Source organism: Narcine bancroftii, chromosome 1 (assembly GCF_036971445.1).
Source record: "Narcine bancroftii isolate sNarBan1 chromosome 1, sNarBan1.hap1, whole genome shotgun sequence".
In the NCBI taxonomy this organism is placed as follows: Eukaryota; Metazoa; Chordata; class Chondrichthyes; order Torpediniformes; family Narcinidae; genus Narcine; species Narcine bancroftii.
In genome coordinates, this window is record NC_091469.1 from 386392945 (window position 1) to 386465033 (window position 72089).

At 41.4% G+C, this 72089-nt stretch overlaps 1 protein-coding gene across 1 annotated transcript; it reads left to right on the top strand.

Moving 5' to 3' along the window:
- The first annotated feature begins 14410 nt into the window (after nucleotides 1-14410).
- Nucleotides 14411-44440, top strand: atpsckmt (fATP synthase c subunit lysine N-methyltransferase). Its single transcript, XM_069913601.1, has 4 exons — nucleotides 14411-14713; nucleotides 40038-40175; nucleotides 41907-41957; nucleotides 42563-44440. Exons 1-4 carry the CDS (start codon nucleotides 14450-14452, stop codon nucleotides 42737-42739), a joined length of 630 nt encoding a protein of 209 aa, XP_069769702.1. The 5' UTR covers nucleotides 14411-14449; the 3' UTR covers nucleotides 42740-44440.
- Nucleotides 44441-72089: the final 27649 nt, after the last annotated feature.

Sequence of the window (72089 nt, forward strand, 5' to 3'; positions counted from 1 at the left end):
CCAATTCTGTTTCCAATTGGATGGCTCATCCTGGAGATTTGGCCTTCCAGACCAGTCTAACATGCAGGACCATGTCAAAGGCCTTCCTAAAGTCCATATGGACAAAATTCACCCTCTTCATCAATCGTCTTTGTTGTCTCTTCAAAAACCTCAGTCAAATTTATAAGCCACAATTTCCCTACACATTCCACATCCAAATAGATCCTGTCTCCAGCTAATCTCATCAGCTGTAGGTCACTGGTTTGCAGCCTTTCTTAAATAAAGGCACAACATTAGTAACTCTGCAGTCTTTCAGTACCTCACCAGAGGCTAAAGGTGGTACAAATATTTCTGCCAGGGGCCCTTGATGCACTATCAAGAACTCCAAAGACTAGAAATTACCTGACTGATCGGCTTTTATTACTATAAACGGAAGGCACATCTCATATTACTGACCTAAGACCCAAGCTTGTTCTGGAGGAGGGGTTATGGCATTGCTGCCTTTATTAGGGGAATCAAGGCAGAAGAGCCACAGGTACAATCAGCAAGAGGCAGGCCAGCCATACACATACAAACAGTATTAACAGTGGTTCCACTACACCCTGCAATTTATTCCCCAGCTTCCCACTCTGGCCAAGTGGACCCATGATCAGGTTCTAGGGATTTAATTTTTAATTTGAGAAGTAGCCACCCAATTACACCCAATGATCTATTAACCAACTAACCCCGTATGCCTTTGAAACATGGAAGGGCACCTTAGCACCTGGAGGAAACCCACAAAGTCACACAAACTCCTTACAAACAATGCTGGATTCGAACCTGGGTCGGTGGTGATGTAATAGCATTGCACTAGCAGTTATGCTAACTGAGATGCCCTGTTTATCTTCCTTTTTGTGCTTTAAGATGTTCAGCACTTCCTTTGTAAAACAAGGTTTCTCACTCCACCTCAGAACATTTGACAAAAAACTTGTACATAATATGGTTATGTTCTAAGACATCACTATTCCTTTCCCTTAATTCTTTACAGATGCACAATATTCTTTCAAGACTTCATCAATCTTGTGTGGCTTCACACATTGACAACCACATTGATTCTAAAATTGATTTAACCTTTCTCTATACTTTTACTCAATGTATTTGTACTTCTGAAGATTCTCCTTTACCTTTTCATATCATCTTTTGTCCCATCTGATTTCCCTCTTAAGCAAACTCCTGCTCCTTGTGTAATCCCCAGAGGATTTACTCAAAGCCAGTGGTGTATTCTGGCATACACCTCTTTCCAAAACAGTGACCTCAACAGTAACACTTCCACCTCAAGACTGTGCCTCTCAAAAATGGCCACTCCTTTAGTTCATTGCTGGGTCTCACATTAACAAAGTAAACATTCTCCTTGCCTGATAATACACACACACTTTTTAAACAGTTTTTCTTCTCTCTCTCAAGGTCTCAGTGTAACAAAGCAAACAGGTCCTGTGTATCAGTTTCAAACAGTTTATTATTCTGAATATTTTATTTAAATGTCCATACATGCATTAATATCCAAATACAGAAAAATATCCATCATACATCTCAAATCAATAATACATGCTATTATATAACCCTCGAATCCCTCCCACCCTTCCCCAAAATAATAACCCCAAAGACCAGAAAAATAAAAAGAAAGAAATGGGAAAAAATTAAGAATAATTAGTAACACCTGGTTACTAAAATTTCAATACATTCTGTCAACTTTTTCCTTTACATTATTAGTCATATACAGATTCCAAGGAGTTGATAAAGTTCTCTGAGGTTCAGGGTATACCTTTCATAAACTAATACCTACAATATGAATTATATGTAATCTTCTCAAGAGGTATTTCTTCTTTGGCTTGGCTTCGCGGACGAAGATTTATGGAGGGGGTAAAAAGTCCACGTCAGCTGCAGGCTCGTTTGTGGCTGACCAGTCCGATGCGGGACAGGCAGACACGATTGCAGCGGTTGCAAGGGAAAATTGGTTGGTTGGGGTTGGGTGTTGGGTTTTTCCTCCTTTGCCTTTTGTCAGTGAGGTGGGCTCTGCGGTCTTCTTCAAAGGAGGCTGCTGCCCGCCAAACTGTGAGGCGCCAAGATGCACGGTTTGAGGCGTTATCAGCCCACTGGCGGTGGTCAATGTGGCAGGCACCAAGAGATTTCTTTAGGCAGTCCTTGTACCTTTTCTTTGGTGCACCTCTGTCACGGTGGCCAGTGGAGAGCTCGCCATATAATACGATCTTGGGAAGGCGATGGTCCTCCATTCTGGAGACGTGACCCATCCAGCGCAGCTGGTATACAACAATGTATTTCAGCATGCCATCTGTCCATTCTCAAATGCGAATCTGATTTCCATGTCACTGCTATACATTTTCTTGCAACTACTAATGCAATTTTCACAAATTCTTTTTGAAATAAATTAAGTTTCAGTTTTGGTCTTATCCTTGATTATATTACCTATTTTTTTAAAAAGAGCATTGGATTTTGAGAAAATTTGACTCCAGTAACCTGTTTTAAAAATGCTCCTAAATCCATACAGAATGGTCTCAATTTTGGACATGACCATGTGGAATGTAAAAAAGTACCTATGTCTTGATTACATCTAAAACATTTATCTGATAAATATGATTTCAGTCTATTTTGTTTCTGTGGGGTACAATATAATTGATGTAAAAAATTATATTGAACCAATCTATATTACATTTAAAGTATTTTTCATACTATCGTGATGCAATTCTAACCAATTTTCTTCCCAATACTAATATTTAAATCTGTTTCCAATCTCTAGATCTATGAATTCCTTGTTTTTTTATTTCCCTTTTGCAATAATGTATACACAGCTGAAATAAACCTTAATAGATCTATTACAAATCAAAATTTCTATTTCACTCCTTTCAGGCAATAACATAGTCATAAATACACCTTTATTTGATAATAACAAAATATTGTATTATTTTATATCCCATATTTATTTTTCAATTGATCAAATGACATTAAATTTCCCCTTTCAAAACAGACCACTATTCTAATTCCTTTGAAAAACCAAATATTGTAAAGTTGATTATTCATTGTAAATGGAATGTCTATTTTGAATCAATGGCATTTTAGATATCACATAATTCCTCATTCCCATTTAATATTTACCTTGAAGTATCCCTATCTCTGGTTATTAATCTCATATCCCATTTATATATAGAATCTTCAGTTGTTGTCTCCCCTATTTTATCCATCTCTACCTTAATCCATGCTGGTTTCTCTCCTACTTCAAAAAAAAAGAAAGAAATTTAATTTGTGCTACTTTATAATTTTTTAAATTTGCAAGTTGTAAATCTCTCAATTCAAATTTCCGTTTAATTTTTCTAATGAGACCCTCGACATCTTGCCCTTCCATAGAACATTTCTTACATATTTGTTCAATTCCTGAAAAAAATCCATGGAATAAATATAGACTTGCACCATAAGGTTCAGGAAGAGTTACTACCCATCAGGCTCCTCAACAACAAACTCAATCAGGGACTAATTTAAAGACTCTTACTTGCGCACTTCATTGATTTTCTTTGCTCTCCCTGTATTGCACAGTCAGTTTGTTTACATTAGTTATCACAGTTCTTTTGATTGTTTACATGTTCATGCTGTGTGCAGTTTACTTTCTGCACGACCAATTAGTGGTAATTCTCCCATGTCTGCAGGAAAAAGGAATCTCAGAGTTGTATTTGATATGTATGTACTCTGACAATAAATCTGAAATCTGAGCATGTCAAGTCATATAGTAACTTGTGGTTTGTGCTGCAATGTAACAATTTACCAAGGGCTCCAACTGGAAGGTCGTCCGCGCCTTCGCATCGGGGGTCATGGCAAGGGCTAATCAAGGTCGAGATTAGCGGGCATTAGTCAGACAATCTTAAATGTCTCTGGATGCCCCCAATGTCCAGTACACAAGTTGTATGATTGTTTCGTAGCACTCTGAAGGGGCCCTCATACGGCCTCTGTAAGGTGGCCTGCACACGTCACCTCCAACAGAGGCCCACAGTTTACCTCCATACTCTGGGAAGTATAGTTGCAAGTGCTAGGAATGCTGCTCCACCACACAACAACCTACCTCCACTCACAGTTGAATGGCCTGGTGGAGCGATTCCATAGGCACATGAAGGCTTCACTGATGGCCTGTATCTAGGGACATGATTGGGTGGATGAGCTGTCCTGAATCCTCCTGGGAATAAGAACAATACCCAAGGAGGATCTCAACTCCTCATCAGCCAAGTTGGTTTATGGAAAGGTCCCTTCTGAGATAGTGATTCCCAAGAACTTAAATTTGCTCACCCTCTCCACCCCTGATTAATCAATGATCACTGAATCATATGTATCTGGTTTTCCCTTCCTGAAGTCAACAATCAGCTTCTTGTGTGCTAGATGGTTGTTGGTGCAACATTCAGCCAAATTTTCAACTCCCTCCTGCATACTAACTCATCGCCCCTTTTTATACAACCCCCTACTGTGGTATAATCTGCAAATTTGTAGATGATGTTATTGTCATACTGAGCCACACAGTCATAGGTGTAAAGCAAGTAGAGCAGGGGGCTAAGAATGCAGCCATGTGGTGCTCCAGTACTGATGGAGATTGTGGAGGAGATATTCTTACCAATCCTCACTGATTGTGGTCTGTAGATAAGGACATCAAGGATCCTATTACACAGTGGGGTGTTAAGTCCCAGATCTTGGAGTTTGCTGATCAGTTTTGAGGGGATGATGCTGTTAAATTCTGAACTGATGTCAATAAAGAGCATCTTGATGTATGCATCTTTGCTGTCCGAGTGTTCTAGTGCTTTGTGTAGAGCCATTAAAATGGCATCTGCTGTAGACCTGTGGCTATGATAGGCGAACTGGAGCAGATCCATGTCGCCGCTCAGACAGGAACTGGTATACGTCAACAACAGCCTTTCTAAAAATTTCATCACTGTTGATGTGAGTGTCACTGGTCAATAGTATTTGGCTAGGTTTTGTAACCATCCGTGCACCTAAACAATGTTTATCTGATTGTAGATTATACCTTGGCCAGTGTAGATAATGCACTGCAGTAACTCAACAAGGAGTTTCAGTGGTGTCTCATAAACCTAATGCCTTTCACTAATTAGACAAGTGCATGAAACACATCAGAATGTGATGTGTTTTGATGTGTTTCCATGCACTTCTATAGTTAGTGAAATGCAATAATTCAAGATTCAATTTATTATCATAGTAATAAAACAGTGTCATATTACATGAATTTTTTTTGTTGCCTGCTGCAAGGCAGATTTGCCAGTGGCAGGAATTGCCAAAGTACCTCTTACAGTTCTTGCAGTCAGAGAGAGAGAAGCAAAAGAGAATCTCTCCCCCCACCCCCCAGAGTCACCAAGTGTCCGTAGATTCGCATCCAGCATTTCTGCAACCCCCGCAGCAACACAGAGTTCAGTCCAAATCATTGGTAACCCAAGCTTCAGATCTCAACCTCCAACATGATTAGGAACCCTTCAGTGCCCTTGGCACCTCCTTGCATCCCGGTTCCGATACCTGGTGCCCCCTCCAGCCAGTTTGAGCCAGTCTCCAACAGTCCACAGCCCGGCATGAGTCTCCCAACAGCAGTGTCCAGCAGCCCGCCGCACGCAATGGTCCCTCAGTCATAGAATCCCCTCACTGGTCCACTACCATTCTCTGTGGGTCATCTTCTCCTTCTCAGGTGGGGGAGGGGGCGTGGCGGTGATCTTTCCATCCTCTGGTGCCCTGCTCCAGTCCTCTGATTCCCCAGAATCTGTAGCCCCTCATGGATGCTGCTAATTAATAGGTGCTGCCATCTTGGGTGTAGACCCACGTTTGTGGGATTTCAAATAATACCACCTGTTGGCTCTCTCAATGGGCCATTCAAAGCCTGTGCAGAGCCGACGGTAGTTGACTGGGTGGCTGAACCCCGAGGGAGCACTGCATATTCACTCCCTTGCTCCCCATGGGTTATCACCAGCCACAGCGCTGCCATTACAGCAGTTTTGGCAGTGCCGGTTTAGGAGACGCCATTGAAAAACCTTGTTGAATTACGGCAGTGCATTATGTACACTGGCCAAGGTTGTGGCCTAGCATGCTGGATACAGTTATCCAATTAGTCTCATTACCTTCATTTAAAACATTAGGCAATTAATTATTTTTCTTTCCAGTAGTCTCCAATTTTCTTTTGTTAAAACATAGAACAATACAGCACAGTACAGGCCCTTTGGCCCTTGATGTTGTACCGACCCATATATTCCTTCCTAAAAAAAAATGCTACTAAACCCTCTCTACCCTGTAACTCTCTATTTTTCATTCATCCATGTGTCTGTCTCAGTCTCTTAAATGCCCCCAATGTTTCAGCCACCGCTACCATCCCCAGCAAGCCACATCTCTCTGTAAAAATACTTACCCCTGATGTCTCCCCTAAACTTCTCTCTGTTCACTTTATTTTGAACATATGTCCTCTGGTGTTTGCTGATACTGCCTTGGGAAAAAAGTGCTAGCCTCTCATAATCTTGTAGATCTCTATGAAGCCTCCGCTCATCCTTCTATGCTCCAAAAAGAAAAGTCCCAGCTCTGCTAACCTTGCCTCATCAGACTTGTTTCCCAATCCAGGCAACATCCTGGTAAATCTCTTCTGCACCCTCTCCATTAGCATCCATGATCTTCCTATAATCAAGTGACCTGTAACTAGTGATTAAATCTCTTTTTGATTGAATCTGCTTTTTTGATTTAAATTGTTGAAGGAAGTCCACTCCAGACCCATGAGCTGTCAATTAAACAGAATCCTTTCTCCAAGATTATATTGAGTATCCAGATATCCTGACAACATGTCATTGAACTTTTGATTTGTTCCCTATCCTTGAAAGAACATCTTTAGGGATTGAGGAACTAAGGCATTCAGAAAGGAATAACCAACCTAACTTGCAGCCTGACTCTTCTCTCGTTCAGTGTTCATGTGGGCCATTCAGTTGTTTCGGATCAAAGGTTATCCCAAAGAATATTAATTGTGGGATATCTGCTAAGGTACTTTGCTCATTTATATTAATTTTGCATGGCAAGTCAATGAAATGCAAATTAATGACAAGAGAAACTAAATGAATGTGACAAGTATTGGTGTGTCCTATTGACCAGAGAAGGATTGTGCAATTAATCATACTGAAGGAGAACATTACACATTGAAATTAGACAATAATTTACTTTTTCATATCAGGATGGAGAAAATAGAGTGAAATAAATCGAGAGAAAACAGAAAAAGGATAAAACTTGCTTAATTTCTCTGCAGTGTTTAATAATTGTCAATTTGTTAAAAGGTTCTTAAATTATTGCTATCCATTATTAAGGAAGTAGTAACTGGTCATTTAGAAGATCATCATATACTTATGCAGAGAAAACTAGTTTAATGAAACAGAAATTCTGACCTTTATTAGTTTTTAAGGGGTAAATAGCACAGCCCACAAAGTATATTTCAATTTCCAAAATGCTTTAGACTAGATGTGGCATCGCTTAAGGGAAGGGGCTGTATCATAGTATAGAGGGGAATGTGTTGGAATTAATGACAATGAATTGGTTATCGCTTTGGAAGCAATGTTGGTATAAATGAATCATAGGTGCCAGAGATGGCTATCGCAATTTATATCAATAATTTATATCACTGAAGATTACCACCATGATTACCAGCCCCCCCACATCTCCATCGGGCACACAAAACTCAAAACGGTCAACCAGTTTACCTATCTCGGCTGCACCATTTCATCAGATGCAAGGATCGACAATGAGATAGACAACAGACTCGCCAAGGCAAATAGCGCCTTTGGAAGACTACACAAAAGAGTCTGGAAAAACAACCAACTGAAAAACCTCACAAAGATAAGCGTATACAGAGCCATTGTCATACCCACACTCCTGTTCGGCTCCGAATCATGGGTCCTCTACCGGCACCACCTACGGCTCCTAGAACGCTTCCACCAGCGTTGTCTCCGCTCCATCCTCAACATCCATTGGAGCGTTTACATCCCTAACGTCGAAGTACTCGAGATGGCAGAGGTCGACAGCATCGAGTCCACGCTGCTGAAGATCCAGCTGCGCTGGATGGGTCACGTCTCCAGAATGGAGGACCATCGCCTTCCCAAGATCGTGTTATATGGCGAGCTCTCCACTGGCCACCGTGACAGAGGTGCACCAAAGAAAAGGTACAAGGACTGCCTAAAGAAATCTCTTGGTGCCTGCCACATTGACCACCGCCAGTGGGCTGATAACGCCTCAAACCGTGCATCTTGGCGCCTCACAGTTTGGCGGGCAGCAACCTCCTTTGAAGAAGACCGCAGAGCCCACCTCACTGACAAAAGGCAAAGGAGGAAAAACCCAACACCCAACCCCAACCAACCAATTTTCCCCTGCAACCGCTGCAATCGTGTCTGCCTGTCCCGCATCGGACTTGTCAGCCACAAACGAGCCTGCAGCTGACGTGGACTTTTTACCCCCTCCATAAATCTTCGTCTGCGAAGCCAAGCCAAAGATATCACTGAAGACCTTATATCTAAGTTTGACAACAATAAAAAAAATAGGTTGAGAAACGGACATGGAAAAATGAGTGGTCAAAAAATTGGAAGATGTAGCATAATTCAGAAACTTGTGAAGTATCCACTGTTTGAAGAAAGATCTTGGTTTTTGGTCTCCTTGTACAAAATGGGAGAAATTTAGCACATAAGGGCAGCAAGGCGAATAAATGACAGGTCCCAGTATAAATAGCTTTGATGAGTTCACAACTGAACAGTTTTGGTTTTTCTATTAAATAAACTTGCATTACAGAGAAGGTCAAGTGGGTAGATTCCCGAATTGAACCCATTGTCTTATGAAGGAAGATTATGTAAATTGGTCTTTAACCAACTTTCAGATGACTAAGGTGATTTAATTGAAATATTATTTTGCGGATGGGTAATTAGATGTGGAGAGGGCGCATTTATAGATTTATGAAGCATATTCTTAGGACAAACGGTCACAGAGTTGATGTCTTTTTTAAAAAAATCTCAGGTTTGTGAACCATTGGATCATTGGAAAAATTTGTAGAATCATGCAGCGAGGAAACATCTTGCCCCACTTGTCATGATAATGAATATGCATGATATGTATTAACCTGACCGGAAGTCAGATGGTATGCACTGGAGGTGAAAGGTGCAGGATGATGAAATAAGGGAAGCAGGAAAATAAAGACACGGAGATGTTCAACTGGTAAAGCATGTGGTGATAGTGTTATTAATTTCACATTTCGGGCCACAAATGTGACATTGGTGATGAGGATAAACATTTTGGATTTTAAATGTGATAAAACATTTTGGATTTTGAATCGGTGGCTTTGAGCTGGAAGGTTTTCTTCATGGCAGTCACAGGAGCTGAATTTCTAGCACTTCGAGGTGTTCCTCATTTTGACCCGACAGGTGATGCAAGCACTGTGAGTGTGAAGTGGAAGGCATGGCTGGAGAATTTGAAGCCTACGCCGACAGTCGTGGCCTATTTCTCAATAGCAGTACGGCGGAACAGAAAGCGCAGTGGAGGGCATTACTTCTCTTCACTGCAGGACCTGCAGTTCGGGAAACTTTTAAGACGCTTTCGAATACTGGAAGGAAGGAGGAATACCAGAAAGCCGAAGATGCATTGAATGCACACTATGTGGTGACACCGAATGCTACATTTCAACGCCATTTGTTTCGCAAAACAAAACAAGAAGATGGAGAAACGGTCGCCCAGTACGTAACGAGATTGCGACAACTGGCTGTTGGATGCAATTACGTGGCAGCTGATTTGGACAACCAGTTATTGGATCAAGTCGTGCAGCACTGCAGATCAGACAAACTCAGAAGGCGATTGCTGGAAAAAGGGGGTGAGTTGAAACTTACCAATGCTTTAGCAATTGCTGCTGCATTAGAGGCTGTTGAGGGGCAATTTCATACCATGAAACTGAAAGACAACTCAAGCCAGCCCAGTAAAGACAAAGTTGGTCAACAAGTAAATAGGCTCTCGCATAGCCATAGCCAGCCAAGAAATATGCCAACACATGACTTGGAGTGTTACAGATGTGGAAACAGAGGTCATTTTGGAAAAGACCCAAGCTGCCCAGCAAAAGGCAAAGTTTGTAGAAAGTGTGGAGGTAAGGACCACTTTGCAAAGAAGTGCAAAAGCAAGACAAATGCAAACCAGAATGGGAAGAGTACAGCTTCTAAGGGCAAAGCTTGGGGGAAAAGAAAGTATCCTGGAAAGAAAGGCACTATTCACCATATAGAAGGTGACCCAGAAAGTGACGATGATGATGACAACCAGGATGGGCAGAAATACTATCAGTTTACATTGAATGATGTACATCATGAGAAGGTCCCAGTGATAATTGGTGGTGTGACAGTTCCGGTCATTGTAGACTCAGGCAGTGACAGTAATGTAATTGACTGACATTTATGGGAAAAATTGAAAAGAAAAAAGATCATTTGTACATCAAAGAAGTGTTCCAAGGAACTGTATCCATACAGAGCAATCAAGCCATTGCAGACCATTGGATGTTTCACCGCGACTGTTGAAGCTGATGACAAGTACACCGAAGCAGAGTTTGTTGTCATAGACGAGAGGGGAGAACCATTGCTGAGTAGACGCACGGTGCAAGACTTGGCAATACTTCATATTGGAGCTCATGTCAATTCAGTTCAGTCATACGAGGATATGAAGCAAGAATTCCCCGCAGTTTTCCAGGGAGTAGGAAAGCTGAAAGGTCGACAACTAAAGCTAGCAGGGGACAAAACGGTCAAACCCAAGGCGCAACCAGTGCGCAGAACTCCATTTGGACTTCGTGGGAAAATCGAGGCCAAAATCAAAGAGTTGATCGAGCAAGACATTATTGAACCTGTAGAACATTCAACACAATGGCTCAGCCCAGTAGTGATCGTGCCCAAACCAAATGGTGACATAAGACTGTGTGTTGATATGAGGATGGCCAATGAAGCTATAATTCGAGAACGACACCCCATACCAACAGTGGAGGAAGTACTTCAGGAGTTAACTACCAGTCAGGTGTTCTCAAAAATTGATTTAAAATGGGGCTATCATCAATTAGAGCTGGACACAGAATCCAGGGACGAGACAACATTTGTGACTCACTGTGGATTGTACCGGTACGAGAGACTATCGTTCGGCATCAATGCAGCTCCTGAGATCTACCAGTATGAAATCCATTGAGTGATTCAAGGCATTCCTGGAGTTGCCAACATTTCTGATGACATCATAGTCCATGCGGCTACAAAGGAAGAACATGACAGACGGTTGAGGCGTGTGCTATCCAGACTACAGGGGGCAGGCCTTACCGTGAATGGAGACAAGTGCCAGTTCGGTGTGTCAGAGATGGACTTCATGGGACACAGGCTTACACGGGAAGGACTGAACCCAGCTGATGCCAAAGTGAAAGCTGTTGCAGATGCACGTGAACCCCAGAATGCAACAGAGGTGAGGAGTTTCTTTGGATTGGTTAATTATTGCGCAAAGTTCATCCCTAATTTTGCTACACTGGCAGAACCGCTGAGGAAACTAACCAGGACAGGTGTACCATTCCATTTTGGCTCTGAGCAGAAGGAAGCATTCACAGCTCTGAAACAAAGTCTGACGAATGCTGATACTCTTGGGTATTATGATCCAGCTGCACCAACCAAAGTTATAGCGGATGCTAGTCCTGTTGGTTTAGGAGCCGTGTTGGTCCAGATGCGTGATGTGGGACCAAGAATCATTGCCTATGCCAGCAGATCTTTGACAGATGTGGAAAGGAGATATTCTCAGACAGAGAAAGAAGCACTCGGATTTGTATGGGCCTGCGAGAGATTCCATGCATATTTGTATGGCATTGAATTTGAACTCTTCTCGGACCATAAACCATTGGAGGTGATCTATGCCGCCAGGTCCAAACCGTGTGCCAGGATAGAACGATGGGTGCTCAGACTCCAACCGTACAAGTACGGAGTATTTCACATTGCCGGGAAAGCAAACATTGCTGATCCGCTGTCCAGATTGTTGAAAGATGGATGCCCACAATCCAAGTCAGAATTGGGGACAGAAGCAGAGAGCTTTGTACGCTTCGTAGCTATTCAGTCGACACCGGAAGCTGTGACAACGAGGGAAGTCGAAAGAGAGTCCGAACATGACCCAGAACTCATGGAAGTTAGAGAATGTATCCAAAGTGGACAATGGGACAAGTGCATTCACAAGGCAATATATTCCCATTAGAGACGAACTTTGTTGCATCGGGCAGTGTGTATTGAGGGGGTGTAGATTGGTGATACCACACAGGTTGAGACCGAAGATCGTATCATTAGCTTATGAAGGACACCTAGGTATTGTTGGTACCAAGCAAAACCTCAAGAGTAAAGTATGGTGGCCAGGTTGTGATAAAGACGCAGAGAAATTCGTCAAAACCTGCCATGGGTGTCAACTCACAAGTAGGAGTAATCCTCCAGAGCCGATCTGGAGTACGCAACTCCCGACAGGACCGTGGATCGATGTAGCTGTTGATTTTCTCGGACCTTTACCAACTGGTGAGTCAATCGTGGTAGTGGTAGATTACTACACCAGATACTATGAGTACTCTGTGATGAGGTCAACGACCACTGAAAAAACAATACAAGCATTGGCAGAGATCTTCGCGAGATATGGATTTCCTGTTACGCTATACTCTGACAATGGTCCACAGTTCATTTCAGAGACATTTGCTGAATACTTGAGGACCACAGGTATCCACCATCATAAAGTAACTCCTAAATGGCCGCAAGCCAATGGAGAAGTAGTGAGACAAAATCAGTCCATCGAAAAACAACTATGGATCGCTCATGCAGAAGGACAGAACTGGAGAGAAGCATTGCTATCCTATGTAGCTGTCTATCGGGCAATGCCTCATGCAACCACAGGAAAAAGTCCAGCAGAAGTACTTTTTGGGAGGAAAATCCGCACAAAAATGCCCAAAATAAAGGAAATCAGGGACGACCAGGAGATGAGGAACCACGATGCTGAAAAGAAGGGAGCAGCAAAGCTGTATGCAGACTCGAAGCGTGGGGCCAGGTACTCAGACATCATGCCTGGAGATAATGTTCTGGTGAGGTAAGAGAGTGGTGGTAAGCTAGACACACCTTATTACCATCAACCCTACACTGTTGTATCCAAAAGCGGCAGTATGGTGACAGTCAGGTCTCCAGCTGGAGTCCTGTACAAAAGAAACGTGTCTGGTGTCAAAAAGTACCAATCCAGAGCGACACCGAGTGAAGTGGTTGGAAGTCCAATACGAGATGCTCAACCTGAGGGACCAGATGATGTTCCAGAGGTAGTTACCAGCATTCCCGATGAAATGACCAGAGTACCAGAAACATCAGAGGCTGCAGCGAGCAGTGTTTCCGGTGCTGAGGGTGAACAACCAAGTTGCGACAGTAGCATTGCAGGAAGGCCGAGACAGGACAGGAAACCACCTAAGCGATATGAAAATTTTGTGCCATATTTCTAATCGTTCCCCCATTATCACAAAAGTGAAAGTTTGTGATAGTTGGAATGAGTTTCAATGAAGCACAGTAATGTTACTCACCAAGGAAGAGAAGTGATAATGGGAACATTTGGACAGTGATTTGATCAATACATCATAAGGTATATGTATGAGTGCTGTATGAATTGCATTTTTGTTTAGTCGACTATTTGGTATTAAATGAAAAAAAAAACAAAAGTATTGGAATTTAAACATAAAGATATAAAGTTTATTTCTGGTGAAAGGAGGGATGTCATGATAATGAATATGCATGATATGTATTAACTTGACCCGAAGTCAAATGGTATGCACTGGAGGTGAAAGGTGCAGGATGATGAAATAAGGGAAGCAGGAAAATAAAGACACGGAGATGTTCAACTGGTAAAGCATGTGGTGATGGTGTTATTAATTTCACATTTCGGGCCACAAATGTGACACCACTCTTGGCCAAAATGTCCCACCCACACCAGCCCCTTCTGCCTGCATAAGATGCCGCATCAGTTCATGTTAAACTGCAGGGGAATCAATGATGAATGCCAACAGGCGGTTGGCGTCAACAATCATTTCAAACGCTGTCTTTCTCAAATTGATTGTCATGGAAGGGTATGGGACCAAGAAGTTAAAATAAGAACTGTCGAGTGCTATTAGTGGTACAAATATCCGAATGAAACCGATTCTCAGGAAAGAAAATTCCTTATTTTTGAAATCCATTTCTTGCAACTCCACAATTTCGTGCTGCTTTGCACATTGCCTCGCCGATATAGTGCTGAAAGGGATATTTTGGGCGTGATTTACTTTCACGAGCCGCTTCCCATGGTTGCCACACGGAAGTGACCGCCGACCAGACTGCAATCCCGGTAGCACCAACTCGGTGCAAGCGTTCCGTCGCATTAAGTTACCGGGCGGCTTTCTTGAATGTCGTCGGAGGCCGTGGCTGGCGATCCGTTCCCCGCCGCAGAGAAGAGCCCCAAGCGGCGATGGGGGCTGGTACTGGTGGGGGCAACAGGCGGCGCGGTCCTTGTTCTCTACGCGGCAACGGCACCGTTTGTGGCGCCGGCGCTGAGACGGATCTGCCTGCCCTTCGTCCCCGCCACTCCGGCCCAGGTGGAGAGCGTGCTGCAGTTGCTGAGCGGACGCCGGGGAGCCTTGGTGGACATTGGCAGCGGGGACGGCAGGATTGTGAGTGTCCGAGAGAAGGGGGTGAGAGAGGAGGTGGGGAGAGTGGACACCAAGCGAGCAGAGTTTGTGGTAGATCTGACAAGAGGACGAATTGAGCAATAAATGACCTGCTGGGGGAATTCAGTGAGTTGACGCCATTTGTAGGTCGAGATGCAACATGAGGACAGAGTGCAGGGGGAGAAAACGAGCATAAGGAGGTGAGAGTGAGGCAGATACTGGCAGAAGACCGGTAGATTCACACGAGGGTTTGATGGGCAGATGGAGCCTTCGTTACTGTGTGCTTAATAACGGCGGGTGAGGTATACCAAATTAAAGACTTTACTGAACACACTAACACTGTGAGAGAGATCCCACAGTGAGGTGTCTGATTCCTGCTAGTTCTCAATTCAACTAACGCGCCCTCGAGGTGCTGGCGCATGCACGATGCGCTGTTGCGAGTACATTTGGGACAATGCGAGCTATGGCAGTGGCTGTCTACATCCCCTTGCCTGAACTACCCCCCCCCCCCCCCCTTCCCCCCGGCACATGAAACAGTGAACATGTACAACTTTCAATAGTGGATCTTGGGGCACGTTGTCCTGATTGTCTCTACTGTCCATAATCTCAAGGGTATCATCCATCTTTTGTGGGGGGGGGGGGGGGGGCTCACGTTCCAAATCCAAAAATTCCAATTTGTCTGGGTTGGTTTGAGATGGGGGTGCCTCCCCTACTTGGAGGATGTATTGTCTATTCCTCCTGTATATTTTCCCCCTTGAATGAACCAGATGTGACCTTGGCTCCTAGCAGCTTACTTCCGCTATACCTGGATGGTCTTAACCTTGTGGAGTCTGCATCCTTTCGACTTGCCCTTCATTCAAAGGGATGAGCAGCTGGCTGGTTTTGTCATAACTTCTCTTTTGTGCCAGCCTTCTGTTTAGCAGCTGGTCCTTGACATCCTGGGCATCATTTGGTTGGGGCTTCAGAAGACTCCTTGCCATTGGTGGGGTAGTCCTGGGCTGCCTCGGCATTAACTGTTGCTCCGGAGAGCCCAGGGTGCTGTCACAAGGGACGTTTCTTAAGTTGAGTAAGCTGAGGAAGAGATCTGTTTTCTCCTTTAGCTGCTTGGCATTTCTCACCGCTCTTTCAGCCAGCCCATTTGATTGTGGGTATTCTAGGCTGTTGGTGATGTGGGTGAAGTCCCAAGCTGTCACAAAGTCGCAGAACATCTGACTGGTGAATTGTTTGCCATTGTCCGAGAGAAGTGTATGAGATGCCCCATGTACTGAAAAGTGCTGTTTTAGTTTGGTGATGACGGCCGCAAAGATTGCGTCCCAGAGCAGATCTATCTCCAACCAGCCTGAGTATGAGTCTATTTGAACGAGGTTCTATTGGCTCTCCCATTCAAAGATGTCAGTAGCCACAGTCAACCAGGGAGGTGCAGCTGCAGTGACTCTTTTTTGCTGGTGTGGCTTGCACACTGAGTAAGACAGTACCTCATCGTCTATGTTCTCTGTCATACCTGGCCAAAAGACAATGTCCCTCACTCTGCATTTCATTACTTCTGCACCAGGGTACCCTCTACAGGATCTCTATGTATGTATTCTGCAATGTGCTAGGAATGACTGCTCTTGTGCCCTTCATGATTATCCCTTAATCAATAAGCAGTTCGTCACAGTACAGAAAGAAAGGTTGCTCTGCTGGTGGAAGGCTGTGCTGCTTGGCTGGCCAGCTGCCCTTAATGAAGGTACCCAGGGTGTTTAGGGTTGTGTCTTCTGCTGTGTGCTTTCTTAGTTCGTCCAGCCGGACCGAGGATATATGGGTTACCATCATCACATCGAAAATGTCCTCTTCCTTGACTTGCTGGACTATGAATTTTCTGGGAACCCATGATAAGGACCAGCTAAATGCTGCATTTGCTGCATTTCTGGAGCTTGAGCATCATATGCTGCAGTTTCGCTGGTGCTGCATGAATTGGCTTGTTTATTACGGTCACCAGAGGTAAATGGTCCGTTTCTATGATGACTGGTCTGCCATTGAATTTCGAGCAGGCAAAAACCACTGCCAGTAGCTCTTTTTCAATCTGAACATACCTCAGTTCCGTGTCTGTAAATGACCTGAAAGCGTACACCACCTAGGCCGTATTGTGAAGCATCACAGGTCAGCATCACCAGTCTACATTTGTCATAGGACTGAAGGGCACGACCTATTTCTTTTGGGTATCGAAGGTATTTTGTTGTTTGTGCCAGGTCTATTCGACATCTCTATAGATCATCTGTCTGAGTGGGGTTGTCAGTTCACTGGAGTTAGGGATGAATTTGCCCAGGTAGTTCACCATGCCCAGGAACCATTGCAGGCCAGCAACATCCACTGTCACCGGCATTTCACTAATACTCCTTGTTTTTGATGGGTTTACTTGCAGGCCCTTGCTGGTGAATACGCATCTCACATAGCTGGCTTAATTTAGATGGAACTTGCCCTTGTGGGGGGTTGAGCTGCAGGTTTACCTTCTGTGCCTGGTCAAGCACCTTCTTTAGGTTGGTATCATGCTCTTCTAGTATCCTACGACTGTGATGGCACAGGGGAACCTGGCAAAAATTTGTTCCGTAGACATTTGGAATACAATGCTGGCCAAATTGATGCCAAATGGCATCCTCAGGAACCTGTACTGACCAAATGTGGTCAGTAATGATGAACGATGGTCGAGAAAGACCATCTAGGACTGAGAATACCGTTGAACTTTTAGGGCTGCATTGAGGTCTCATGGATTTATACAGATTTGGATTTCCTGTCCGTCTACTTTCTTTGTGGCCAGCGTGGAGGATATCTATTCATTTAGTTCTGAGACTGGAGTGATGATGCCCAAGTTCTGCATTCTGTCCAGCTCGGCCTTGACTTTATCCTTCATTGCTACTGGAATGCGGTGTGCTGACCAGACTATGAGTCTTACCTCCGGGTCAAGCCGCATGGAGTATGTCACCGGCAGCTTCCCCAGCTCAACTTTGAAAAGTTCACCGTACTCAGAAAAAATCTTCTGTGAGAAATCGTCCTTGGATGGGCTTATCTGATGGACCTCTGTACTGAATGAGTCGAGCCCCATGTCCGTGCATGCAGCCTAGCAGAGGCATGACATCTTCGCGGACCACGAAGAAAGTTAACACATGGACCCATCCTTGTACGAAACCCCATGCCATGCTGCTGGTCTGGATTCTGTTTCCTCCATAATCCATTAGGCTCGTAGCCTTGCTGCATGGTTTGACTTGCTCCATCTCTCTCAGCTAGTTGAATGTGCCCACTGACATGACATTGCATTTGGCCCTAGTGTTGACTTTCATCTCGGCTATCTTGGGGTTGGCTTCCATGGACATGAAGGCCTCGTTGTTACCCCTGATCCAGGTTTCTGCCATCCTTGTGGTGAGCCCGTGAAAGTAGTACTCATTGTCAGGGTCGCTTCTGTAATGGAGGATTTAGACCAGCTCATGCAAGAAGGGATGCAGTTGCTTCAGAAGACATAATCTAAATTCCACCATGGGGCCCAGGGATGCAATTGTCTTTTGTTGGTCGCAGACTGTCTGGAGACCATGAAGATAATTAAATCATTTGTTCAAAGAGATAAGATCTGAAGTAAACAACTTTTGGGTAAGCCATGGTCCCACTGCTGAAGTTTGAGACTCTCCAAGAGGTGGCAACATCTCTCAGCAAGAAGAAGAACTTCAAGATTCCAACCAACGTCCCGGTCCGGGGAGGTGGAGAAGCTGCTACCGGCGCCCCGACAACCTACTACAAGTGTGCAGTCGTTGCCTCGCTTTGGCAGTTGGGACCAGTCCAGGCGTTGATAAGTATAATTGGGAAGGGCTTGCATATTGTAGTGTGAATTCAGCATTAGATTTAGTAATAAAGACTTGTATAAACTGAACTGCTCTCGGTGTGCGTGTGTGTGTCTATTTTCTTTCGGTAGCTCAAACACTGTGACCAATCTAAAACGAACAAAATGAGAGGTATAAGTTTACCCAAGACAATTGGCGCTGCGAGCAGGCTTGGTCTCAAGATGTTTCGCCGAAAGAAAGAGGTGAGCCCTGAGCAGTTCTTGATTCTGGGATGGACTAACAAAGACGATGGGTTTGGCATGTTGGTCAATACCCTGTCTTTGTTGGGACCACCCCTCAGTTGGGATGAGAAGTTAGATCCATCATTTGCGCCTCTGGGAGAGTGGGTTGCCACTCTCCTTCGAGAAAGTAAATTTCCTGTTAAAAAGGGGACGCTGACGGACGGTTTTTGGCTGCTGGCCACAGCCTTACGCCACTCTGTTCAGCGTGAAGCGGAATCAGTTCAGCGAGAAGTAGAATCTCAGCGAAAGAGAGAGCAACTAGAGGAAGAGGTAGAAGCCCTGCGACAACGCTGTTCCATGATGAGTGAGATTGTTTGCACCAGTCGGGACCGAGCCAAAGAATGGGAGGATAAGCATGTCCAAACGATCTGCCGTAATATTAAACTCCGGCGCAGCTCTGTGCAGATAAAGAAAGGCATGGAGTAGAACCCGATCCATATCATATTTGTGCCATGATAAGTAATGGCGACGATCCTGATGTAATTGATGAATGGGACGGGAATATCTGGAATGATGACCATGGTAATAATACAGATACTCCTCAGCATGTCCCTAACATACTGCCCTCTCCACCTGCTGTTCATGACCGCCCCATAAGGCAGCAGACTTCCCAAACAGACGAAAGGGGGATGATGTAAGGGTAGAGATTGAAGGGATAGATACCCCGATCTCCCAAGAGGACCCAGGGGAAAATACCCGAACCCCTGTTTATGCTCAATGGCCCACCCCCTCCACGGGATGGCCTAGGCCTCGTCCCGTCCACTGGGCAAAGGACCCTGTTGGCCAAAGTGGGAGCAGAGGTGAAGAGCAGTCAATGATACGTGACTTCTCTATAAAAGAGCTGGCTGCCGTTGGAGATCGATTTAGGCAAAAGGCAGAGAAACTATGGCAGCCTGGCTCCTGCGTGTTTGGGAGCAAGGAGGGGGTAATGTATATTTAACCCCTGAGGAATTGTTGGGATTAGGAACATTGACTACTGATATCCGGGTCACTGCTGAGCTGCGGGGTAGAGGAAGAGAGGTGGATTACTTACTTGCCACTCTAGGGGATGCCCTGCTACGAGTATACCCTTCACCAGTAGATTGGGATTTAAATTTGCAGAACAATTGGGGCACCCCAGAGGAGGGTTTAGCAGTAATTTATCAACAGGCCCTGGCCTCTGCCTTGTATGCAGGGCGTTTGAGGCTGTGGGTACATGGGGGGAGCCCTGATGAAGAGATATTCACAGCCGGAATGCATACCCGATTGGTTCGTTCTGCCCAACCAACTGTATGGGGACTGGTTCTGTCTGTAACTAGTCCGCTAATTGGGCACCCTGTGTCTGAGGCAGTGCACGCCTTATCTGGGCTTAGAGAATTAGAGTTGGGAAGTAAAATCCACTCACGTACAACCCAGGTTAAATCAGAAAAGCAGGATGAAAAGAGAGGGGCTGATGCTAATAACGGACTGACAAGAAAGGACCTTTTTCGAACCTTGTTAAAGTTAGGCATACCTAAAAGTGATATTGATGGGAAACCTACTGCGGTCCTTTATAAGAGAAAGGCAGGGGAACATTATCCCCAGCTGTTGAATCTTCCTGGCCCAACTGTGCCTTCTGCTCCCACTGCTGCTCCTATCGAGCCAGCTTCTCTTGCTTCAGTTATCCGTGATGAGATACAACAAATGGTTAAAAATGCTCTTAAGGATAATAGTGGCATGTGGGCCTGGAAGCCCCCGAACCCTACTAAAGCATGAGGGTGTGGGCAGGACCCCCGTGTCTACTCTATTGAGACACGGCGGATACACAGGGACCCGTGGCCCTACATACCGTTAACAATCCATTGGGGTGGGGGTAATGACCGCCAATATTTGGCCTTGGTTGACACCGGTGCGGAGCACTTGGTGATTCCTGGTAACCCCGACCTCTGGACTGGACCGACATTTCGAATAGAGGGGATGGGAGGAGCGATCACCCTGGCGAAGGAAATAAAAGTCTGCGCCATGGTGAGTGATGGCCCTTCCCCAATTTGGCCCGCGATATAATTATATTTGGCCCGCAAGATAATTTCAAAAATGTATTAGAGGTGGCCCGCCCTGCAGCGAGAGCCGATGCTGTTTTTTGGTAATGTCACCCCCACCATCCTCCCCCTTCATTGCACATCCTTCCCCACCCCCTAACTATCCCCTCCCCCCTAAAACCACCCCCCCCTTAAAAGATGGCCAGAATATTCTCAAAAAGGAATCCAGAATGGTAAAGTTCCACAAACCTTCTGCTGGGAATCCTAACAACACCCGGGCATCAGATCCACGGGACGCGAAGGGAGCAAGAGTGTTGCAGGTTGACCGTGCAAACGTTGAGAATGGGGAAAACAAAATTGTAACACGAGAAGTCTGTCATCAGCCGGCAAGGCAGTTGGAAGGCTCCCCGCACAACCAGTCACTTCTCCCACCTGTCGAGCGGTGCGGCGGATTGGCGACCGCCTGTGATTTCCTGTCGGCGCGACAGACATGGCAGGCTGCGTACGGCCCCCGCTGTTCCGCAAAGGCTGATAGGCAGCGCGCTGGGCCTGAGTGGGTGGGTAAGCAGGGGTGGGCAGAGGGTGTAGGTGAGGAGTAATGGGCAGGGGTAGTTATGGTGGTGCGAGGGGCAGTTAGAGGGAGTGATGAGTAGAAGGAGGGGTGGATAGGGAAGAGGTAAAAGGGGAAGGGCAGGGCGAGTAGGGGAGGGGTGATTAGAGGGTGAGAGATGGGTAGAGGGAGGAACAGGTTGAGGGGAGAGGCAGTAGAGGGGCGTGTATAGGATGGGGTGGGTAGAGGCAGAGCAAGTGGAGTGAGGGGTGAGTAGAGGTTGGGTAAAGGACTGGTCAGGTAGAGGGATGGTGGGTCGAGGGTGAATAGAGGCCTAGAGCCTGAGGAGTGAGCAGGAAATACTGAGTCCTGATGCAGGCCAAAATGGACACAGCCTGTGAATGCTGACTACATCTGCACAGGGACCAAATATGTTTTCCTCAGGTCAAGCAAAGGGTGAACTTGAGCTACCTACTCCTGACCTGTAACATTATGCTCCTAAAGTTATATCCTAAAGTTTAACATTACATATGTTGAAAGAAGAGAAAACATGCAGATGTTGTTGAAAATTTTCAATAAATATTTAGTTCGGCCCTCGACTTAGTCCAAGTTTTTAATTTTGGCCCTCCGTGAATTTGAGTTTGACACCCCTGCCCTATATGGTTACATGCCCTGGTGGCTGCCACTGACGAGTGTATCCTGGGTATTAATATGTTGGCCGGTACGGCCCTTAATACTAGCCAAGGGGAATTTGCATTCGGACTATTACAAAAAGACTAGTGGTGGGACGGGCTAAGTGGGATCCTGTGATGGAGCCTCACCCCCGAAACCAGTATGCATTCCACAATATCGCCTCCCTGGGGGGCAGGAAGAGATTACTGCCACCATCGATACTTTGCAAGAAGAAGGGTAGTGAGGCCTGCAACGTCGCCCTTTAATAGCCCTGTTTGGCCAGTCCAGAAGCCGGATGGCTCCTGGAGAATGACAGTTGATTATTGTTTCTTGAACAAACATGCCCCACCACTTGCTTCAGCAGTTCCGGACATTGTCACCCTTATTGAAAACATTGCTACTGGGAACTCAGGAACATGGTATGCTGTCATTGATCTCACTAACGCCTTCTTCAGTAATCTTGTAGCTGAGGTCTCACAGGATCAGTTCGCCTTTACCTGGAAGGGGCGTCAGTATACCTTCACCTGCCTCCCTCAGGGCTATGTACACTCTCCCACTATTTGCCACAGGCTAATTCCCCGTGATTTGGAGACGGTGCCAGTATCGCCTTCCCTCTCGATTTACCATTATATTGATGATGCGATGATCCAAGGGATGGTACAGAAAGCAGAACAAGAGGACGCCTGGTTTACTGATGGTAGCAGCCGGTGGGTGCAAGGAAAGCAGAAGTGGAAGGCGGTGGCTTACCGTCCCAGGTCAGGAACTCACTTATTGGCTCCAGTTAGTATGCTGAGTTGAAGGCGGTCACTTTACCACTAGACCCCCGTGATCACCCTCTTCGCTTGTTTACTGATTCCTGGGCTGTGGATAAAGGACTAGTGGTATGGATGCCTGATTGGCAAAAGAATGACTGGCTGGTACATGACTGCCCAGTATGGGGCAAACAGTTGTGGCAGCTGTTGTGGGATGCTTCCCATCATCGTGAGATAACCGTATATCACATTGACGCCCATACCAATGCGACGACGAACATGACACAACATAATGCAGTAGCAGATCAGCTTGCCACTATCAGCCACGCCGATACCCTCCCCCTGGCTCGATAGGCACACGGACAGAGTGGCCACTTGGGGGAGAAGGGATCAGCTATGTGGGCCCATACACATGCCTTACCCATCCATCAGAACAAGTCCGCATGGTCGTGCGGACATGCCCAGCATGCCAGCTTGTGAAGTCCCGCACCGTTCCTCCTGGTCCGCGTGGCCGAATAAGACGGGGTGCTCGCTCAGCTGCGGTCTGGCAAATTGATTCCATAGGCCCTATGCCAGACTGTATGGGTAAACGTTACGTCTTAGTAATGGTTGACACCTTTTCGGGCCTGGTTTTTGCTTTTCCCACCAAGATGTCTGACCAAGCTAGCACTATCCAAGGACTAAACCATTTAATTTCTCGTTATGATGTACCAGAGGAAATTCAGTCTGATAATGGCTCGCACTTCTCCGGGAAGGCAATCTGTGATTGGGCAGCTGACAACAGTATTTTATGGGTCCACCATATTCCTTATTACCTGCAGACTGCCGGGTTAGTTGAACGAACGAATGGCTTACTGAAGGAACAATTTCGTTAACACCACTGGGGACCCTGAAGGGGTGGTGCCATGTGCTGCAGCAGGTAGTCAACAATTTGAATCATCGCCCTTTGAAGGGAGGTACACCTTTCCACCGACTTCACGCTTCTGAACTACAGCCTATTCCAGAGGAAAAACAGTCATTGCCCCCCATTCCCAAGCTAGAGAATGCCGGACAAAAGGTATGGGTGGCACCATCAGGTAGTGGCCCGCCCTCCTGTAAAAGGGGAAATAGTGACATCTGCCCAGGGTAACACTCGGTGGGTAGCTATTGAGCGAGAGGATGGTTTATTTTGTTTAAATACTGAACGCTTACGGCATCGTGAGTGATAAATGTCAGGCTTCTTTGTTCCAGGTCCTCCATCTTGTGCTCCTGTTGATCTGGTTTAACTGCTGCTTTGATGCCAGCAATTGGATTTGTAATGTTGAGGACGTTCCGAGGGAGTTGCCCATGGGGGACACGGCCCGATGTATCCATCAATATTCTGATATTGTTAAGCATGTTTCAAAATCTGTTCGTGAGCTTCAGTGTCTGGGTATTGTGGCCCACAAGGATAGTTTGAATCCTTTTTCATGGTTAAATGGTACATTGGGGGATTGGACCACAATATTCTCCGTTGGTTGCTCGCATTATTGCTTAAGCACAAAAATAAGCAATAGTTTTAGTTTCTCTTTTTCGCTCCTTCTGTACTCAAATGCTTGTTAGGTCTCGTAAGTGACAGGCTGTGACCAAGGGGTGGAATGTAATGGAGGATTTAGACCTGCTTCTGCAAGAAGGGATGCAGTTGCATCAGAAGACATAATCTAAATTCCACTATGGGGCCCATGGATGCAGTTGAATAGGAAGACATAACCTAAATTTACATTACAGGGCCCAGGGATGCATATGAATCAGTAGACATTATATAACTTCCTCCACCATGAGGACCAGAGATGCAGTGCCTTTTGTTGGTCGCAGACTGTCAGGAGACCTTGAAGATAATTAAATCATTTGTTCAAAGAGATAAGATCTGAAGTAAACAACTTTTGGGTAAGCCATGGTCCCACTGCTGAAGTTTGAGACTCTCCAAGAGGTGGCGACATCTCTCAGCAAGAAGAAGAACTTCAAGATTCCTACCAACGTCTCCCCGGGGAGGTGGAGAAGCTGCTACTGGTGCCCCGACAACCTACTACAAGTGTGCAGTCGTTGCCTCGCGTTGATAAGTATAATTGGGAAGGGCTTGCATATTGTAGTGTGAATTCAGCATTAGATTTAGTAATAAAGACTTGTATAAACTGAACTGCTCTCGGTGTGTTTGTGTGTGTCTATTTTCTTTTGGTAGCTCAAACACTGTGACCAATCTAAAACGAACAAAATGAGAGGTATAAGTTTACCCAAGACAGCTTCTCTCTGCTCCAGTTCCAAATGGTCGATGGTCCTCCTGGGTTTGGTCCATGCAGTGGTTTGCTGCCTGGATCTTCAGCAACTACTGAAGTGGTTACATTTGCTGCAGTTTCTGCACTGTTGGCCGAACACTGGGCACATCCTCCTCAGTATATGGTTTCCTCTGCAATTGCCGCATGAGGTGGCCTGGCTGGCTTGGTTGGCTCTTCCTTCTAACCTCCAGCCACTGTCTGCTCGCTGGTCCCGCTTGTGTCGCGTCGATGCTTGTGGCCTTCAGTTGTAGAGAGGCCAGGCCTTTATTGTTTTTCTTGGTAGTTTCAGATGCCAAGCACATTGCGATGGCCTTTGTCAGTATCAGTTTGGTGTCTCGCAGGAGGCCTTCTGCATATTATCGTCGCAAATGCCACAGACCTTTGTCTTTAATTAGTTTGTCGCAAAGTGTGCTGAAATTGCAGGCTTTCACCCTGATTTTTAAAATTGCTGACGTATGAGTGTATCGACTCGCTAGGTTTTTGGTCTCATGTTGAATTTGTACCTTTGCACTGTCACATTTCTCTGAATTTATGCTTTAAACATTCAGCGTCCTCTCTCGACTCAGCCGGGCTGATAACGAGATTTCCATCACGCACTTCGCCTGCATGCACAAACAATCTCTCCCTTTCAATGGCTTCTGTGTTTAACAGAATGTATGCCCTGGTAAGGGCAGGCTTGTTGCTATGAGATGTCGCTATGAATATGTCATGTTCCTGTGCAAAGATACACCAGTTTTCTGTCATATGCTAGTGGGTCGGGCCGCCTGAATCCATCCACCATTATGGTGACCGTGCAAAATGTGGTTGTGGTTACTCACTGTGATCGATTTATGATTGGAAGCCTTCAGGCTTAGGTGCTCTTGATCCCACTTCTGACACCTTGTTCGTTGTTGTATGCTTAATAATGAGTCGAGTCAGCAGATTAAGTAAACCAAGTAAAAGAATTTACTGAACACAATTAAACATGATAAACAGGGTACTGAGAGAGAGAGCCCACAGTGTGTCGTCTGCTCCCCGCTAGTTCTTGATTCAACTAATGCGCCCTTGTGGTGCTCACGCATGCACGGTGTGCTGTTGTGAGTATGATGGCTGCAATGTAATTGCATTGGGTGCAGAGCAGCTGATGGTAGCGGCTGTCTACAGGAGGGAAGGGTAAAGAAAGCAACAGAGACAGGAGGCGTTAAATGTAGATGACGAGGAACTGCAGATTATGCAGTATGATGAGAATAAAAGATGAAGAATGCTATAAAGGAGGAAAGTAAAGTAGATGCAACTCTGAAAATCTCTGGTAAGAGATATGGTCTCCTCTGCAATTGCCGCATCCTGTCCTGGGTGTGAAGTGGCTTGGTTGGCTCTTCCTTCTAACTTCCAGCCACTGTCTGCTCACTGGTCCCGCCTGTGTCGTGTTGATGCTTGTGGCCTTCTGTTGTGGAGAGGCCACCCTTTTACTGTTTTTCTCGGTAGTTTCGGATGCCACACTTAAGAGTATTGGGTTCAGTTCTGGTTACCTCATTGATGTGGAAGCTATGGAGAGGGTGCAGAGAAGATTTACCAGGATGTTATCTGGATTAGAAAACAAGTCTTAGCAGGTTAGCAGAGCAGTGACTTTTCTCTGTGGAGTGTAGAAGGATGTGAGGAGACTTGATAGAGAGGTCTATGAGATTATGAGAGGCATAGATAAGGTGGATAGCCAGCACCTGTTTACTAGAGCAGGAATAGCAAACACTAGAGGATATATGTACTAAATGATGGGAGGGAAGTTTAGGGGAGATATCGGGTAAATTTTTTTATGTATAGAATTGTTGGTGCCTGGAATGTTTTGCCAGGGATGGTGGTGGAGACTGAAATATTATGGGCCATTTAAGAGACACTTAGACAGGGTCATGGATAGAGGAAAAGTGGAGGATTATGGGGTAGGGAGGGTTTCATATTTTTTTTAGGAATATATGGGATATTGGCACAATATCGAAGACTGAAGGGCCTGTTCTGTGCTGTAGTTTTCTATGGGAACAGTCAAGGGAGAGGATAGGGTCTGTGAGATGGTGGATCAGAAGGAATGTAGGCAGATGCAAGTTACATGAAATTGAAGAAGCGATTGTTGATGCCACTGAGTTGTGGACTACCCAGGTGGAATACAGTACCCTTCATAATATTTGGGTCAAAGACATTTTTTTGCCTTTATTTGCCGCTGTGCTCCACAGATTTAAATTTGTATTCAAGTTATTAAAGTACATTCCAGTCTTTATTCAAGGTTATTTGGATACATTTTGGTTTGACCATGTAGAAATTACAGCACTTTTTATACATAGTCCCCCATTTCAGGATATCATAATGTTTGGGATATTTGGCTTCACAGGTGTTTGTGAATACTCAGGTATGTTTAATTGCTTCATTAGTGCAGGTGTAAGAGAGCTTGGGTTGCTTCAAAGCTTTTGATCATCTTTGGAACATGTAGTTTCCATTTTTAAACTTGAGGACCAGAGGTGTGCCAATGAAAATCAAATAAGACATTATGAAGCTTTTACAGGATAAGGTTATATCTGTGGATTATAAGGTAAGGTTAGTCTCGGACCATTCATTGTTATTACTGGAATATCAAAGTTCTCAAGTTACACAACATACTTTAAGATGGAGATTTAATACTATGTTACTAGAAAAGCCAGAATTTATTGTTTATTTGAGAAAACAAATTGAGGATTTCATTGCTAATAATGTTCACTCTGTTTCTGATCAGTTTGTTTTGTGGGACGCAATGAAAGCTTTTTTCCGAGGTCAAATTATCAGTTATGCATCCAAATTGAAGAAAGAGAGAGTTAGAGAAACTGAGGATTTGGAGAAGAAAATAACAATCTGTGAAAAAGAATTTCAAAAGAAAGCTACTGAATTCCAAAAGATCCAATTAACAAATTTAAAGTTGAAGTATAATAAGTTACAGTCATATCGATTTGAATGTCTGTTGAATTGTTCAAAAAATAAATTTTATGAATGGGGTGAGAAAGCTCATAAAGTATTAGCATGGCAATTAAAAAAAGAACAGTTATCTAGGATTATACCAGCTATTAGAAATAAATCGGGTATTACTTTTAGTCAAAAAGAAATTAACGATGAATTTTGTAATTTTTACAAAAAACTTTATTTGACTGAATAGGACTCAACATGGATTTGTGGGAGGAAGGTCATGTTTGACCAATCTGATTGAATTTTTTGAAGAGGTGACTAGGAATGTGGATGAGGGTAGCGCAGTGGATGTTGTCTATATGGACTTCAGTAAGGCCTTCGATAAGGTACCACATGGAAGGTTAGTTAGGAAGGTGCAGTCTTTAGGTATAAATTTTAAGATAGTCAAATGGATTGAACATTGGCTGAAAGGGAGAGGCCAGAGAGTGGTAGTGGATAATTGTCTGTCAGGTTGGAGGCCTCAAGGATCTGTATTGGGCCCATTCTTGTTTGTTATATACATTAATGATCTAGATGATGGGGTGGTGAATTGGATTAGTAAATATGCAGACGATACTAAGATAGATGGAATAGTGGATAATGAAGAAGGTTTTCAAGGATTGCAGAGGGATTTGGGCTGCTTAGAAAAGTGGCTGAAAAATGGCAGATGGAATTTAAGTGTGAGGTGCTTCATTTTGGTAAGAAGAATCAGAATAGGACATACGTGGTAAATGGGAGAGCATTGAGGAATACAGAAGAGCAGAAAGATTTAGGAGTAACGGTACATCGTTCCCTGAAGGTAGAAACTCACGTGAATAGGGTGGTGAAGAAGGCTTTTAGTATGCTGGCCTTTATCAATCATTGCATGGAATATAGGAGTTGGGAGGTGATGTTGAGATTGTATAAGACGTTGGTGCAGCCTAATTTGGAGTTCTGTGTGCAGTTCTGGTCGCCTGGTTATAGGAAGGATATAAACAGAGTGGAGAGAGTGCAGAGAGGGTTTACCAGAATGTTACCTGGGTTTAAGCATCTAGAGTATAGGGAGAGATTGGACAGATTAGGTCTTTATTCTTTGGAGCGTAGAAGGTTGAGAGGGGATTTGATAGAAGTATTTAAGATTATGAAAGGGATAGACAGAGTGGATGTGGATAGACTATTTCCGTTAAGAGGAGGAAAGATTAAAACAAGAGGACATGAGTTAAGAATTAAGGGGCAGAGGTTTAGAGGTAACATGAGGGGGAACTTCTTTACTCAGAGAGTGGTAGGCGTGTGGAATGAGCTTCCGGGAGAAATAGTGGCGGCGGAGTCAATTGTATTATTTAAGAAAAGGTTGGACATGTATATGGATGAGAAGAAGATGGAGGGTTATGGGCATTGTGCAGGGAGGTGGGACTAGAAAGGGGTGTTTGTTTCCGTGCTGTAATTGTTATATATGTTATGTTAAAGCGATAAAAGAAGATGCAATAGACTCTTTTTTGAAAAATATTAATTTACCACAGTTATCTCAAGAAGACAGACAAGAGTTAGATAAACCTTTTACGGATAGTGAAATTGAAATGGCTATAAAAGATATGCCAAATGGAAAAGCGCCTGGTGGAGATGGTTTTTCTATTGAGTTTTACAAGACTTTTTATGTTGATATATCTTCCTTATTTAAGAATGTAATACAACAACTTTATGATACTTTTCAATTACCTGAGTCCTGTTCTAATGCTATAATTACAGTTATACCAAAAAGAGATAAAGATCCCTTACAGGTAGCTTCTTACCGTCCTATATCTTTGTTAAATGTAGACTATAAAATAGTGGCTAAAGTTATGGCTAATAGGTTGGCTCAGTATTTACCAAAGATAATACATCGTGATCAAAGAGGTTTTATAAAAAATAGGTATGCTTCGGATAATATTCTACGATTAATTACTTTGATAAATAGATCTAAATCTCAGAAGAATTATCCAATGGTGGTTTCATTGGATGCAGAAAAGGTATTCGATAGAGTAGAATGGAAGTTTTTATTTAAAGTACTTGAAAAGTTTTTGTTTGGTCTCTCATTTATTGGTATGATTAGGGCTCTGTACAATGGTCCAAAAGCTAGAGTTGTTACTAATGGTTTGCTTTCAGAATCCTTTAATTTAACAAGATCTACTAGACAAGGATGACCATTATCACCCGCCTTGTTTGCTTTAGTTATTGAACCTCTAGCACAATTAGTACGTCAGAATGATAGTATCAAAGGTATGAGAGTCTTGAATGAAGATTATAAAATAAATTTATTTGTGGATGGCGTTTTGCTGTATTTGGTGGATCCTGATGTTTCTCTGCCAGCACTTCAAGATTCCTTAGAGATTTATGGTCAATTATCTGGTTATAAGGTTAATTGGACTAAAAGTGAAATTCTATCAATTAGTAAAGATGATTATTCAATGTTTAGAAATATTACGAATTTGAAGTGGACAAAACAAATTAAATATTTGGGAATTAATGTTAATACTGACTACCAAAATTTATATTCACTTAATTATCTTCCTTTAATGAAGAAGATTAAGGCAGATTTAGTTAAATGGAAAGATTTACCTTTGGGTTTATTAGGAAGAATTAATACTATAAAAATGAATATTTTTCCTCGTATACAATATTTATTTCAATCAATTCCTTGTGTACAAAAAAGATTTTTTAAGGATTTATATAAAGTAATTAGGGATTTTTTTGTGTAAAGGAAAATTTCCTAGGGTGGCGTTGAAAAAATTGATGTGGGATTTTCAATTTGGAGGGTTACGGCTACCTAACTTTCAATTTTATTATGGAGCAGCTCAATTTAGATTTCTTAGCGCATTAATGGCTACACAAAATACGCCTAGTTGGGCACAGATAGAATTGGCAGTTATTTCTGAAAAATTTTTGAATGAATTTTTATTTCGATGGAATAAAAATTTGTTATGAACTTATGATGTACCAATATTGAAACATTTAATGAATTTATTTATGGACAAGTAAATTACATAAAATGGGATTGAAAAATAAGTGGTCGGGAAGATTACCATTATATAATAATCAACTTGTTCCTTTCACGGTATCTAATACTATTTTGAAACAATGGGAGGAGAAAGGAATACATAATTTATCTGACTGTTTTTTAGAAAGTCATTTTTGTTCTTTTGTATTGCAAAAGAGATTTGATATAAGTGGTTATTCTATATTTGTGTATTATCAGTTAAGATCTTTTGTAAAACAGGTATGCGGTCGTCAAATGAATTTACTGTCTGAAACTGATTTTGAGAAATATGTGCTCTCATTTCCAAAAAAAGGTTATATATCAGGTTTGTATCATATTTTGTTGGAAAGTGAAAGTAAAATAGATTGGGATAAAGATAAAATGAAATGGGAAAAAGATTTAAGTTTAACAATAACTGAAGAAGATTGGTCTGAAATCTGCTGTAATAGTGTTCGAAAATTGATTAATGCTAGATTGGCGAAGAGTAATTATACTTTTATACATCAATTATATTTAACACCCGAAAAATTAAAAAAATTTGGTTTTAGTAAGTCAGATCTTTGTTTTCATTGTGATCAGGTTTCTGGTACTTTTTTACATGCTGTTTGGTTGTGTGATTGGTTACAACAATTTTGGAAAGGTATTCAATCTGTATTTAATAATCTATATAATCTTCATATTGTATTAGACCCTGATATATTTTTATTAGGGAATATGCAACCGTTGATTGATTTAGAATTAGATAATTACCATATCTCTTTTATTTACTTAGTGCTGGCAGTGGCCAAGAAATGTATAGCGATTACTTGGAAGAATAGAAATGTATTGTCTTTAGATAGGTTGTATTCAGAGATGAGGTTTTGTTTGGTTATGGAGAGAATATCTTTTTCTATACAAGATATGATGTCTTTTTATGAGTTAAAGTCGACCCCATTTATTGATTATATACAATTTAAATAAGTTTGAATTAATCATTTTTTTCTTTAAAAAAACTTTTTTATTTATATATTTTCTCTTTATATGTTTTCTTTTTTTCTTTTTTTCCCTTTTTTTAAGTTTTTTTTATTATTAGTTGTTTTTTTTTCATTTAAGTTCTTTTTGTTTTTGTTTTTTCATATATATTCTTATATAATAAAATTTTTTTGGATTAATAATTAATACTTAATTAATATATATTTTTTGTTTTTTATATATATCGATCTTTTTTTTAAGATATATTTTTTATTTTTTTTAATTATACTAATAGTATTAATTCTTTACTCTTTATCGTGGGGGTGGGGGGGTGGTTTAGGGGTTAAAAATAGGTTTTTTTTAGTCTTAGTTTTTAGTTGTTAGGGGGAGATGCCGAGATTGGTATTGTATTAACTATGTTACTTTGTACTTGTATTACTTTATTTTGTATTTTTTCTGTATGTGAATTAATTACTTTCTTCATACGTTAAAATTAATAAATAAAGTTTCGAAAAAAATGACATTATGAAGCTGAAAAACAAGTATAACACAATGAGACATCACCAAACCTTAGGATTACCAAAATCAACAACTTGGAACACCATTAAGAAGAAAGAGTACGCTGGTGAACTCAATAATCGCAAAGGGACTAATAGGCCTAGGAAGACCTCCACTATTCATGACAGAAAAATTCTCATCATAATGAAGAAAAATCCCAAAACTTGTGTTCAACAGATCAGAAAGACTCTTTAGGAGGCAGGTGTGGATGTGTCAATGACTAATGTCTTCAGAAGACTTCATGAACAGATATACAGAGGCTACACTGCAGGATGCAAACCATGGCAAAAGTGGTGTGCTTTGAATCTTCGGCAGTTCCTTTATACCTCCACACTTCGCTCTTGCCATCACTCTGATACAGGTTAATCTTAGATTTTTTTTCTAGAATTCTACAGGTTCCTTTAAATACTTCTTGGCAAACTAATCTGGCTATCCTTTGTGTGGCTAACTCGTGATTTGCTTCTTTCAGTGTAGTATCTGTATTTCTGTTCATGGAGTCTTCTGCAGACAGTAGTTATTGACACATTTACCTCCTGAAGAGTGTTTCTGATCTGCAGGTGCTTGGGGATTTTTCATTATGTTAAGTATTCTTCTGGCATCAACTAGTCCCTTTGTGATGACTGAGCTCCGCAGTATGCTGTTAATTTTTGGTAATCCTCAGGTTTGGGCGATGTCTCTTATTATTTTATTCTTGTTTTTCAGTCTCATAATGGCTTCTTGTCCGTCCTTGGCACAACCTTGGTCCTTGTATTGAAAAATGGCAACTGCAGACTCAAAAGATGATCAAAAGCTTGGAAACAAGGCCAGCTCTTTTATACCTGCACCAATGAAGCAATCAGACAGACCTGAGTACTCACAAACACCTGTGAAACCAAGTCTCCCAAACATTATGGTGCCCTGAAATGGGGGGACTATGTGCTGTAATTTCTACATGGTCAAACCAAAATGTGTACAAATAACCTTGAATAAAATCTGGAATGTGCACTTTAATTAAATGTGAATAGTTAATTGCAAATTTAAAACTGTGGAGCACAGGGGCAAAGAAAAGAAAAAAAAATGTCTTTGTCCTAATCATTATGGAGGACACTGTATAAGGTGCTGCTCCTCCACTTTTCCTTTGGCCTCCCTGTCTGTGGAATGTGGTGATGGAAGGAATGGTGTGTATCCAGGAACCCAATACAAAATAGTTGCTCAGCGAAGCAACCTGGGGATGAGAGGGCTAGTATAAAGAGGCCTAAACTCTCTCTGAACCATACTGAATATTGTAAGGGCTACATGGAATAAATGTGGACAAGTTATTTTCTGTAGTCAGAGAGTTTAGGTCCAGAGGGCACAGCCTCAGAATAAAAGGACATCTCCAGAACAGAGATGAGAAATTTCTTCAGGCAGGGAAACTTTGTTGAACTCATAGTCACAAATGGCTCTGGAGACCAAGTCTTTGGTATATTTAAAGTGTGGGGGGGGGGGGGGGATTGATGTTTTTGGTTAGTAAGGGTGTCAAATGTTGTGGAGAGAAGATGGGGTAGAAAGGAAAAGGGTGTCGGCCAGGATATGAACAGCAGAGGAGACTTGATGGGACAAATGGACTAATTCTGCTCCTATGTCTAATTCTTTGCATTTGGTCTTGCTGGTGTAGAGTAGGCCACATAGAGAGCACCAAATGCAACAGAATGAATTGAACTGTCCCAGTGGAGTCTACAGCTTATCCCAGAGAAGCTGAAAGATTGTAATCCTTGTAGAAATTGTGCAAGAGATGGGGTCTCAAATAATTAGCCCCAGAAATTAACACAGGGTTGTCCTGAGCTTTTGTTATGTGTTTTGTTACCCACGTTCAGGACATGTACAATAGTAACTGTCCTTGTTTCCCGAAGAAAAATATTGCAGATTCAAGAAATGTCCAGAATGTCAACAGGTTAAGGAGCGAGAGAAACAATTAATGTTTCAGATCAATGATCCTTGATATTGGAAGCTTCACTGTAGCAAAAAACAATTTGTTTTGAAGAACTATGCAATACAACATCTGACACCAAGCCACAGAAGGAGATAGTTGAAGCAAATTACCACACAGTGTTCAGTCACAAGTTTTAAAGACTGTCTTAAAAGAGGAAAGAATGATAGAGGTGTTTAGGGAGGAACTGGAACCACAGCTACAAAAGGCACAGTAATGAAAATTCAGGGATACTCAAAGGCTAAAACTGGATTACTGCAGAAATCTTGAAAGTTGGTATTGCTGAATAAGTTTAGAATTAGGAAGGAATCAGTGCATAGAAGGATTTGATACTATTCAAATTTGGGAAGCCTGATTGGGAGGCAATGCAGACCAAAGTGGTTAATGTCACATGAAGTTGAGTAATGAGCATGGATGATCTTTTAGAGGTTTTGGAATGCAGTGACTAAATTAGAACAAGAAATAGGAGCATGAATAAGCCACATCCCCTCAAGCTTGCTGCACCATTCTGTAACCAATAATGGCTGATCTGATCTCAATCGTCACCACTTTCACACTTCTCCCCAAATATTTTAGAGATAGGATATGACTGAGAGTAACGATGAGATTGTGGAGTATGGCTGTCATGCATTGCTCTGTGATTTTTGGATGATGCATAGTGGTCACATGAAAATGATAAAGAAAAGGAATCAAGGATAGATGCCAGGTGAACAGCAAAATTAAGGGTGTAGGCATGATAAGAGAAGCCTTTAATTCTCTGTTACTGAGTAAGTAGATATAAATTAAACAAAGTGGGTGAGGCCACTACAGCTGATTGTCATTGGAGAGGTTTTTGTGGAAGAAGATGAAATCAACAATGTGAAAAGATACACCACAAACTAAGAAGATTTGAAAGGCATTTTGTCCCAATCACATGATATTCATTAAGATTTATTTTGGTACTGTGCCATGAGTCAAAATCTGAATGGTGGAGGGTATTCAAGCAAAGTGTTCTGGATAAAATGGACATGAACCTGGGAGGCAACAAAATGTCAAGGACAGATTGTGAATATGGAAATGGAGTAACACTTTGCAAGGGTCATTTGGTTGTTTTGAGGGGATTGGTGATCATAGTAGAAAAACAATGTCAGTGTAACTGGAATTAAAAATTTGGTGCATTGGATTATAAAAATGAAGGGCAGCAATGTATGCTTGGATCAATGAAGGAGTTAATCAAATGCACAGGATCTCCTTCCTTCAGGTGTTTGTGTGGGAGAGCTGCCTCAAAATTTAGGCCATATTATTTTTAGCTTTTATGTTATCTTCCATCTATGTGGGCAGCATTTTATATTCAATGTGAAGTCCTGCCAACATCTGCTTACTATACTTTAAGTTGCTGTGTGTATTTTTGAATGTAGTAACGCTGCCCTTGTAACACAATGCATGAAGCCAAGTGAATCAGCTATAATATTAAAACAGTGGTGCTCGTTGTTCAATTAATCACTTGAAAGTGAAATAAAAGGACATGGGTTAATGGTGAAAGGTTTACGGAGAAGATTAGGGGGATCTCCTTCACACAGAGAGTGGTGGTTATGTAGAATGAGCTGCCAGCTGAAGTGGTGAATGCGGGCTCAATTTTAACATTTAAGAAGAATTTGGACAAGTACATGGATGGGAGGGGTCTGGAGGGCTGTGGACTGGGTGCAGGTCAGTGGGGCTAGGTAGAACAATAGTTCAGCACTAGAAGGGCCTGCTTCTGTTGTTACAAGCCCAGAGGACCCCAAAACCCAGCAGTAATAGATATTCACCAAGACAAATGGTTACTTAAACAAAAGTTGCTTTTAATTATCTTTAAACATGAAAACAGAATCACACTTGAACTTATCACTATTGACTTAACTAACCTGACTTAACCCCCTTCTAATTCTAAGTGTGTGTAAGTTCAGAAAAGTTCTTTGGTTCACAGTCCAATCTCACTTCTCATTCCTCCAAGTTTACTGGTTGCAGGCAATTCTCATACTGTGCACAGAATGTAACATTTATAAAGTTCACCAGGCTTTGGTGCTTGAAAGGTAAATGGTTACTGCTTAGGAAGGTTCTTGTTGGTTTTCAGAGAGAGATTTGTTGTATGTTAACACCCACAGCTGATTCCTTTTTTTAATCAGCCACTTCAGTGTCCTGCCAAAGAAACTTGCCCCCTCAGGGTTCTCCAGATGATAACCTCTTTCATTCAGGTCACCATAGAGTGCCTTTTTGTTTCTCTTATTCCAAGTGAAACATTAGACAGCCAGTCCTCTCTTGCATGAACCACAAGGCCTTTGACCAGGCTGAACTAAGCACTCACAACCTGTCTTCCAAATAGGGTTTTCTACAAGCTAGCCAGCTTGTCCTGTTCCAGTTCTAGTTGCTGCTACTGACTGTAAAACTGATCTCTGTCTGTCTGTCTGTCTGTCTCTCACAGACTCCATTTCCATGTTACTGCTATGCAATCTTGGTGTGCGAGGCCCTTTGGGTAGGAGCGATCACAATATGATCGAATTCTCACTCGACATGGAGAGTGATGAAATTAAATCCGAGTCTAAGGTCCTGAATTTAAATAAAGGGAATTATGATGGTATGAGACGGGAGTTGAGTAAGATTAATTGGGTGGTGTTTATGGGGGAGTTGACTGTGGATAGACAATGGAAAGCATTCACAGATCTAATGGAGAAATTGCAAAAATCGTTTATACCGGTTTGGCATAAAAATAAACCAAAAAAGGTGACTCAACCGTGGATAACAAGGGAAATTAGAGACAGCATTGGGTCCAAAGAGAGAGCATATCAATTGGCTAAAAAAAGTACCACAACTGAAGACTGGGAGCAGTTCAAGATGCAGCAAAGGAAGACAAAGGGATTAATCAAGAGAGCAAAAATAAATTACGAAAGTAAGTTTGCGGCAAATATAAAAACCGACTGCAAAAGCTTTTATAAATATGTCAAGAGGAAAAGATTGGTGAAATCCAGAGTAGGTCCTTTGCAGTCGGAATCAGGGGAATATATAATGGGGAATAAGGAAATGGCAGACCAATTAAATTCTTACTTTAGTTCTGTTTTTACAAGAGAGGATACAAATAACCTCCCAAGGATGTTGGGAAACATAGAGACTAATGCAAGGGAGTAACTGAAAGAAATCAGTATCTCTAAGGACATGGTCTTGGGGAAATTGATGGGATTAAAGGCAGATAAATCCAAAGGGCCTGATAATCTACATCCTAGGGTACTCAAGGAAGTGGCCATTCAGATAGCAGATGCTTTAAGAATTATTTTCCAGAACTCGATAGACTCAGGATCAGTACCCATGAATTGGAGGGTAGCTAATGTTACCCCACTATTTAAAAAGGGGGGTAGAAAAAAAGCGGGGAATTATCGGCCTGTGAGCCTTACATCAGTAGTGGGCAAAATGATGGAATCCATTATTTAGGATGTAATAGCGGAGCATATGACTAGCAGAGAAGGGATCGGACGGAGTCAACATGGATTTACAAAAGGTAAATCGTGCTTGACAAATCTATTGGAATTCTTTGAGATGGTGACAGGTAAAATAGATGGGGGAGAGCTAGTGAATGTGGTGTACCTGGACTTCCAAAAGGGATAAGGTCCCGCTTAAACGACTGGCTTCCAAAATCAATGCTCATGGGATTGGGGGCAAAGTATTGATGTGGATTGAGAACTGGCTGGCAGGTAGAAGACAAAGAGTTGGGATAAATGGCTCGTTTTCTGAGTGGCAGGCGGTGACCAGTGGGATACCACAGGGATCTGTACTGGGACCCCAGCTGTTCACAATTTACATTAATGATCTGGATGAGGGCATTGGATGTAATATCTCCAAATTTGCAGATGACACTAAGCTAGGAGGGGTTGTGTGCACGGAAGAGGGGGTCAGGAAGCTCCAGTGTGATTTGGATAAATTGAGGGACTGGGCAGATACATGGCAAATGCACTACAATGTGGATAAATGTGAGGTTATCCACTTTGGTAATACAAACCGGAGGGCAGATTACTATTTGAATGGCAATAGATTAAGAGATGGGGAAGTGCAGAGAGACCTAGGGGTACTTGTACATCAGTCTCTGAAGGCGAGCCTGCAGGTACAGCAGGCGGTTAAAAAGGCAAATGGTATGTTGGCCTTCATATCAAGAGGGTTTGAGTATAGGAACAAGGATACCTTACTGCAGCTGTACAGGGCCTTGGTGAGACCACACCTGGAGTATTGTGTGCAGTTTTGGTCACCTTATCTAAGGAAGGATGTTCTTGCAATGGAGGGAGTGCAGAGGCGATTCACCAGGCTGATACCTGGAATGGCAGGAATGACTTATGAGGAAAGATTGCGCAAATTGGGATTGTACTCGCTGGAGTTTAGAAGATTGAGAGGGGATCTCATAGAGACATATAAAATTCTGGCAGGACTGGACAGAATGGATGCAGATGGGATGTTTCCAATGATGGGAAAATCCAGAACCCGGGGCCATGGTTTGAGGATAATAGGCAAACCATTTAGGACCGAGATGAGGAGGAATTTCTTTACCCAGAGGGTGGTGAATCTGTGGAATTCATTGCCACAGAGGGCAGTAGAGGCAGGTTCATTAAATATATTTAAGAGGGAATTAGATATATTTCTTCAGTATAAGGGTATTAAAGGTTACGGAGAGAAGGCAGGGAGGGGGTACTGAACTTTAAGATCAGCCATAATCTCGTTGAATGGCGGAGCAGGCTCGAAGGGTCGAATGACCTACTCCTGCTCCTATCTTCTCTGTTTCTATCCAAAAATCATTTGACTCTCTCTGCTTGCAAAAACACATGACCCTCTTAGAACAACAAGTTCCATTCCAGACAGAATGTAGCTCCAAAAAGTTATTTCACCTGTTGCCTTTTTAAACAACCATCAATTAGTGAAGTCTCTTGGGCACTCTCCAAAGTTTTTGAAAAGGCTCTGGGGCCCAGACATGTCTAGCATTAGCAGAGCTCCAGTATTTTAAATAAGATCTGTTTTAAAGTGTTTGTTTTTGACTACACTAACAAACCTGCCCCAATTTATCTCCAAAAATCATATAGATATAAAAATTAGAGGAGAGTAAACTGAAATTGTTACTGAATTAATGCTGTGTTTAAGCATGCTTTATGTGACATAACTCGATCTTGAGTCCCTGACTGCGTTTCAGTGAGAAGCCTATCTATATTGTATTAAATATTTGATTTATTGGTGCAGTCCAACTTTTGAGATTTTCTAATCAAATATAATTTATAGGTGCTGGATTTGAGAGAATGTTTAAACAATGGTAGTTTTTCACCATATGTTTACATCTAAATATTCTGCATGTTTACAGCTATTTTTTAAACTGGAATATTACATAGTCTGTTTTAATTCTTAACTTTTTATTTGGAATATGAAAGATTGTATATTGGTCACAGCAATTAAAAAATTGCAAAGCAACTTGTATGACTGAAAAATTTGTTTGCTACCTCAGCATGAATTTTACAATGGATCAATAGACTATTAGAATGCATTGAACTGTTGATCAGATTTTATGTTAATGTACTTTCAAATTGTGCTGCTTTACCTTTTTTATCGTAGGTAATTGCAGCAGCAAAGCAAGGTTTTCGAGCTGTTGGTTATGAACTGAATCCTTGGTTAGTTTGGTTCTCCAGATACAGAGCATGGCAGCAAGGAGTGCACCATTATACCAGATTTTACATTTCCGACTTCTGGAAGGTACAGATACTTATGCATTATTCACACAGAACAATTCCTATTTAATCTATTGCATAAAGGACTCCAGCAATATCAAAGGAGGTCAACAGACTGGCAGTTATCAGGAGGCATCGGAAGGGGCAAGGTGGCCAGAACCATGTCCAGTATACTGAAGGAAGAAAGGGGGCACGAGCAATCCAGGAAATAGGACTTTATGTTTGTGATGGTTGGTCATGAGTTTAATATATTTATAGTCACTGTTCTAATCTACGCAGCATCAAATTGTCAGTCTTTCTGACACAAGTTGGGAAAATGGGGAGTCAATAGCAGGGAATGAATTGGTAAAATATAGGATGCATGAATAGAGAGGAAGGGACTTTGTTGTCGTCTAAGCTGCTTTTGATATTTTTAATTTCTTCTGGTGTTGGACAACTATGAAAAAGTTGTTTAGGTGACTGTGTTCTTGATGAATTTTCAAAAATATCTGGGGAAAGTAGAGGAGTGGGTGCATTTTCTTGCTGTCTTGTGAAAAAAATCAGGACCATCAGAGAGCCAATGTGTCGAGGAACATGGGGTGATTGCAGAGGATGGGAAGTGATTAGAACAAGTCACAAGCATCAGTGGAGGCAATGTGGCCAAGACTGGGGAGTAAAGTCAAGATGTTTTTACTGTTGTGATGTTCATCCATGAGTGACAGCAGTGATGGTCACTTTTTACAATGTGTTGGAGCATAATTTCAGAAATGTGATTTTTTTTTATTCCCAACTGAAGGAGGGATCGGGTAAGTCATTTATATTTTCACTATTTTACTGGGGCCTTTGGACATGTAAATAGTGGTGATGAAGAGGAAGGTGCTTTGTATGATAGTTGAAAAAGAAAGAAAGGAAAACAAAAGGTGGCATGGTTGGTGTAGTAGTTAGCGCATCACCTTTACACCACCAATGATCAGGACCAAGATTAGAATCCTGCTCTGTCTTTAAGGAGTTTGTACATTCTCCCCGTGTCTGTGTGGGTTTTCAGCAGGGGCTCCGGTTTCGTCCCACCATTCAAATGTACCAAAGGTTGTGGCTCATTTGGGTGTAATCGGGCGGCATGGGCTCATGGGTTGAAAGGGCTTGTTACCGAGCTGTATGTGTACATTTAATATATTGTTCAAATTCTATTCAGTTTTAGAAATACAGCACAATGACAGGCCCTTTCAGCCCATGATCCAGTGCTGCCCAAATGCACCCATGTGACCAATTAACCTACTAACTATGTACATTATTGGGAGGCACCTGGAGGAAACCCACGCAGACATGAGGAGAATGTACAAACTCGCAGTGGTTCTCAACCTTTTTCTTTCCACTCACATACCACTTTAAGTCATCCCTATGCCATAGGTACTCTGTGATTAGTAAGGGTATGTAGGTGGAAAGAAAATGATTGAAAACCATTGTTTTAATCATACCTAATTGACTCGTTATGTGGACGGTTTCATAACAATTTTTCTCAAGCAAAGTTTTTCAGTAATAAATGAGTCTAAGACAGTGATTCTCAACCTCCCTTCTCACTCACATCCCACCTTAAACAATCCCTTGCTAATCACAGAGCACCGATGGCATAGGGATTACTTAAAGTGGTATGAGAACCACTGTGAGACAGTGCTGGATTCAAACCCAAGTGGCTGTAATGGAGTTGTGCTAATCACTACACTAAACCATGCTGTTTTTATTTTAAATAGGCTAATTTTCTTTTTTTCTATACTTTCAGGTGAATTTTTCAGAATTTAGTAATGTTGTTGTATTTGGAGTTCCTCAGATGGTGAGTGTTGTTATAAACAAATTACAAATTGTTTGCCGTGTGTGTGTGTGTGTGTGTGTGTGTGTGTGTGTGTGTGTGTGTGTGTGTGTGTGTGTGTGTGTGTGTACTGCTCCACTCCTAGTGCAGCACCTAACTTAAGTGTACAGATTCATTTTTACTAAAATGTCCAAAACATTCTGAAGTCCTAGTTTCATTACAATTGGGGGAAAAAAAAGTTTTCTTATGATTATTTATTTATAGGTAAGTTTAGTCATAAGGTTGTAAGTGGATTAGTGCACTTTTTAACACCTTGAACCTAATCCAGAATGGTTGGATTGTGCTGGCCTCTATTACATTATAAGAGCCTTAATTGAAATTATTTTATATGCCTAACCTCGTTCCCAGCCAACATTAATTGGCACCAATTTGTTCAACTTGCTGTCAAGGTTTATGGAGCTGACTTCCATAGATAAGAATAGTTTTTGTCTTGCGTATAATAATGGAAAATACCAGCATTCAGTCAATTTCTTTCTGAAGAATAAATGCTGCAATTGCAAGATTTTAATTTTGTATTAGGAACAGATTCTGTTTGATGTTTACATCTGGATTTTTTTTTGTTGTTCCAGATGGTGTCCTTAGAGAAGAAACTTCAGAATGAGCTGAAGGAAAATGCCAGCATTGTAGCTTGTCGTTTTCCATTTCCTAGCTGGATTGCTCTACAGGAATCTGGAAAGGGAATTGATGCAGCCTGGTTATATAATGCAAAGTCATTTAAAATGACTGCAAAAGAAAAAAAATCTTAATTAATCGAGAGAAAGAACATGTTGCTGCAGTATGGTTGAAAAATTACTAAGAATTAAATCATGGAAAGACTCTTAAGAAGTGACTGTATTAATCAATTGAAAATGCAGAGTGTCCACAATTATATAAGATCACCTTGTAATTACAGTTTTTCACAAGTGATTGAATTTTTGATTCTTGAAAATGTGAAAGGTGTTATCTGAATGCTCCTCAGAGCTATATGTGGCAGGGCATCCAGCACTTCACCAATTATAAAACAACAACAGCATGACTGTTGATGGTGATGTTAGGCTGGCTGAGGGTCTCAATTGTTATTTTGCTTGATTTGAGGTGGAAGCATAAGAGATGGATGTAATACACTCTTTGGCCCCTATCTATCATCCCGCCATGCCTAAAGGCTGCTATAATTATTCTACTGCCAAAGAACAAGGGTCTCAACGATTATCATCTGGCTGCTTTAGCACCGGTTATTATGAAGTGCTTTGAGAGGCTGGTTTTGCAGCATGTTAAAGCCAGTCTCTCATCCACCCTTGATCCACACCAGTTTGCTCACAGGGCTAATAGGTCTACTGTGGATGCTATTGACCTACTTAGAACAACAGGGATGCTAAGTGAGGTTGCTTTTTATGGACTTCTGTTTTTAATACTGTTACTCCAGGCAGACTGGTTGGTAAACTTCTGACTTAGGATTTACTTGGTTGATTTGTGTATGGAATAAGGACTTTTTAAACAAACTGTTCCCAGACTATAAAAATAGGAGCTCATTATTCCCCTACTCTCACACTTAGCACTGGTTCCCCACAGGGCTGTGTGTTGAGCCCAATGTTGTACTCTCTTTATACCTACAACTGTGTCTGAGTATTCCTCTAATACCATCATAAAATTTGTAGATGACACGACTGGTTGGGCTCATTTCAAGGGGTGACATGTCAGCCTATTGGGACGAAGTCCACAGACTGTTAGTGTGGTGCTCAGAAAATAATCTATTATTGAATTCTTTGAAGATGAAAGAGCTTGTAATGGACTTTAGGAGGAACAGTATGGCCCCAGCTCCATTGTATATTAATAGGGACTCTGTGGAAAGGGTTACGACTTTCAAGTTTCTAGGAACGGATTTGGCTGACGATCTTTCTTGAACTATTAATATCATTGCTATATCAAGAAGGCACATTAATGTCTCTATTTCCTGAGAATCCTTAGGAAATTTAATCTACAGGAGAAGTTATTGATGTCTTTCTTTTGCTGCTCTATTAAAAATGTGCTGACTTATTGCATTTCAGTATGGTTTGCCAGCTGTACTGCAGCAGATAAGAGGGATCTTCAAAGGGTTATCAATATGGTCCAGAAGATCATGGGATTTGCCTTGTCCCCGTTTGGAGGATTTATTTTGATCTCACTGTATCAGAAAGGCTGCTTAAGGATTCTACTCACTCAGACTAACATCTGTTTAACTTATTGTCCTTGGGTAGATGATATAGGCCCATTAAATCGCGGATGAACAGACTCTAGAACAGTTTCTATCCCAGAGCCATTCGAGAATTAAACTCTGCCATTTAGTATATTTGTATTCTGCTTTTCTAATGTTGCTTTTTTCTTCCTTGTTTTTATTGTTTATATATGCTGTTGTATGGTACCACCGTTGCGCTTTTTAATTTTGTGGTATTTTATTACACAACAAATAAAGTTTTAATTTCCACAGGAAATGGTGAATGCTACAGTTGTGAACAAACATTTCCACTTCATTGGATTTTGGAAACAGGGTGCCAATTTAAATCAGAAGTTTAACACATCAGGGCCTCTATAGAAGTGTTAATAACAAAATTTGAAACCAAGTTATATTAGGATTTTTTAAGAAAGGTAAACCAAACTTGTCGGACATTAGAAATATTAGAGAGTGAGTTCTGGAGCAACCTTGGCACTTTGGTTTCAACTCTCTGAGATGAACATGAAGCAAAATTGAAGGAACACCAATATATCTGGAGTATTTTGGTCTTGATAAAATTTCAGATAGGGAGTAGTTTATTGTCACATGTACCAAAATGCAGTGATAGAGGTTGATTTAGTAGAAATATTAGAGAGGGAGTTCTGGAGCAACCTTGGCACTTTGGTTTCAACTCTCTGAGATGAACATGAAGCAAAATTGAAGGAACTCCAATATATCTGGAGTATTTTGGACTTGATAAAATTTCAGATAGGGAGTAGTTTATTGTCACATGTACCAAAATGCAGTGATAGAGGTTGTTTTAGTAGCAGATCAGTAGATATCTCAAATGAAGTACAAAAGTGAGAGTTATAAAGAGGGATGAGTTGGTATAGATCAAATTCAACATAATTTTACTATTTTGGTTAATTCAGGAGTGATGGTGCAATTGATAGTGCAAAATTTCATATTCATGAAACTTCTCGACAGGAGGGGTTGATGAATGTCTGACCGGGATGGGATGAATCTTTTAACATTTTGCCTGTTTTTGCAAGGCAGTGGGAATTATAGATGGAGGTGATGGAGGGTATGTGTGATGCCCAAAGCCAAATTCACGACCCTCTGCAATTTCCTGCCTTCTTGGACGGAGTAATTCCTGTGCCACACACATTGTGACATATGCTGATGGGATGCTTCCAATGGGGCAGCTGTAGAAATTGTTAAGGGATTCTGGTCACATACCAAATTTCCTCAAATTTCAGAGTAAGTAGAGCTGCTGGACATGCTTTCTTGGATATTGCATCAACATGGATGGACCAGGACAAGACACTGTAGATGTTTACCCCAAGGAACTTAAAGCTGCCCACTATCTCCATCTCTGTACCTTTAATGTGGACTGGGGAATGAGGTCATTTCCTCCTCCAGAAGACGTAAGAATTTTGGCACATAACCAAATTATACAAAGTGTATGATAATAAACTCATCTTCATCTTTTTTGTTATGCTGAGATTGAAGGAGAGTTTGTTGTCCTGGCTCTAAGCCACAAGTCCCTCTATCTCTCTTCTAAATTCTGCTTCATCATTGTTAGAAATTCGGCCTACAACGATAGTGCCATCCATGAATTTATGGATGGAGTTGAAACTGATAGTCCACACCATCATAGGTATACAGGAAATATAGTAAGGGGCTGAGTACACAGCCTTCTGGTGTTGAGGATAATCGTGGAGCAGGTGCTGTCACTTATCCTCACTGATTGTGGTCTCTGGAGTAGAAAGTCATCAATCTAATCGCAGAAAGGGATGCTGAGACCAAGGTCATGTGTCTTGGAGATTACTTTGATTAGTATTTTATAGAAACAAGAGGTGTTGCTGATAAATAATCTTATGTTGGTGTCCTTGTTGTCAGGTGTTCCAGAGCTGAATGTAGGCCCAGGGACATTGCATTTTCTATGAACTTGTTTTGGTGGTATGCAGTTTGACGTGGGCATTGGATGGCTAATAAGCTGGAGATAATGCGAGTCATGATTAACCCCTTGATGGTGGATGTCAGAGCCACTGGCCAAGATCCATTTATGTCAGTTACTACCTTCTACTTCGGCTCTGGGATGATATTGGTTACCTTGAAGCAGATGGGTACTTCAGCCCAATGGAGAGAGAATTCATGATGTCTATGAATGCAGGCACCAGTTGGTCTGTACAGGCATGGAGAAAATATCTCAGGACTCCATATAGTTTAATCACTTTCCACTGGTTCACTCTCTGAAAGACCATTTTGACATCGGTAACTATGGATGCAGGTATACTTTTTTCTTGAAATTTCCAAATCTATTCAACAATATGAAAATGTTGCTAAAGGAGAAAATGTTAGAACTCTTCAACAGGTTTCAAGCAGCATCACCAGATGTAGAAAGAATTAACATTTCCAATCTTATCACTTTGAAAGTTATCTGATGTTGGTGTAAATGTTGTATTTCTAGTTTTGCACCATAATCTAATAAACATTGCACAAATATTTGATTTGGAATTAATGGTTACTCCCAACTGGTCTTCCTTTATGTTGTCTGGTTATACCTGCCGATTAAAGGAAGATGTGATCACACAGCAGAATGATTAATAAGATGAGGCGATGAAGAGTTGATTCAACCAATCTGAGTCCTTCCTGCTATGGTTTGTGGTTCATGCTGACTTCACTGGAGATGGGTAAAGTAGCAGAAAGAAAAATATGTTCTTGCTCATTCAGATCCCAATATGTGAATGGATTTCTGAAAAACATTTAAAAATAAATTCAAAAACTACCAAACTGCACATTTTGTAGGAAAGCAAATCTCTTTAAACAGCTTGGACCATATTCATAATTATCTTTTCAGTTTTTGTCAAACTATTCTGTGCAGAATAGATATACTGTTGTTCTGCGGTATCATTCTGTTCCTTTGAGCAAGAAAATAATTAGTACTAAATAATCATGTTTTTTTTTGCCAAGATATTTGATTCAAATTTTCTTTCTCAAGAACAAACCATTCCAATTAAAATACTGCTTCTGATAGGCTTTGTATAATGTAAAATATTGCACAAGTATGGATTTGTGTATCCATATTAAGAACATAAAAAATTATCCTGAGTACATGGGGAGAAGAGTGATCTTGCTGCTTTTTGTGTCTTAAACTTTTCTGTACATTCCTTTATTTTTCTGTGGCCAAGGACTATTTCTATTAGCCATTAATGAGCATCCCCACCTCTCCAAGGTCAAAAATTCCAAAGATTTCTAACACCTGGCTTGGGGAAGAAATATCTTAAGTGGCTAGCATCGGATCTTGAGACAGTGTCTAATTGTATTGCAAAAGATGTGAGACCAAGCAATATCTAGGCTATAGAACTAAAGACTGGTACTCTGGAATGTGAGTTGTGCTTCCAATGAAGTGTCAGCATTAGGAACCTCCTGACAATCTGGAAAGGCATTCTGTTCACTAAAAGCAGGACAAATCCAATCTATTCACTGTCTAAATGGGATACTGTAGTCTACGCGCAACGACGAGTGTGTAAGGAAGGCACATATGAGGAAACGAAATTGAAGACTGATTGCACTGGCAGCTCTGCTTATATGGGGCACTGGCACTGATGTCAGGGCCCCACATCATCAGATTCCCAACAGGACCCAAGGCAGTTCATCCACCCAGTTGGGACCCTTTTTTTAAAACTTTATTTAAAAGATAATAAAAGCATAACATACAGTCTAATAACAATCAAAAATTAATTTTACAGTAATAAATATTAAAAAAACAACCCAACAAAAAAACCCACCCACCCACCCCATTGGCCAGCTATATGAATTATTAAAAAAAGTATTAATAGCAATTCAAAGTATATCTAAATGTATATACTCCAAATATGGAAACTATTTATCAACAAGGAAAGAATAGTTATATAAATTCTAAGTAATTTTTCCATAACAATACAAGCTTTCGGCCAGTGGCGCATTCATTATGCCAGCATGCTATATTAATCTCTGTAGTATTTTTCCAGGTACTAGCTACATATTTACGCGCTACTGATAGCACGAAATGTACAAAAGCAATTTGAATTTTATCCAGCCCCATTCCTCTCAGAGAAACCATATCACCCAACAAAAACAATCATTGGATCTAATGGTAATTTAAAGTTATACAATTTTTCCAAAATTATCTTAATTCCTTGCCAAAATGGTTGAACTTTAACACAAGACCAAACAGCATGTAAAAAAGTTCCAGTACATAAACCACATCTAAAACAAGAATCCAAATTACTAAACCCATATTTTTTCAATTTCTCTGGGGTCAAATATAATTGATGGAGAAAATTATAGTTAACCATTCCATATCTTACATTAATCAATTTAATTACATTATACTGACACATATCTGCCCAATCATCTTCAGGGAAAATAAATTAAGTCACTTTCCCATTTAAGTTTAGATTTTTCCCAATCCAGTTTATCCATATTATCCTGTAACAAATGGTACATAACTGAAATATAACCCTTCTTTAGTATAGAGGAAATCAAAGATTCAAATCTCGACCAAGTTGGTAAATTCATCTCTCTACCATAATTATCTTTTACCAAGGCTCTGAGTTGATAATGCACAAACAGAGAATTTACAGATATACCAAATCTTTCCTTCAATTGATTAAAAGAAAGAAATTGTCCCTCTTCAAAACAATCCTGTATTGTCTTTATACCCTTACAATCCCCACTCTTAAAATAATTATTAAACATTGAAAAAGGAATAAGCTGATTATTATACAATGGAGTTAAAATTGATAATTTACCTTTTGATTCCAAACCATATTTCTTTTAATTTTGGCACATTATGTTCCTGTAACAAATTCAAATTCCAACGAAATATAAATTAATGTACCTTAGCCTCAGAAATACATGCCATTTCCACCCTAGCCCAGCTAGGGGGTTAATCTAAATCCATCAATCTACTAATAAATTTCAACTGGGTCGTTTTATAATTATTTTGAAAATGTGGTAACTGAAGTCCACCCAACGAATATTTCCATGTAAGTTTGTGCAATGCCACTTGAGTTAATTTACCCTTCCATAAAAACTCCCGCACTGCCTTATTCAGATCTTGAAAAAAGACTTTTGAAAGTAAACAAGGTATTGACTGAAATAAATATTGAATTTGGGGAAAAATATTCATTTTAATGCAATTGACCCGGCCAATCATTCAATCAAATCCATTTTAATATAGGCACATAATTTAACTGATACAATGACTGATAGTTAGCATCTACCAACACACCCAAATATTTAATTTTATTTATCCACTTTAATTTTATAATAATTTAAAATTCAGAATAATCTCCTATTCCAACTGGTAAAATTTCACTCTTGTCCCAATTAACTTTATATCCAGATAATTCTCCAAATTCGACACTCTTGTAACTGCTTCAACGACCGTTTCGGTTCCGCCAAATATATCAAAACATAATCCACAAATAAATTGATCATAACCTTCATCCCTCTAATTTCATCATTTTGCCAAATAGTCTCAGCCAACGGTTCAATAGCCAATGCAAATAAGGCTGGTGACAATAGGCAGCCCTGCCGAGTTGAACAAGTCAACTTAAATGTTAAAGAAACCTGGCCATTTGTCACCACCCTGGCATTCGGGTTTGTATATAAAGCTTTAACCCAACCAATAAAAAAAGGGCTGAATTTAAACTTTTCTAACATCTTAAATAAAAAATCCGATTCAACCCTATCAAAAGCCTTTTCTGCATTTAGTGCAACCATCATAGGATGCTTAGGCTGATTTTGATATGCATTGACCAAAGTAATTAATCAAAGAATATTATGTGATGCATTTCTATTTTTAATAAAAATCTGTTTGATCAATATGTATCAACTTAGGTAAATACTTAGTAAGTCTGTTAGCTAATACTTTTGCTATAATTTTACAATCTACATTTAATAGGGAAATAGGCCTATATGAAGACACTTTTAGTGGAGCTCTATCTTTTTTCAGGATAACAGTTATTAAAGCACTTGAACAAGATTCTGGTAACATCTGATCCTCAATAACTTGTTTAACACCTCTCCAAATACATTAGATAAATCATAAAAATTTTTATAAAATTCCACAGAAAATCCATCATCCCCTGGAGACTTTCCTTTTGGCATTTGCTGTATAGCTTCCTTAATTTCAAAATATGTAAATGGAAATTCCAATTCCTGAACATCTTTCTAATCTAATACTGATAATGTTAATTTAGATAAATAAGATTCAATAGAACCATTGTTCTGCTTCCCCTCAGAAATATATAATTTTTGATAAAATGAATAAAACTGGTCATTAATTTTCTGAGGCTTATAGGAAATTATTGAATTTTGTTTAAGAGCATTAATGGTCCAAGATGTCTGTTCAGTTTTCAACTGCCAAGCAAGTACCTTATGAGCTCTCTCTCCCAACTCATACTAATGTTGTTTAGGTCGATTAATTAAGCGCTCAAACTGATAAGTTTGTAATGTATTATAATGTAATTTCAACTTCGTTAAGGCAGCTTTTTTGTCTTCTGTCACATCCTTTTGAAAATCTTTCTCTAACTCAGCAATCTGTTTTTCCAACCTTAAACTTTCTGCCGTATATTGTTTCTTAACTTTCGTAGAATAACTAATGATTTGCCCTCTCAAAGAAGCTTTCAAAGCATCCCATAATACAAAATGACTATCCGCAGAATTAACATTCTCAGTCAGAAATAGAGATATGCTCTTTAATAAAAGTAACAAACTCTGTTTTTTTTCACTAACATTGCATTAAACCTCCATCTGTCTGACAAACTTACTACTTCTGAACCTTCACAAGAAAAGAATAATAACAAATGGTCTGATATAAGTCTACTTTTATATTCAGCTTGCAATACTCTACCCTGTAGGTGCGCTGATACAAAAAAAAATCTGTTCTAGAAAACTAATCATGTCATGAAGAATAAAAAGAAAAATCTTTCTCTGTAGGATTGACCTTTCTCCAAATATCTACCAGATTTAATTCTTTTATCAACGCACCAATTTGTGTTGCCATCTTTGATTTCCTTATACTTTTCGGATTTCTATCCAATAAAGAGTCCAAACACAAGTAAAATTTCCCACAACTAAAAAATTTTCGTTAGCTCTAGTTAACAATAAAAAAGCTTCTGAAATAAACTGCTCATCATCTATGTTAGGTGAATAAAGATTAAACAAAGTCCAAGATTCAGCAAAAATTTTACAATTCACTCGTAAAACTCTCCCAACATTTCCCTCTAATGATTCCAGTTCAAATGGTATATGTTTATGAATCAAAATCGCTACCCCTCTTGCCTTAGAATTAAAAGAAGAAAAAACACATGTCCAACCCAGTCTCTTTTTAATTTCAAATGTTCCTTTTTGATCAAATGTGTCTCTTGTAAAAAGGCAATATCAATTTTCATTTTTTTAATATAAACCAATACCCGCTTTCACTTAATTGGATTATTTAATCCCTGAACATTAAAAGTTGCAAAATTAAAAGTAGACATTTTTACTAACTACTAATATATTTACAGACTATAACGCTCCCCATTATAAATCTTCAAAATAAAAAAAACCCTTAATAGACAGAAAAAAGAGAGAAAGGAACATTTTTCCCCCTTTCTCCCCCTCAAAAAGTAAAAGTATCCTAAAAGATTTTTTAAAAACCACCCAAAGGTAGTAACACCCTAAGAATCTAGGTGTGGAAAACCACTAGTGGCAAATGACTATCAAAGCTTTCGGTGTCATCCACCCCCCCTCCAGTCAGACGCATACTCATTATTAAAGTAAGCACAATCAAATATAATAGAAACATTCAGCCCAATGATTCTAAACCCAGTGATTGTTCCAGGTCTTCAATGTCAAGAAGACTTTGGGTCTTTCCATTCTTCCCATACCCATTCCCATTTCTGTTTACCCTCCTCTTATGAGATGATGGTGAAAACCGACCATTCCCTTACAAATCTGGCAATGAATTAGCAAAAACCAAAGCATCATGATCATTTTCAAAAAATTGGGATTGAAAATTTCCATTAAAAACTTTCAAAATCGCAGGATAACGAAAGGCAAACTTATAACCCAATTCTAAACCTTCAGGAAAAAACTCCTTGCCCAATACTTCAGGAATCCAGTGCTTAAATTTTTTTATTGGATCAGAACCTTCAATATCCTCTGGAAGACCAACTGTTTTCACATTATTCCACCGGCTTTGATTTTCCAATGAATCAATATTCTTCAATAAATCCCTTTTTTGAATCCCCCAGTCTACAAAAGAATTCTCAACTTTTTCCATTTTTCCCCTATTATGCTCCACCTGATTTCGACATTCAGAGAAAGCTGTTTCAATTTAAAAAAATTATCTTGTACAGTATCAACAGATTTTGTACATTTGTTAATATCACTTTTAACTACAGACATTTCTTGTTTCATAGTTGTCATTTCATCACACAAAGTATTCATTGTTGTTTTCACCTCCATAAATCCTTGGGTCATTTGAGTTGACATATGTTTTGACATATTTTCCATTTGACAAGCAATCCCTTCCAAAACAGTGAACACTGAGTCCAATCCAGTCCAGGTTCCATAACCATCTTTTGAGGCCTACCTTCTCTAACTTCAGGCTCCTCCTCCTGAGTAGACTCCAGCAAGGTAAGTTCCTCTTCCTCCTCAGGCACCATAGATCCTTTACCTGTGTGGCTGTGGGTTTGGATACCCAATGGTGGCACACCGACCTCATCGGGCCACCGCCGTTTGGGCTCCCCCACAGTCCCCACCTTTTCCAAAAGTGCCGGGAGGCACCGCGTATGCCCGGCTGAACTGCTGAATGCACAGGTGCGTCTTCCAGCACTACACTGCACGTCCCCAGGACACCAGGCAGTATTGCGGGCTCACGGGATCTTCTGTTGGTCAGGCCACCTGCGTGCCTGGTGTCATTTGCACGCGGGTTGGCAATGGCCTAACTTACCAATGTGGTGGCGCCATATTACGATTGCAGGGTTGGCGCCGGCATCAAACTCGAACGGGCAGTTCTCTGAGGTTTGGAGGCTCCCAACAACAACTCCATGGATTCAACTTTGCAGGTAGGCCTCAATTCTTTTATAAGGTAGTTTTTTCTGAAGTTGAGCTTTAGATTTCTTCATATTAGTAGCCATATTAAATCACTCTTATTCAAAAGGCTGTAAAAACTTTTTTTAACTACTTTTTTAATTTTTAAAATTGGGTACTTAAGAATCTAGCTGGGGAAAGGTAGAATTACACGTCTTTCTTCTACGCCATCTTGCCACTCCCCCCTCAGTTGGGCCCCTTGAACCATGCCATCAAGGCTGCCTTGAGGTACCTGTTGAAGTGCTCCATCAACCCATTGGCCTACAGGTATGGTGGAGCTGTGTCCCAAGAAAGTTAGCCAGCACTGCCCAGAGCACAGAGGTGAATTGTGCCCCCTGTCCGAGGTGAGGTGCTTTGGGATCCCGAACCAAGACACCCATGTGCTAACGAGTGCCTTGGCATAGGTTTCTGTGGTCTCCAACCATCTTGTGAAGTGGTCCTCCATGGTCAAGAGGTATCTTGCCCCATAGGAAACTGGCAATGGCCCCACCAAGTCAATGTGCACATGGCTGAACCTGCATGGGTGCTCTGGTGTGAATCTGCACTTTGGAGGACTGACAGTTTGTGCAGGTCTTGGCCCACTGGCAGACCTGTTTACAGAGACCATACCAGACAAACCTGTTGGCCACCATTTGTACCGTGGTGTGGATGGCGGAGTGCTCCAGGTTGGGGATAGCCTCAAAAACCTGGCATCTCCACACAGCTGGGACGATGAGGCCAGGGCTGCCAATAGAAATGATGCACAGCAGTGTCAGGTTACCCAAGCCAACCGGGATGTCTTCCACCCTGAGACCAATAATTACATAACAGTGGCACAGGTAATAAACATATGTATTTAAATATGGAATGGCAGTTATCATGGAGGACTTCAACTTTCCTATTGATTGGGTGAATCAATTTGGATGAGCCAGTCTGGAGGAGTTCATAGAATGCATCCATAATAGCTTTTTTGATGATGTTTTCGAACTTACAAAGGAGTATGTGTTCTTGTGCAATAATAGAGTAAAATCAGTCATCCTTTTGCTAAGAATTCTCTTGGAGAGAGATATCACAGTATGATTGAATTTCTCATAACAGATGGCCAAACAGATGGAGGGTGAAAGACATGTCTAACATGCCAAAGAGTGATGTTAAGAATGCGATGAAGGTGAGGACCTCACTACAATCACTATCATTGAAGAGGTAATGTTGAGCAAACTAGTAGAAACACAGACTAAATAGTGTGACAGTTGAACAAAGATTATTCACACTGTTCAATAAAAGTATATTTCCAATTAAAAGCAAAGACAGCAAGGTTATGGAGAGCTGGCCTTGGATAAGTGAGGCAATAAAGGAAGACAGCAAATTTAAAGCTCATTCATATAAAGTCACCAAAGGTAGTGGGAAAGTGGAAGATTGAGGAAATTTGAAAAAGTAATAAAGAATTACTGAGCAAGCAATGAAGATTATGAAAATAAACCAGGAAAAAAATAAAAACATAGTAAAAGTTTCTTTTATAATTATGTAAAGTGTTAAAGTATATGTAGGTCCCTTGAAAGATGAAAAAGGCAAATTAATATTGAGTAATGTGGAATTGATTGAGACCTTGTACAAATATTTTGTGTCTTTCTTCACAGCAGAAGATGTGTAACATGTCAAATGGGGGGGTGGGGGGTTTGTGGGGTGGTGTTAAGAGTGAAATGGGAGGTGAAACCCTCAATACAATTGCTATCTCAAAAGAGGTGCTGCTGAGCAAATGGTGGGTCTGAAGGTAGGTAAGTCCCTAGGTTCTGATAAAAATCAGGTGGCACGGTTAACGCAATGCCTTTACAGCGCCAGTGATCAGGACCACACCAGGGTTTGAATCCTCAACTGTCTATAAGGAGTTTGTACGTTCTCCACATTTCTGCGTGGGTTTTCTCCGGGGACTCCAGATTCCTCCCACCATTCAAAACATACATAGCTTGGGAGGAGTCGCATTGGTCGCAGTGCAGAGAAGTGACGTTATGGAGTGGAGTGTGGTGGGCAGAACCTCTTGCCAGCATGAATCTGGAAGGCCTTTAGACCGGAGGGCTAATTTCACAGCTTTCTAGACCATTGTGTTCTCCTTTTCAAATTGCCCACTCCCCCAGGGGTTGTAGCTAGTCGTGCTGCTTGAGGCAATGCCTCTTACGAGCAGGTACTGGTCTAGCTCTTCGCTCATAAACAATGAGCCCCGGTCGCTATGAATATAGCTGGGATACCCAAATATGGTGAAAATGGAGTGCAGAGTTCTGATGACAATGGTGGTGGAGGTGTCTGGGCAGGGTATAGCGCACAGAAAACAGAGTACTCATCAATAATGTTAAAGTACACATTTCTGTTAATGGAGGGAATGAGCCTATTGAAGTTGACACTGAGTCGTTTGAAGGGGCAGGAAGCTTTTATCAGGTGTGCTTTGTTGAGGCGGTTTGCACTCAATGCAGACCTGGCATGACCCGGTCATCTCCTTGATGCCTTCGATAGAGAAGGGCAGATTGCGTGCTTGACAAAGTGGGCCATGTGAGTGATGCCTGGGTGGCAGGGCTCGTCATGAAATGACTGCAACTGGCTGGTATGTACAGCAGCACAGTTTCCTTGGGATAGGGCATCTGGAGGCTCATTGAGAGTACCTGGCCTATACACTATCTCCTAGTTATAGGTGGAGAGTTTGATCCTACACCTTGCAATCTTATTATTCTTTATTTTTCCCCTGTTTTGAACATGAGTGCTACAAATCGCTGATCCGTGAGCAGAGCGAATTTCCTGCTGGCCCGGAGGTCCCTGATGGTCGCCACAATGACCTGAGCCTCCTATTCCACTGAAACCCGTCTGAGCTCGTGGCCTTGTAGGGTGCGGGAAAAGAAAGCTACCGGCTTGCCCACCTGGTTAAAGGTTGAGGCCAGAGTTATGTCAGAGGCATTGGTCTCCATCTGGAATGATGCATTTTTGTCCACTGCATGTATGGTGGCCTTCGCGATGTAGCTCCTGATGTAGTTAAAAGCTGCCTGGGCTTCGGCCGACAATGGGAAGGAGGTGGATTTTAAGAGGGGGTGGACCTAGTCAGCGTAATGAGGTACCCACTGGGCGTAGTACAAGAAGAAGCCCAGGCACCTCCTTAGCGTCTTCATGGTCCACAGGATAGAGAGGTCTCAGAGGGGGCACATATGTTCGGGGTCTGGGCCAATAACGCTGTTCTCCACCATAGCCCAGGATAGCTTGGTATTTGGTCTTGAACATGCACTTACTCTCATTGTATGTGAGATTCAGAGATTTGGCTGTGTGGAGAAATTTTTGGAGATTAGCATCATGGTCCTCCAGATCATGTCTGCAAATGGTGCCGTTGTCGAGATAGAGAAAGGTAGCCCTTAGTCCATACTTGTCTACCATGTCGTCCATCTGCATCTGGAACACTGAGACCCAGTTTGTAATGCCGAAAGGGACCCTCAGGAACTGATAAAGCTGTCCATCTGCCTCGAATGTGGTGTAGTGGCGGTTCTTGGAATGGATTGGTAACTGGTGATATGAAGCTATCAGGTTGATGGTCAATTAGACCTGGTACTGTGCAATTTCATTCACCATGTCCGAGATTCGGGGGAGGGGATATGTATCCAGGAATGTGAAGTGATTAATAGTTTGGCTATAGTCAATCACTAGCCTGGGCTTTTCACCCCCTCTAACGACTACTACCTGGGGTCTCCACAGGCTGCTACTGCATCAATTATTTTTTTACTTAAGCAACCGCTGTGTTTCGTCTTTAATAAAATTCCCTGCACTCTATCGCCTGCTCCGACAGACTTTCACCCAATCTCCCCTCTTACTGCATCTGGAACACATGGAGTCTCTTGCGGGGCATCCGGCGCAGGGTATTTGGCTTGTCCGCAAAAGTAGCACTCCCAGTAGTGTGTGACTGCGGTAGTCGGTACCTGGGATAGTTGCACTCCATAGGCCTGGCTTTCCGAGAAGGCGCCGCTTTCGTTAGCAAGTTGGTCTGCTCCCAGTTGGGCCTGTTCAAGGGATTTCGCTAGATCAAGGGTACAGGCAAGGTCTTTATTCCCCAACTCCAACAGTCGCTGCCTCGTATGCCTTGAGAGTATTTCAGACTCGTTCCTCTTCCCTCACCCAGGCTGAGACCGCCTCATAGTGGCACTTTCTCGTCAGCGTCCATAGTTCCAGAATGTAGTCATCCAGTGATTCACCTGGTCATTGCCGACGTTGTGAGAGTCGGTGTCTCACCAGCACATCGTTCTGGGGCCTCGTGGTTGGCCTTCAGGCCTTTGATGGCTGTCTTGTACATTGCACAATCCCTGATGACCGCGTATCCCTTGGGGCTGATTCGAGAGAGGAGGGGCGATCTACGGAGGCCACTGGAGTGGAAGACTTCTTGGGTAGCCACTCTGTAGGATTGGAAGCACTCCAACCAGTAGGCGAATTCATTCAGGGCCTCTGGGGATAGAGCATCGACCTGGAGCATGCCTGGCTTCCATCCCATCTTCAAAAGTAAGTTAATAAAATTGTAACGTGATCAATAGAACTCAGAGACTTGTGAGGGGCACAAACATGCTTTTATTAACACAACTAATGGCCAGTATTTACAGAGGTCTTCAGGTTAATCTGGAGTAAGGTGGGAAAACAGGGTTATATCAGGACTGACGGGGGGGGGGGGGGGGGCAGATCCAAGAGGAGGGGTTGGGCGTCTACTTTACACACTGAGGAATTCCAGTTCACTGCAATGTCTAAATTAAAAATTTAAATTTAAAATTCCCAGGTACTGAAAGAAAGGGTGGAAATTATAGTAGATCCATTAGTGGTAATTTACAAATATTCTCTGAATTCTGGGCAGATTCTGGCAGATTAGAAGACGGCAAATGTTATGCCATTGTTTAAAAAAGGCTATAGACAAAAGACAGGTAGCTATAGGCTAGTTGGGAAAACATTTGAAGCTATTTTAAAGGAAGAAATAGTAGACATCTGGAGAAATTGTACCATCAGTCAGAAACATCATTGAATTAAGATTCATTTTATTGTCATGTAATAATATATAAGAAATGTAATATACTTAATATACTTCAACTTTTGTCAGCCACGAGGCAAACAAAGAGTTGCCATGAGCATTGCCTCGTGTCCCTAACAATAAGATTAAAAAAACCAAGAGTTCCCTCTGAGACACTGAGTGTCTGTGGTGGATTTGCCTTCAGTGTTCCTGCAGCAGACTCCTGTTCAAACCTTTGGCAATCTGAGCTCCAGATGCAAACTTCCAATGCAATCAGGAAGCTTTCAGTTTCCAAGTCCCTTCACGAGTTATTCTTGCCCTCAGAACCCTTGTGAATCCTGGTTCCAATACCTGGTTCCCATGAACTGTCTTTAGCAGCCTGCAACCTGCCTGGGTCCTTCGACCACAAGTCACCAGTTGTCTGAATCCTTCAAATGCAAGTTGCCGACAGCCCACAGCCTGTGTGGGTCATTCAGCTGCTGAGCCCCTCGCTGGTCCTCTGCTATGGTGACCCTCCCTGTAGGGTTTCTCTCGTGCTTCTCAATGGAGGTGTTCTCCCTCTTTTTGAATCTGCACACTGGTCCAGTGCTCACCTGGGGTCTGCAACCCCTTGTAGTACACTCCCCAGCACAGTTGCTGCCAACTTGGGCGCAGACTTCCGTGGTTGCTTGATCTTAAAAACACACCATTGATTCTTTTAATAGGGCATTTACAGCCTTTGTGGAGCCGTCAGCATCAGGACCAAGCGTTAGGACTCTGTGGAGCAATGCTGCATCTCTGCTCCCTGCTTTCTCAGGTCCACATGAGCGGCACTGCTGCTGTTACAGCAGTTCTGGCAGGACCACCATTTTTTTTTAAAGAAGTGCAAGTCATTTTGCCAAATTTTCTTGAGATTCTTTGAGGATATAATGGTGACTTCCGGTTGGCTGCTCATTGGATAACGCTCCTATTTACAGTTCTTTTATCTACTCGGTTCTTTATTTTACAACTAAAGTGCTCTATATTGCCTTTTTTTCTACTTATAATCACATTGAAATGGCAACAATAAGTAAATTTGGGAAGAAAGAAGAAATAGTAATGAATCTGATCCTGGAGTCTATCTTGGAGGTACTTAACCAGCACAGACAGATGACAGCCAATGATATTAAAGAAGTCATGGGTCAGATTAACACTAAACTTGACCAGGTCCAAAAAATAACTAAAGAACACATTGAATGTTTAACAGGGGAACTGAGCAACTTAATTCAATATGTTGATGCTCCAGATTAAGTGACAGTAATTTGAAATTAATGAATAAAGTTGATTGAACTGGAAGTTAAGAGCAGATGACAGAACTTGCGTATTTTGGGCTTGGCTGAGTCTACTGAAAGTGGGAAATTTACTAAATTTTTTTCAGACTTGCTTTACAATGTCTTCGGTAAGGAGTTTCTTTCATCTCCCCAGTGATTGATAGAGCACATCGCTCTTTATTACCCAAGTCAGCTTCTGGGCAGATACCTGATTCGGTTGTACTTCAGCTAGATCTTTGTAAAGCAAAGGAGTCTTTGATTCATGAAACCCATCAAAGAAGGACACTTGAATATCACAGGCAGTATATCAGAATTGTAGAAGATTACTGTCCCGAAGTCATGAAGCAGCGCAGTGAAAACACAGAAGTAATGTCAAAGCTGTACAAAGTAGTTTAGAGCTTTCCTTGCTATATCCTGCATGTGTCTGCATTACACTTTCTAATGGTCATAAGAAGCTGTTGCATTCTGCTGAAGAGGTTCAGAGCTATCTAAAAGTTCTTACCACTACATTGTGTCCAAAGAGAATTTCTACTTGAAGATTGAAGATGATGGACTATTATTAACTAAACTTTTCCAACATTTATTGCAAAACATTTGTTGGTCGCATATTGGTGGTTTATTTTTGCCTGGGCAAATTTTCTCTTTTATTTGTTTTTTTTTCTGGGATAATATACTTACTAGGTTTGTATTTACATAAGTAATTCTTTTTCCTATTATTAAGTCATTGAATTACTATGAGAAGAATACTAAGGAATACATATTTATTTCTCTTTCAGTAATATTGTTTCAATATTACTGGTATCTTTCTTTTTATTGAATGTAAGAATGATTTAATCTCTACAGGGAAAAATGTAATGAAAAATTCTTCAAATATTTATTATTTTGATGGTAGCCATAATAGAATTAATTATTGTTTGGAAGAGTAGTTCATATTTTCATTTGCAGCAATGGAGCTTATGTCAACAAATCCAGCAGGGGAATTAATTGGGTGTGAAATGGATTGTTTGGATAAACTTGTTCTAAAATCTCTAGCAGCTTTTTGGGCTTGAGAAGGGAGAGGTGAGGGTAATGTTGTTGAATTTTCTTTTCCTCAAGGTTGTTATAACTTTAGGAATATGTTTAAACTTTGACTGTATAATGAATTTTTACAACTATCACTAATTTCATATTTTTACTTTAAGGCTGAAATCTGGTGGCTAAATTTTATTTGTACTAATCAATCTCTATTAATAAGGGAAAATTATGGATAATTCTATTAATTTTCTTAGTTGGAACATAAAAGGTATGAATCATCCAATTAAAAGGAATAATTTTTAAAAAAAAAACAATTAACATATTAAACAGCTTAAAGCTACTATTTTTTTTATAAGAAACACATATTAGATATACATGGTTGATATATCATTATTTTAGGGAAACTGAATAATAAAATGGTAGTTTAACTAATATTTATCCCCTATTGCAGATGATGTTGGTATTTTTGAACATTTTTTTCTTTCTAACTGTAATACTTGGTGGGGATTTTAATTGTTGGTTAGACCCTGCTTTGGATTATTCTTCTCTTAAACCTACTATAATGAACAAATATGCCTCATTAAATAATTCTTATTTTAAAATCATATTATGGCATTTCTGATGTTTTGTGTTTTCTTTATCCAATAAGTAGAGAGTATTCCTCTTCATGTGTTCATCAGACTTGTTCATGAATTGATTATTTTCTTATTGATAATAAATTGATTCAACTGACTCATTATTGTAGTTATCAAACTATAGTAATATCAGATCATGCGTCTGTTGTGTTATCTATGACTTTTCCTGGCTTTCTTTAAACAAAAAGACAAAGGTATTTCAATTTGAGTTTACAAATGGATAATGATGGTGAAATTTATGGTGAATCAGATAACCTTTTTCTTTGATACAAACAATTCATCAGAAACTTCTAAACTGATTGTTTGGGATGCTATGAAAGCTTATCTGTGGGGGAAAATTATTTCTTACACTGTAATATAAAAAGGAAGACCAATAAAGAAAGAAAAGAATTAGTTAATCAAATTGACCAACAATATACTCAAACCAAAAATCATGAGTTAAATAAAAAGCGAGTTGAACTCAAACTAAATTTGATTTTCTTTCAACATATCTGATTGAAAACCAATTGTTAAAGAGTAGAAGTCAGTTTTATATCCATGGTTATAAGTCAGGAAAGCTTTTAGGTTTTGCAGCCAAGCGGCAAATTCCAAAGATTCAAAAGGAGGATGGTAATATTACCAAAGACTATTCGAAAATAAATGACACATTCAGGAAATTCTTTTTGACTTTACACCTCTGAATTCACAAATGATAGTAATTTGATGGAAAATTTCCTGGATTGTTTAAATATTCCCATACTTTTTCTGGATAGAAACAAGACTAAATGAGCCTATATTGCATGAGGAAATAGTTGCTGCTATTTTTTCACTACATTTGGGAAGAGCTTCATGACCTGACAGATTTCCTGTGGAGTTTTTCCAAATCTTTTTCTCAACTACTTTCACCTCAATTAAGTTTGGTGTTATTGAAATCATCTAGGCAGGGTAATCTTCAGCCAACATTTAAGGAAGCATGTATTTCTCTTCTTGCAAAGAAAAGTAAAGATCCAACTGAGGGCTCCTCTTACAGGTCAATTTCTTTATTAAATGTTTAAAAATTCTGGCTAAAATATTGGCCTGTAGATTGGAGAATATTTTGCCATCTATCATCTCTGAAGACCAAATAGGGTTTATTAAAACTGTTATTTTTATATATTTCACTTATTGTATATTTTGTATTTACCTTCGAGTGCAGTTCCTGAATGTGTTCTTTCCCTTGATGTTCAATCGAGTTGAATGGAAATATTTTTCACGATTTAGAAAAATTCTATTTTGGATCAGATTTTATTTCATGGATTAAATTAACGTATTCAAAACCTATGGCTTCAATTCTCACTAATTTTTCACAATCACAACCTTTCAGTCTCCAACAGGGAACCTGTCAAGGGTGTCCTCTAAGTCCATTATTGTTTGCTTTGATCTGCTTTAAAGAGTGTGTATGTAACCTATTCTAATTTACCAATTTATCTCCCAAAAACATTCCCAAATATTACATCACACTGGGAACAGGATTTAATTGACAGATGAAGTTTGGGATCTAATTTTTAAGATGGTTAATATTACATCCTTATGTGCCTGCCATTGTTTATTTCAATTTAAAGTTGTACATAGGGCTCATGTGTCTAAAGTTAAATGTTCTTGTATCTATTCTGATGTAAATCCTTGCTGAGATAAATTTAAGAGAGAAGAGGGTTCTTTAATTCATATATTTTTAACATGTCCTAGCCTTGAAAAATAATGGAGGGAGGTATTTCAAACTTTAATTTTAAATGTAAATTTGTAGCTTAATCCTCTAGTTGCTCTTTTTGGTACCACTGGAAAAGATGATATTCTTCTAACTTCAATTAAATGTCGTACTTTGCATCTCTCCTGGCTAGACATGCCATATTATTTAGATGGAAGGATGTTGCCCTGCCCACTTATGCTCAATGGCTGAGGGATATTGTGTCCTGTTTAAATTTATAAAAGATGCATTATTCAATTAATAATTCAAATACAAGGTTTCAAATGCTGTGGGAGTCATTCTTCAATTACTTTCATAACCTCTAGACATAATGTTATTTTCAAATTTTAATATTTGTTGTTTTATTTCTGTGGTGATACACCACTAGCCTACTGCAGGGGCAACCTGTGTACCTACAGGAAGAGCACTGGCGGACAAGGCAACACCTGGCTGGCTGTCAATCAGCTGACCTGAATGGACCAAGCCCCACCCAGTCATCTGCCAATCACCCTCCGGGATATAAGCTACATCCGGCCCCTCGAGGTCAGTCTCCGAGCCAGCACAGCTACTCTCACAGCCAGCTCTGTGGAAGCTTGTGTGGAATAAAGCCTGTTGAACAGACTTTATGTTTTGCTCTATAGCGCATCACAATTTATTCCACACAAAATTTGAAGCTGTAATGGAAAGCTCCTGAGCGCCGGGAGCTCAAAGTCAACCCACGTCATACTGAAGCACAGGCATGCTTCGAAATCTGGAAGCACACGGTTGAAGTGATCATTGAGGCACACGCCAATGGCATCCGAGACTCTTGACAGGAAAAGGCTCATCTTACTCTGCTTGAAGCTGGGTCAAAGACTGCACGAGTACTCTGAAGCAATGAACACACTAGAAACCATGTACAAACCTACAAACGTGGTCTTCACAAGATACCTACTGAGTATTCGTGCCCAGAAATCTGGAGAGACAGCAGAGTCCTGCCCGGGAGTCGTATGTGAGTTATCCCGACCGTGCCTGGCAGAACCCAGTGTGACCAAAATGGAGGTCGAAAGGTTGATCAGGGACACCTGCATCCGGGGTTACATTCAAGAGCCATCAGGCAGAAGTTGCTTGAGGACAATATTTACTCCCTGGCCAAAATAGTGGAGGTAGTCCGAGCCCTGGATAGAGCAGTTCTGCACACCAAAGCCTTTGACTCCAGGCTTCCCCAGGTCTCCATGTGGTCAGCACAGACCGCAGCTGTGGCCCAAAACCAGATGGTGGACGAGAACATCGCTGCTGTGGGCCCCCACGCCCTTGTAAGTACTGGGGGTCCCGGTATGGGTCAGATCGACGATTGCACCAAAACTGCCTGGCCAGAAATCAATGCTGCTCAAGATGTGGCAAGAAAGGCCATTTTGCTAAAGTATGCCTTTCAAAGTCTGCCAGCAGCTCAGCAACCCTCTATGACCAGCACCCATCCCACCTGGTTCTGGCCACGTGCAATGGCCAGGCGACGCCATTGCCCCCGCAGTAACTTCCAGCCTCCCCAATCTCAGCAGTCCTACTTTCAGCCTCGCTGGCAATGATTGGAGTGTGCTCGGCATGCGAGCAGACCAGCCCTTGACCATGCCAGCTCCACCCCACTAGGACACCACATCTGCGGACTACAATGATGTTGTCACTTCCCTTGGCACAACCAATGCAGTCAGGAAGAAAGGCCAGTCATGGTGCCGCCATCTTGTGCCGGGCAGGCGCAGGTGCCACAGCTACCCGGGCCCATCCAGGCCTCCAATGAACACAGTACTGATGATGATGATGATGTGGTCAACACTGGCGCTGACCAGGCTGCCCTACCAAAGCACCCCATGCCCCCGGACACTGCCAATCGCCACCCAACACACCCCACACCTCCAGACACCGCCGATCACCACCCACTGCACCCCATGCCTACAGAGAGCGCCACCAGCCACACTCACCTCTCACGATGCACCCCATGACTGCAGAGGACACTGCCGTTGGGGAATGATGATTCAGACCCCGAGATGGTCCTAGCAGCCATCACACTGACCAGATACATCCCTCACAGCCTTGGGCGCTCCATGATGGACATCAAAATCAACGGGCAGGTAAAAAAGTGCCTAATCAACAGTGGGCAGCACCGAGAGCTTTATTCACCCGAGCATGGCCCACTCACTAAAACTTAAAATCCACCCTACCACCTTCTCTATTGCCTTCGTCGTGCAGGACCAAACTATTAATACCCTTGAGCGGTGCTCTGCCGATCTGACTGTATGGGGGGGGGGGGGGGTGGGGGATGGAGAGAGAGAGAGAGAGAGAGAGGTACACCAGGTTCAGGCTCCTGGTCATACCCAAACTTTGCGCCCAGTTCTGGGTTTAGACTTCCAATGTCACCTGCAGAGCATTACCCTCACCTTTGGGGAGCCTCTACCTCCACTCACACTCCACAGCACTCCATCCAACTTGTGGCCTTTCCACACTGCGCATCGCCCCCCGCCCTCTTCTCACACCCCATGCCAGACTGCAAGCCGATAGCCCCCAGAATTAGGCGCAGCGGACAGAGACTCTCCACCTACAGTTTTGACATCGACTACCGGCCAGGGACCCTTATCGACCTTCCAGATGGCTTGTCCTGGGGATGCTGTGCCTCCGCACACACCGGTCAACTGCGGACCATACACAATGAGCTCTGTTATCCAGGGGTCACCTGCATGGCTCATTTTGTCAAGTCACGCAATTTGCCCGCCTCAATAGAAGACATCAGGGAAATGATCAGGTCATGTCAGGTCTGCACTGAGTGGAAGCCGCACTTTTTTTTGCCCCACAAAAGTGCACCTGATTAAATCATCCAGCCCTTCGAAAGGCTCAGCGTCGATTTTAAGGGACCTCTCCCCTCCATGAATGGGAACATCTACTTTCTCTCAGTCATTGATGAGTACTCCCGCTTCCTGTTCGCTGAGATACATCCACCTTGTCTGTTGTGAAGGCCCTAGACTCTATTTTCACCCTGTTTGGGTATTCTGGCTATATTCATAGCGACTGGGGCTCGACCTTAATGACTGATGAACTGTGTCAGTACCTGCTGGTGAGGGGCATCACATCCAGCAGGACTACCAGTTACAACCCCCCAGAGGAACGGGCAGGATGAAAAAAAGAATGCCAAGATCTGGAAGGCTGTCAAACTCGCCCTGAAACAAAAAGGCCTTCCAGACTCACACTGGCAGGATGTCCTCCCCATCTCGCTCCACTCAATTCAGTCACTACTCTGCACTGCGACCAATGCTACTCCTCATGAGCTCATGTTTACATTCGACAGAAGGTCGGCATCAGGGACTGCACTCCCAGCCTGGCTCACTAGTCCTGGACCGGTCCTTCTCAAGAAGCACATGAGGTGAAGCAAGACCGACCCCCTGGTGAAAATGGTAAAATTGCTCCCTGCTCCATGCCTACAAGGACACCGTCTCCATCAGGGACCTGGCACCCTCCGGAATAGAGGATCCTTTGCCTCAGGTGCTCCACGAGCCACCGAGTTTTTTCTCCCCATCCCCACTCAGGGCCTCAGGGGACCCAGTTCAGGAGGAGAGTGAACCCCCCCCCTATCGTCAAGGCAGAGCCCTGGCCCACTACCCTTCCATCACAGGTGGACCAGGGAACTCAAGGAGCCCAAGGCCCCCGGTGTTAAGATGTTCCACCAGGATCTCCAGAGCCCCCGGACTGCTTGAATCTGTAAGTAGTATTGTAAATATTTCTTTTCTGTGTCTATTACCAGCTTCTGATCCTTGTTCTCTTCATCCACAGACCCTTAATTCTGAAGGAAGGGATGAATGTAGTGAAATGGGATTCACTAGAAGGGTGCTGTACTGATGACTGGTCTCACCTCCCAGCTCCTCCCCCGGGGCCCATATATATCCCTGGTTTCCCGCCTAAACCCAGAACCCCTCTGAATCCTTTTCATGAACCCTACCTGTGTTGTAAGCTCAAAAAGCGTTTGTTCTCCTTCCAGTCGAGTGTGAGCTTTTATCTACGCCACACAAACCAACTAGCCGGAGTGTTCACAGACATTTTCAATCTCTCATTGCTGCAATTGGAGGTTCCAACCTGCTTCAAAAGGGCATCAATCATCCCAGTGCCCAAGAAAAGCAGGGTGAGCTGCCTCAATGATTATCGCCCAATAGCACTAACATCTAGTATGATGAAATGCTTTGAGGTTGGTATAGCCAGAATTAATACTGGACTGGACCCACTGCAATTTGTCTACCGTCACAATCGGTCCACAGCAGACATAATATCACTGGCTCCCCACTCAGCTCTGGATCACCTCGAAAACCACAACTCATACATACGGCTGCCTTTCATCGACAATGGCTCAGCCTTCGCCAACATCCTACCCTCAAAGCTGGTCAATAAGCTCCAAAACCTCGCCACTGCACCCCCCTCTGCAACTGGATACTTAATTTCCTCATTAGAAGACCACAGTCAGTACTAATTGGAAACAACTTCTCTTCATTGACGATCAGTGCAGGCGCACCTCAATAATATGTGCTTAGCCCACTGCTCTATTCACATGACTGTGTGGCTAGGCACAATTCCAATGCTATCTACAAATTTGCCAATTACACCATGGCTGTCTGAAGAATCACAGATGGAAATGAGGAAGCATACAGGAGGGAGATAAGTCAGCTAGTTGAGTGATGTCACACCAACAACCTTGCACTTAACATTAGCAAAACCAAGGCGATGATTGTGGGCCAGGAGCAAATCAGAAGAACATAACCCAGTTCTCATTGAGGGCTCAGTAGTGGAGAGGGTCAAGAACTTCAAATTCCTGGGTGTCAACATCTCTTATTGAGGGCTCAGTAGTGGAGAGGATCAAGAACTTCAAATTCCTGGGTGTCAACATCTCTGAGGATCTGTCTTGGAGCCTCCATGTCGGTGCAAGCACAAAGAAGGCTGCCCAGCGGCTATATTTTGTGAGGAGTTTTATGAGATTTGGTAGGTCACCAAACACTCTGGCTGGTTGCATCACTGTCTGGTACAGAGGTGCCAACGCTCAGGCAAGAAAAAAAACTCTAGAGGGTTGTTAACTCGGCCTGCAACATCACGGTCACCTGTTTTCACTCCATCAAGGAGTGAAAACCATAGGTTTAAGGTGAGAAATTTATAGGGAACTGAAATGTACTACCTTGAGGAGGTGATGGATGCAGTACCCTCACAATATTTTCCCAGATGCTCTAGTTTCCTTTCATATCTAATGGATGTGCTGGTTGATAGCTTAATTGGCCACCATAAATTATCCCTTGTGTAGGTAGGTGGCAAAGGTGTTGAAGAGTATGAGAGACAGAATCGGGTACAGGAAATTAAATGGGGAATGCTTAAAGAACTGGCACAGATTTGATGACATGAAATGGCCTCTCTCTTTGCAGTAAGAAGATAAGGAAAATGTCCATTTCTTTTCCCTTCCAACACCTCTCACTGTTCTTCCCAACCAGGCATAGGATAGAAGTCCTCTTGTAATCAAGCCTGTCTTGAAGAAGGATTCCAACCCGAAACAATGGTAATTCTTTTCTCCCAGTGATGCTGCTCCATCCAGAGTTTCTGCAGCAGATTACTTTTTGCCCATTTCCAACATCTTCAGTCTCTCATGTATGAACTGGTCCTCAGTTTCAGCCCCATGTATGAACCGGTCCTAAGTTTCAGCCTTCACCTACACAAATCATTCTTGATTATGTGACCAAGGAGGTATTACGTGCTCTAAATAATTTTGTCTTTCATTCTTCATTTATGCAATGTGCCTAGCAACAACAATATTGGTGAAAAATCTAACTGTACCTTAAATATATTTAATTTTTAAAAAAACTTTATTTAAAATTTTATGACATGAATAAAATAAAAATTACATTTAAAGAAATAATAAAAAATAAGATAATAAAAATTAGAATACTACATCATTAAATTACACAAATTAACCCCCCCAATAATTATAACACAACATTAATCATCTAATTTAAAATTAGTCCAACCCTCCCCCCAAAATAAAGAGTGAAGAATTAATTAACAATGTTGTAAATAAAATAGAAAAAACCCCACTTACAAAAAAAGGATAAAACTTAACAACAAAAAAATTACTAACAACAAAAAAAATCAATACTAAAATAATACCCTTAAACATATATTTAAATCAAACATAATACATGTATTTAACAAATGAAATCCACTTTAAAACTAAGTTCAAATATTAAAATCATATATCAACCACATATCTGTTATACAAAAAATCATAATTAATAATACATAAATACAGAATTTCCATTAATACCAAGTTTCCTTTATAATTCATCGAGAGAACAAAAACATCCCTTAGAAAAACAATCAGATAAATTTTTTATTCCCTTCTCCTCCCCTTATATAAAAAAAGGAAAAAAGTTCAAACTCTTATAAAATTCTCCATATTCTTCATTTATAACATCTTCAAAATTCTCTATCGAAATTAATTTAATTTTATTAAACTCTTCTCCCTCAATGTATTTGTAGTTAATTTTCTTTTTCTTCTTATCACCTTTCCCCTCATCTTCCTCTTCATCTAATTCAACATCCTCCATTTTTGACTTATTATCTTCTGTGACATCATCCTCTTAAAAAAGAAAGAAAAAAGAGAAAACCCCCCCAAAAAAAGAGAAAAAAAGGAGAGAAAAAACCTCCTAATTCCCTCTCAATTACAATCAGAAAACAAAAAGAGTTAAAAAAAAATTATTTATTTTAAAAAAATAACAAAAAAAACCTTCACTTCTTAACCCAAAAATTAAAAAGAAAAAAAAAATAGGTCGGAGGTCACAACTACCTCCTCCTGTTTAAACTGCCCAAAGCGGTAACTCCCCCAAAATATTGGGTGTGAGATAACTCACAGGTAGCTGATGACTTCTGGAAACTAGTGCCCACCCAGTTCCCAACTCCCATTTCATTAAACTATCATCATTATTTAATCTATTTAAACTCTTCTGAAAACAAAAGATAAAAGATTTATTTTTTTAAATCAACGTTACCACTTCGGTCACAATTGCTTCCATTTCTTTTAAAAAAACTGGATCCCACCTTACATCTCTACTTTCTTTGGAGACCTTGAAGGACTACATCGTTCCTGAAACTGCATGATTGGTAGAGACTGAGCAAAGTCCATAACCTCTTTAGGATTGTCAAAGAACTTTGGCTAATTTCCATCCTAAAAAATCTTCAGTACTGCAGAATACCTGAATGTTGCCTTATGTCTTTTTTTCCACAACCGTTCTTTCACAGAATTAAATTCGCGTCGTTGAAACATAATTTCTTGACTCAAATCTTGATAGAAGAAAACAGGATTATTCTGAACCATCAAAGGAGATCTATTTTGCTGGGAATTTCTAATAGCCGTACGTAAAATTGTCTCTCTGTCACAATAGTTTAAACAACGGGTCAAAACAGATCTTGGATTCTGTCCTGAAAAAGATTTTCTTCTTAAAACTCTATAAGCACGTTCCAGTATTAAACCTTCAGGGAATTTATCCTGTCCTAACACTCGTGGAATCCATTCAGTAAAAAATTTTCTTGGATCTGGTCCTTCTATGCCTTCTGGCAAACCAACAATTTTCACGTTGTTCCGTCTAGATTGATTCTCCAAATAATCAACCTTTTTTGCTAAATTTTTATTTTGGATCTGCAATGTTTCAATTATTCTATTTTCATCTTGCAGTTAATCCTGTGCATCGACTAAACCTTGATCACACATTTCAAATCTTTCAATGGTTTCAAGCTTAAAAGCTCCATTAATGACTTCCGCCATCGCATTAATCTTGGAAATAAACAGGTTCACAAAATTAGCTAAGTGACCCCATACAGAATATATCTTATCTTCAAGATCCTTAACAGACATTTCAACAGAAGTAGATTCAGGCATAATGGGGTCTTGCTGTTCCTTAGAGACCACGGGATCTTCTGTCCCTTCCCTTAATTTAGTATCTTTTCTAGCAGTTTGACTTCGTATAAAAATCCCTCTCAAAGTCCCCCCAGCAATGCCAGGAGACTGAAGATCAGGGTTATCTTTAAGCCAAATCTCTTTAATCATCCTCACTGAATCGATGTCTGGAAAAACCGTTGTAATTGAAGATGCATTTTGCAGCGCCACCACTGTAGCAGTCGAATGACAGCTCTTTAACTCTCCAGCTGGTGGCGCCCCAGCTGATTCAACTGTCAAAGTCTCAGTAACAGCACTCACAGTGGCCATTGTGTGAAATACTGGCACCCGTCCAGCCCTTTGTTCTGAAAGCTGTTGAGTGCGACCTTCAGAGAGCCTCACTGGCTTAAAGTGGAGCTTCAATGCCGAACTCTGTACGTCTTCCTCTGGATCCATTCTACGCTGAATCCTGGCTTCTTGTAAACAAGTAGGCTCAGACAATTTCGGAAAATGTAGTTTTTTAACAGTCTGTTGATGTTTTCTTTTACCTTTTTTTTTGCATATAAACCATTAGGCACTAATTCAACACCTCTTATTATTTATAAACTTTTAAAAGAACTTTAACGGGCACTTAAAGACAAAACAATAAATCAGAGTCAGGAGAGGTCTGGAAGCCACGTCTGTTCCCTACGCCATCTTGCCACACCCCCCTTAAATATATTTAATGAGGCAGCCTCTTCTGCTGCACTGGACAGAGAATTACACAGATTCACTACTCTCAGAGAAAAGCAATTGCTCCTTATCTGTGCCCTTAATCTGTTCTCCTATGTTCAAGTCAAGTTTATTAGCATCTGAATGGATAAGTACAACCCAGCGAAACAGCATTCTTCGGTTCTTTATGCAAAGCACACAAGACACACAACCAGACATAACATATACAGACAAACAATATATATTCAGGACAGGTATTCATCTATACAAATAAATATTGTTTAGTAAATATGAGAATCTTGGGTGGTTAGTGTGAGCAGTTCCTTTGGTCATTCAGCATGCTTACTGCTCTTGAGAAGAAGCTGTTCCTCAGCCTGGTGATATTGGCTTTGATACTCCTGTATCTCTTCTCCAGCGGGAGCAGCTGAAAGATGCTGTGGAAGGGGTCTTCAATGATTTTGCACGCCCTCTTCAGACAATGATCCCAGTAGATCACGTCGATGGGGTGGGGGGGGGGGGAGGTGCACAGAGGGAT

What these genes read in the sequence shown, in the direction of transcription:
- atpsckmt (XM_069913601.1), top strand. Translation starts at nt 14,450, where the DNA reads ATGTCGTCGGAGGCCGTGGCTGGCGATCCGTTCCCCGCCGCAGAGAAG. An exon ending in GCAGCGGGGACGGCAGGATT is followed by an intron (nt 14,714 to 40,037) that starts GTGAGTGTCCGA and finishes TTTTTATCGTAG; the next exon opens with GTAATTGCAGCAGCAAAGCA. An exon ending in TATTTGGAGTTCCTCAGATG is followed by an intron (nt 41,958 to 42,562) that starts GTGAGTGTTGTT and finishes TTGTTGTTCCAG; the next exon opens with ATGGTGTCCTTAGAGAAGAA.